Here is a 60,948-nt window from a genome sequence, read left to right as displayed (position 1 = left end):
GAATTATTTAAAAAAAAAACACGAGCTTCTATCAACACCTTGGGCCATGTTTAATGAATGAGCCAACAGACCCGTCTCATACACTCAAAATGAGACATGTGGAAAAGGAACATATCAACACATTAATATTAACATGTTAACTAAAAAGGATTGAGCCTTCTAATAAATAAACATATAATGGACTCATGATGGGTTGATCTCGGCCTCTTGTAGCTTGTTGGTATATCTATTAATGTGATAGGTTGATTAAGAGAAGACTTATTGCGCCACGTCCAGTCACGGCACCTACGTTCCCGGATTCTACATAAGTCAATATACCATTGCGTGTTAGTTTATGATCAACTGGCTATTAGGCCAATGTGCCTGATGGCTGCTTGGTGGGACTCTATTGTTGGATCTAAGGTATTGAGGTGTTTGGTTAGCCTGACTCAAGCACCCAAGGTCCACCTAAACCTCGAACAAATACCTATGGTTTTGATTACCTTGTGACTTTTCCAGTAATCGGGTTTGACAGCTAAGAATCAGCGTGATTCTTAGCTGTTCCTCTGACGGCTCTTCTATAACTCACTCGTTGGCTCGTAACCAAACCTTACGTATCAAAGCCGTTCCTAAGATCCCCAGAGGTGCTCATCTTGCTGAAATCATGCCCAGGTCTCCTGCCTATCTAGTCTTTAAAAGCTTTGTAATGAAGCACTTCTCTGATAAGCCGGGTTATTGAAGCCAACTGGAGAGGCTCATCTTGGCCCTTCATAATGGGCTGAGACGGCAAAAGTTCCCTTCAGGAGCACGGCCCCTCCGTATAACGGAGAGGAAGACTTCAGTGACACAGAACAGGTAGGTAGGACCACAAACGCTCAGATGCAGTCCGTGATCTGCGTTAATTTAATATCACCAGAGCCTTCTCAGAGAAGGTCTTTCAAGTATTTATGGGGATTGGAACAAACAGTTCTGAAGGGAAGCACATGGCCTGTCTTGTATCTTTTCTGCCTACGGGAGATGCACTTTTAGGCCTACAAATCATCTCAAGCATCTCCTGTACCAAACAGTTACGTAACACTTCATTCTCAATTTATTCTCTAAGCCTAGAACTTGAAGGTGACTTGTGGCTAATCTGAAACATTCCAACCCATTGTCTTCATAATTTAGTGACTTTCTTGGAAGTCACCACAGAGATTTAACTCAGATGGCCGAGTAACTTGGTCAAAGTTCCAAAATTCTATAATTGTGTACATGTTATCCACCAAGGATATTTTAATAAAGCTTCTACACTCCTTCTACTATTCCAAACATCTATGCTTTGTTTCAATTTTCGAAGGAACTTTGTTAACATATGGAAGACGTGGGAGTCATTGCCTTGAGCAATCTTGAATAAACATTAAAAAGCAGTCAGATGACATGCAGCAGTTTGGTGGCCGCTGTACCCAGACTAGAAGCCGACTTCCTTTTATTTTAATACATCGCAATTTGCCTTTAACAACCCATCCATCTCACAGCCAGCTGGCCTGTTTCCGATATATTCAGAGATAGCGTCCTCCATGCACCCTCCCGCTATATTATCCCGCAAGAATAGCCATTACATTAAACCTACAAAGGCCAAAAAAGTCAGTGCCAAGATAGAATTCATTTATATATTTTTGGCTCCATTCTTGTCTGGGGTGATTGAAGAGATCCTACCTCCTTAGAACCCAGGTCAACACTTGCCTAGGAAATGGGACAGTGGTGAGGATTACTGGGTGCCAAGCTAAGTCTCTTCTTCTCCCTGCAAGTGTTACTTTTGTTGCAATTTCAGGCAATGTTTTCACTTGCAACCTTTCGACGGAATGACCTCCGTTTCCTCCGGCAGTGATCAGGGTATGGCATTTTTTTCATTCTGCTCTGCCCAAAACCACACATTTACTCCACGGCGGGAGTCAGCACACTTGTGGACAGAATAAGTCAGTGTGTTCCAGAAAACGCAATGGAGGGGGGCGCTATTCTAGCCTGGGGTAGCCTGCAGACTAACAAGGGATGTTTCTATATGCCAGTGTTAACCCCTTACTCGGTTTTATAACGCTTAGAATTTCTAATAAGACACAAATCTGAGGATCGCAGGTTTCTAGTGCCCTAGTCAAACTGGGGCTCCGGCTGCTAGGCTAAGAACCTCTCAGTGATGGCCCACAATATGTTATATGAAGTATTGCGTCTAGGCTCAGCCATTCCAATGATCTTTTGGAGTTCATATCTCGTAGAACTTACAAACTAGAAGCACAACCAGTTTCCCAGATCCATTCGGATTTACTGAGATAGTGGTAGATAAGTGGAAAGGTCTTGCAGCAGACATGGTAGAGGTATAGGATAGGCATATGGCTTCTGAATCTAAGACGAGACCAAAGACTGATTAAGGTTTGAGAGAAAATGGGCAACTAGACGGGCTGAATGGGTCTTATCTGCCATGGGTTACATGCACGTCTAAGTAGAAACATGAAAATGTGTGCGGTAGCAGCTCAGAAACCTTGCTCTTGAGCTCAAGACAGAGGACAATCAGCTGACCCCCCTACCGTTCTCTTATCGACAGACCTTTATAGGAATAAATTGCTTCCATTACACGTCCCGGTTCCCCAGTGACCATCGTCTGCGGAAGAAAGCTGAGAGTGGCAGTAGGAAGCTTCCAACTATAACCCAAACTGCAGCTGTGTCCTCCTCTCCCCATCATTAATCACGTCCAGGGTCCGCTCCACATCCCTGCCTGTGTAAGGGGTTTTCATGGCACCTCCAAGGTCCATCACATTACTAGTCCAATGTCCAGTGGTATCGCAAATCATGACTTAATGACTTCTTCGACAGGACATAAATTGTCCTCACCTTCTTTTAGTCGTTTTTTCCCCTCTCGCTCTGATTACATTTTAAAGCCATTAGTCCAAAAATGATTCGTAGATTTATGCTGATCTGTGTGCGCCAAACCATCTCGATCCCCCTCTGTCTGTCTATGTGAACCCCCAGTTGTCCTGAGCCCAGGGACTGCAGCCTCAGGGACACAGAGGATTACTTCTAACTTGAAAACCTTTAGGGTTTTTTTCCCGACGTAGTCAAAAATGGGAAATTAGCCTCAGAGAGGTGATGCTAAGTGCATTAGTACACGCTGCCGCCTCATCAGAAGACAATTACGTTTAATTTGATAATGCTTTTGCTTCAAAGTGCTTTTTTTGATTCTGGTTTAAAAGTTTTGTTTGCCGAATGTTACTTTTCAGACATTTCTGCCAACTAAGGGCTACCTCCTTAAAGCAACATTATAGTTACAGAAGAATGAATTTGAACTATGAATGAGTTCCAATTTACTTTTGTCAACATTCCATAAGCATGTTGGTGGAGATGCTGAACCTACCCAATAGTGGGTAATGGCCTCTTACTAACCCCGCACAGATGGTTATGAGCTCATGTCCCCCGACAGCTCAAGTTCATTCACTAAGTCCATGTTGTCAGGAGGTAGCTGAGTGGTGCTAAGGGGCCACCGTCAGGAACTCAATGGCCGGCCGTCTAATATTATGGAGTGGTCCTGAGTGCATTGCTTGCATTATTGCATATATTCAGTCATACCATGTGTATGGGTAGAGGCAAACCATTGGGGCTTTAGAACTAGGTATGAGATAATGATATGCACTATAGGTTTAGATGACTGACCAGACTTAATACACAAGCCTGCAGTAGGAAAATCCTAAAGCATCCTCCCCATGATCTCACAAAGTAGAATAGTCTGCAGAGGCTTCTCTGGGCTTTGGAGTTGATACATTAGGCCAGCTCTCAGGGGAGACGGGGGTCTATTATAGTCATTATAATCATAGCCAGAGGCTAGCGTTAGACTCAAAGAGTAATTTAGTGACAAGGAAATATTAGCCAGAGGCCCATTAGTAACCTCTTTATTTGGTACAAAAGGGCATGTACCTTGAACACAAAATGGAATTCAACAATCGAGATGTACCATCTATAGAGATCCAGACATTGCTGAATAGATAATAGCCCAGTTCTTAAACTGAGGTATATCCTCCCCGTTGTTTTCTCATATAGACACTATGCGTTATTGTTTATTAATCTGTCCAGATCCAGGGGTTCCAGTAACCGGCCGGTGTCAGCAATGGCTGGTTACAAGTGAATCGAGGAGACCAGTCCAGTGGGCAGTGGAACAAGCAAACCCACGGTCAATGCAGGCAGAGGTCAACATTCCATATAGTGTCATGGAAATCTACTTAGGAAGGAGCGGGTAAAATCACAAGGGCATAATCCAAAGAATTCATGGTGGGGTAACATAGCCCACGCACAGGCAAGTGCCAGTGTGAAAGTAGTAGAAGCAGGTATGAAGGGTTTTGCCGGTCTAGACCACACAATATCCCTGAATGGATCGGTGGGCATTGGAAACATTTAAACCTGAATCATAAAGACATTTTGGATTATTTGTTCATGATGATTGCCTTTGCTCTACCATAAGAAGGTGGATAATGATTTAACCAAAGCCAGTGCATGTTTTTTTTTTAATTACCGTATGTCATCTTTCATGGGCCTGGCAGAGAAATAGTTAAATCTGCCGTTACCACGTCTTTAAGAGACCTGTAAATGCCGTCATTTCCCAGATACGGCGGGCTACATAGAGAGGTTGCGATTATTACACCATTTTGAGTGTGTCAGGATTATAAATATTGATCAGAAGTACTGGCTTCTACAAAAGGGCAGAAAGAGCGCAGCAAAGTGTGCCAGGACTATCACTCCAATTAACCCAGGGGTACCACGCTGCTCCAACGGGCCCCGGGGGCCCGTAAATCACAGAAGCAGTGTGTAGACATGCTTGGTATCACTGTATGGTGTGGCACGTTCACTGGAAATACAATGAGATGACCAGCAGAAGCCAGAGGCTTTCCGACCCGCTGTGTTAATAGTAACGTTGGTGCTTAAATCACGCTGCGTTATTTAGCGTGTGAAGCAGGTCACGTGTGATCTCCGGCCTGAAACACGGGTATCATGTAGCAAACAACCGTAAGGAGCTGGGTGGGAAGAGATAAGGTGCTGATTAGGTTTCCTGGCCAGCTGTTTGTTTAAGGTGCATTCAATTTGGCCAAATACGAAGGAGACAGGGAAGGAAATGAGAAAAAGATGAAAGTGCTCACTGCTCCACTGCCCTAGCAGTGTTTCTGAAAATGCATCTAAGAGACCGTTCAGCTTTAATTCTTTAACAAGCCTGAAGAGGACTTGTCTCGAAACATCGCACTCTAGTTCTACTCTCATTAGTCAATCACCTCAAAGCACCCGCATCAAAGCACCCACCTCAAAGCATGCGTCTTCCAAATTGATATAAAGTTGTTAAACGGGCCACCTGGCTATTATCTGCCATAAAATCCTTTGGTTACAGACCTACAGGCTTTGAGTATATTGAACAGCCCCCTGGTACTCAGAGGGTTAATCCTTTAAAGGTAATAATATAGCAAATATACATCCAGGAAGATAGTGAACATCCTGTGCAACACTGACATCTAGTGGCCATCACTCAGAATGCCGCTCCAGGGCTGTGCATGCAGTGTGGCACACATGGCTTTACAGGAGGAAGCAAATGGGACTTTAAGGGTTGGCTAGTGTCTTGGCTCTCTTCTTCTGTAAAGCATGGAATGTTATACCGAGGTGGTCTATTCAATACAGATTTGCAGACAGGCTAAATTATTGGGGCCACCTCCATCTAGTTGGCTTTTACACTGGAAACACTGATTACTTATGTTAAATGTTCCATATCGACTTACGTCAAGTAAGTAACAATTGGTTGATTGGTCAAGCTGACCATGAGTTCTCCAACTCAAAGGGGATGGACTCGAGTTGACGGAGAAGGAGGTGACTCAGAAATGGTCAGACCAGAAGTCGTGAGGCTTTTGAGAAACAATGAAATGGATATTATCATATTTGTTCTGGCGAAGATAGTTAGCCCCGCTATGTCATCAAGGGGTAACAGTTGTGAAGGTTCATTGGAAAGTACTATTGGACTTCGCCATTGAATGTCACACGGTGTCACCATTGTAGATGGGCATGTCCCTTTAATTCAGAAAGTGGGAATTTACCGTGAAATGTTTAAACCACGTTTCATCACCTAAGCAAACAACCGATAATTTGTCAACTTCCAAGAGTCTGAAAGTTATAAATAGACCCGGGGAGCAGACGTGTCAGGAAATCCATACGGTACACATTGTCCTGTCCCTGAGCTTTCAGGGAGTTGCCGGGGAATAATGCTTCAGCGCTTTGCTCGGGGTTCGTATCTCAAAGGCAGCCAGGATGGCTTATAATGAATTAACAGTGCTTTGTAAATATTGCCAGGTCCTCGGGTTGACTTTATCTCCCATCATCTTTCTGTAGGAACCACAGAGAAAGTTTTATACGCCTGCATTGTACTACAATTCCGCTATAATCAGAACCGCAGCAATGAAAGGGTGCCCCGGGTCGTATAAATACGAATTCGCCTGAAAGGTAACATTTCCACAGATTTCGTAAATATTTTTGGGTGATTGGAACGTTTCGCTGATGAATTCTTGTCCCTTTAAAGAATTAGACCACTTTGAAATGCTAATGAAACGTGTAATAAAATAGATAATATAAGCGTATTATATGAAGGGTCTCAAAGACGCACGATTTACACATAGCGTTTCCCTTATATAATTAGTTTATAATTAACAGGTTTAGCCGTTAACAAGCAAATCCGCGTTAATATCCTGTGCACACTATCCTAATAAACGTTAATGACAAAAATACGAGTGGCTCATTTGCCCAAAGTCGTGTCCCACAGGCCACCTTTCGCAAAGAAAATGTGTATCAGGTGTTACGGGGGTTATGTGTTTTGTGCAGCTTTTTCTAGTAATTTTTTCATGTCCTCTATTCATGCTTAATTCCTAAGGATATCAATTATATGGGGCAGCTTTGGTGCCCCCCCCTCCATAACCAACACACACTAACACCCTCTCTACCGAACACCATAAACTAACGCACACTCTTTGTCCCTCTCTTCTCCTTTCCCAGGTGCCACTAACCCTGAGATGGCCCCTGACACTCTAACACCACACTCTGACACAGATAGTCACGCTAACACCCACACACCAACACAAAACCAAATGCTAACACACATACTCACATTAACACATACACTCTAATGCCATAATGTAACACGCAATCACACACACTAACAGCATACAATAACATACATTCTAACGCCATATGCTGACATACTTACACACCATACAATAACATGCACTTATGCTAACATTATACGCTCACATACACACACTCACATTAACACCATAAAGTAAGACACACACTAACACTAAACACTCACCCATACATAACGCCATATGCCGACACACATTCACCCGTTTACAAAACCATACACGGAGATACACTCTTATGTGATATGCAGACACACATACTCACGTTAAAACACCCACCCTGACATGAACACTCACACTAACACACCCATACTAATACATACACCAAGACTCTCACACAACCAGACACGCACTATAATGTACCCAGGTACCTCCGCTTGGCTTCAATGCATCTGCGCTATAACAACAGGTTTACACAACACAATGTCACGTGACCCCGCTGAACCCCCCCCCCCAGAAAATTAGGGATAGACAGAGGCCAGAGTAAAAAGCCCTGTTATGCCATATGCTGACACACATATACTTACATTAACACCACACAGTGACAGACATAAGCTAACACCATAGTGTAACATACTCTAACACCATACGCTCACACAAAGACACACATTCATGCCAACACCATACTCTAGCACACACTCTAACGCCATATGCTTACACACTTATGCTAACACATTACAGACACACACATGCTCGCATATAAGCCAACACACGCTCTTACTTCATATGCTGACACACATATACTTACATTAACACACACATTAATGCTAACACTATACTGTAACACACACACACTCATGGCAACACCATATCATAAGGCACAGTAAGAAAGAAACAGGGCAGATCCATTCAACTTTGAAACCTCAGAATTTTAATAAAACTTTTAAAATAAAAACAGCATTGGCTTTGTCGATATCACTCTAAACATGAGTTTGCATATTGTCAAGAGAAAAGACCGGTAAAATGAGATAGGAAAATATGAAATCGCGTAAATATCTCGCTAGTCTAGTTTTAAAGGAAAACCGTCGTTTGTACAATTGAATTGATTGAGTTGAGCCAGTTTCTTGGAAGAAAGCTAAGAGTTGTGAGAGTGGTGCCTTTCAACAACAAAGAGGTCCTTTACATCCAAGTGATAATAACACTCAGCTTTCTTTGAGGTTTATTTAACAGAGAACTATTTCCAAAAAAAAGGAAGGCGCAGTAAAACAACAAAAACTAAAAAAAAAAAGCTTCAAATGCGATATTGCTCGTGATCCACAACTCAACATTCTTGCAAATCACTGAAAACTCTGGCAATAGTCAAACATTTCTCGAACACAGTAGCTGCCGTAAGGTTTTTTCAGCCCAAGATATCAGCAAAGGGCACTTTTTCACCCAGAATAAAAGCATTATTTGGAAAAGATCATTTTCAAACCATAGGTATAACGCGATGGGTTCTTGGAGCCATTATTCCTGGATCTGGACTAACAACGTCATGCGTTCTTCTTCTTTACCTTAAGAACCTTGTTGTCTCGTTTAAGTGCTAAGATTGTTAGCGTTACATTGCGGAACTTAGAACCTGTGACTGCATTTTGCCGTCAGCCATGTGGGTGCGTTTAAAATATACACGTCTTTAAAAAATACAGGACTAGCGTCCCTGAGCTTTGAAATATGCACACAAAAAAACATAATTTAGGGTTGAAAGTTGGCTGGTACAGCCTAGAGATATGCTACAGAAATAAAAGTGTGCCGGTTATCACTGAAAATGTCTCATCATGAAGATTAGTCGGGGACGCGAAGAGAACGGTAGGAAGGCAGAAACGGTCCTTTTCCTCTCCTGGCTCTTGGCATACCAGCTTCGTATCATAGAACAGCCACCAAGTTCTTTCTCACAATGACTTAACCCCACAAACCTGTTCTCCATATCATGCCGGGAGCCACCGGCCCCCAGTCAGGTCTTGATCAGCAGGAAAACATGTCCGCCACGGAAGAATCTCAGAATTATGAGATTATCTGTTTCGACAGGACTGAGAATTTGATGCATGTGCCTGAAATGTTCATTAATGTATAGAGCCGGTATGATTGTGTGGCATTCCATTTTGTTTCATTCAAACTTGTATCGGGTCCCCTGTTAAGTTTGCCGTGGGAAGTCTCCTCAGTGCTTAGCATTCCCGTTCATATGATAACAGTTCTTGTTTTTTACTGAATCTCTTTTGACTGCTATGCCATTCAAAGGTGGGTCTTTCTGCAGTTTGCTCAAGGGAGAAAAGTTGTTGAAAGGAGGAGAAGGAGACTGATCCAGGAGAAGTTTCTGGGACTGGTCAACCTCCGTGTCAGAAGCCTCAGAAGACTCCCTGTATTTGTGGTCCTGGCTGTAGTAAAAGGACACTTTCTTGAAAGTGGAGTTTAGGTCGTCTTTAATACTCTCCAGGATATGGATGAAGGACGGACGATGCTTGGGATTCTTCTGCCAGCACCAGGTCATCAGCTCATGCCTAGCGAAAGACAAGCAAATACTGTATGTAAGTAAAAGATAAACATTATTACCGAATCACTAACGGGACGCAGGTACTTTCACCAATCATACACAAAACCAGAGCCTTCACAGCAATAGGCCTGCTGTCATTTTGGGGTATATATCGCAACTGGCCTTTGGCTGCAATGCTAAATATAACATCTTACAACTAACCATAGCAGAGGAACCATCAGGGGTCGTGTATAAAGACCAGACCTAAAAACAGAGCATTCAGTGTTTTGCCGTTTGGCGCCATTAGTATTTTGTCTTTGGGGAATGGCGCCTGGAATACTTACAGTCTGTCGGGACAGTTCTCCGGTTTTTCCAAGGTCCCGTTGTCTATCACGAAGTGAAGGACTTGCTCGTTGGCCATGCCTTGGTAAGGCTGCTCTGCCAAAGTGGCGATTTCCCACAAAACGACGCCAAACGACCTACACAGGTAGAGGAGAGTAAGCCGATACTTAAACTAACCTCAACCAAGACATTTGCTTGTTACGGAAAATGAAACTGAATTGTTTTTTCCTAATCATTACATTTTTATGTTTATAGATTAAATACGGTATGGGAGCAGCCACCTTTACTTCCTGTTCTGAGGATCTGTATAATTTTTCCTCTCTTTTTGTCAGAAGATGATTGGTTCTTAGGGACAGAAAAAGGGGATCGTTTAATAACTTTTTATAAACTATAAGGAAAACTATTTTTTTTTGTACACAGGTTTTGTCTCAAAGTACATATTTGGATTTCCCAAAAAGTAACAAATACAGAAAAGCTCAAGAGGAAAGTGGCGGCCATTAGTAACTTATTATTATTATTATTGAGATACAATCCGGAATATTTCAAGCAGTTTTAATTCAAGGTAAAAATCTAAATGTATAATTATATTATTTCATACATTATGTAAGTGTGGAAAAACAAAAAAGGGAAAATTGGAATTGTTCTTTGTAACTTGGCTGAGCCAATTTAACCAATTTCAAACATCTGAGTTGTCCGTTTGTCTCTCTCTCTAACATGATAATCTGAGAAACATAGAAAGGCTGCCACAGATCCCCAAAAAAGTCCACGTAGAAGCAGAACTACTTGGTTCCGGGTCCCACCAATTTGGTTTTAATATTGCCCCTTGTTCTCTGAAAAGATTACAGGCGCCATATTGCCACTTATAAATGTATAAATGGAAGCACCATTTGATAACAGACAAAGTTATATTGTGTTGGCAGTCAACCAACATTGCTGAGATCAACTCAAATACCAAGCTGACCATTTTTCAGGTCAACTCCCATCCAGTGTTGAGTTGCAGTGGTAAGCACGGCGAGTCTGCGGTTTAGAAACATTGAGTTGACTTGGCTGTCAAGTTGAAAATGAATGCAGAGATCGGACCATATTCTGGTGGAAGTGGGCTGATCCAAACCCTGCCAAATTCTCAGAATATCAAACAGATGAGCAACCAGACCGCTGTAGATCTGAGCTCAATGTCAGACTCGATATTTCAAACTTGACATCACCTTGGCTTTCAGCAAATAAACAAGTTATCGTAAGAGTCTGGTTTTATCGAGTGCTGTTGAGTTACGTCAACTTGGACTCTAGAGCATAGAACGGTCTTACTTTTCCACATTCTTGCCTCTCTAACCTTTCAATATGAAATTGTATCTCTTCTGACTACATGCCGTTGTTTTGTCCACCATCAGGTTCACTAAATGTCCTCAAATATTGCAAGAAGGAGGTACATACCAGACGTCAGAATGCGGAGTAAAGATTCCATCTTTTAAGGACTCTGGAGACATCCATCGCACCGGGAGAAGCGACTTGCCCCCTTTACGGTAATAGTCAGTCTCATAAATATCTCGAGTCATTCCAAAATCTAAAGGGATGGCAACAAAAAAAACCGTATAAAGCATTTATAGTAATTAGCTATTGTAGCTGGTTTAAACTGCGGGGAGAAAGGGAGATGTGAGAGAGAAAGCCACATATAGCACGTATGTATGTATGTATGTATGTATATGGCAGAACAGGAGAATTAAAGTTCTCCTGAGGCAAAAATAATGATTTTATTACTGTGGTATTAAGAGTAAAGAATGTATTCTGGTGGCATCATAAGACTGAGTTAAAGGTGGTAGCAATTTGTGTTTTCCAAACATACATAAAGAAGCACACGTGCCCAGGACATGACACGGTTCATTCATACTTGTTGGAATTACAGGTCACCAAGACCGGGAAGAGCCTTTGCACGTCTGGACCTTTCAGCAAGACCATTCATAATCCTCTTTCAAAGGCATGCGCAAACAGTAAAAAAAGGATCTCTACATAGAGAACCTACCTACGAAATCAGAAGCCTTCACTAGGTAAGGCCATAATTAATTGTGATTATTTTGTGTAAAGCAATGTGTTTTAATGTCATATATAATGTCAATAGAAAGTGACTGACTCTGAGCAACATTGTCTTAATTTAGAATGTAAATCCAGATTAATTGTAGCTCACGACCCTGGAATATATAAAAGTTTACAGCTCATCAAATAACTAATTTGGCCCCGTGGCAGAAACTTACCTCCTATTTTTACGGTGAGGTCCTCGGACACCATGCAGTTACGGGCAGCCAAATCCCTATGCACAAATTTTTTGGCATTGAGATAGGCCATGCCGTCCGCTATCTCTCCTGCCATCTGGATCATCTGCTTCAGGGATGGCTGAGATCCTCTGTGCCTATTCTGTGGAACAGGAGAGAGAAAGTTTTAATACAAATCTTTGGGGTGGAATCTGGACCTATCCCCAAACCGAGTTTTTATATTACACCATTAAAGAAAATGTAGTCTGATGAATTATTTGTACCTTGACATTTACCAAGTACTTTTCATACACACATATTTTCCTGTATGGCTTTTGGGAGGCACTGGAAATCTTTTGGCCAGACTCAAACATAAACGTTTTAGATAACGCACAAGATAGACAGTACCTCGTCTTCTGATCTCAAAGAGCGTAGGTAACTCTTCAGGTCCCCCCTGGTCATCAACTCCATGATCACTATAGCCGGCTGTCCTTGGGACACAACACCCAACAGGCGTACCTGTCAAGGAAACATGTATTGCATTGTCAGCAGCGGAGTATAAACCGGTTTATCCAACAAGCAGCATTCCAGCACCCATGACCCTTGACTTGGCCTATGGACAGAAACCAGGTCTCTCCATTGAATTTAAGGTAAAATACTCATCACGATGTTCTGTCCGGCCAACTTATCTCTTCCGTCTGTCTCTTACCATACACAGTAGATGCCACAGCGGGTTAACGATGACCAGCGATGTAATAAAAATTCAACGAGAGATCCCACACCTACAGCCATTAAGAAAATAATACAGATATTACGCCCATACGACGCCGTTACTTACCACATGATGACACAGAAAGGCTTTCATCACCGAGGCTTCACTGAGGAACTCTATCCGTTCTCTCATGCTAGCCAGCTCATTCACAGTCTTCAGAGCCACTTTGGTCACGGGTTCATTCTTCACAATCTCCTTGGCCACCCCCTCGTAGACCATTCCAAAAGACCCCTGGCCAAGCTCTTTGATAATGCTGATCTTCTCTCTGGGGAATTCCCATTCATCTGCCACGTACACTACAAACCGCAAAGAAAGGCCTTCGTTATATCCTGCCTGGTTATGTCCATTATAAGATGCAACAAAAACACGGTCCTTTATTCAGAAGTCATGGCATGAGAGTAGAGTTTTTAAGCTTCACCAGAATAAGTTCAGAAACCCCGGTCTCTAAGTCTGCTTCCTCCCTTTTTATTTTAGAAAATGCTCCTTAAGTTCAGTTGCTTCTTGTAAAAAGTCATCCATTAAACTGCAATTTTATGTTTCATAAAATGTATGTTTACATTTTTCATTCCGAAAGTATAAACAGCAATGGGTCATTGCATATAAGTTAAACTGTAACTTTAAAAGGAACAATAAATCATTTTATTATTAGATTATTTTATCATTAGATTATTAGATTATGAAAGGCCAACCCCAGTGAGCTTCTCCGGCAAAGGCAGCTTGGTCGGCCCTGTATAATGTATAGGTAAATCAGTGAGTTTAAATCACAACTTCCCCGGGAGGGAGACCGTCGAGCCCACATGAGCTGGAAAGGAACTGGCATATCGGTAACGAAAAACTCAAGAAACCAAAACGTCATACTCACTGTCTGTAGCACTTAAATATTCCGGGTTAACAGAGGCATATAGTGTTCCACTGGGGTATCCATCGCTGCTTCTATAAAGAACGAGAGAATACACATTAACAACCAAGACTGTGTCAGTGGGAAATCATATATATATATATATATATATATATATACACACACACACATATATATATATACACATATACACACACATATGTATCATTGGAAATTGTAACAGTTATTAAGAAAAATATGTAAACTCTGCCCCATAGCGTTTCTCCTAGGATGTCGTACAAAAAGGTTCACGATCTGTTTATCCAAAAGGGGTCGGAGCTCCGACTCGGGCCACGGCCAGGCCGTACCAGTCTGCTCCGGGCAAACGGATTGCTTTTCGCTACACGTTCACTTGTATTTTCAGAAAACGAAAAATCCGATCCAAAAATAAACACGACTTTGTTTATTTTCATTTCTAAATAATGGTCGGTTTAGCAGTCTAAGTGAAGACGGATCCTGTACTGTCACGTAGGCACTTTTGTCACACGGTTTGCAAGAAGTTACACAAAGTCACCGCAGAAGCATTACTCAGCCACGTGTATGAGAAGGTCGCCTGGGAATACTTGCCTAGTTTATCAAGGTTAATATTTACACGGAAAATATGTTACAGAGGAGAGTATCTGTACGGGAAAATATTGGGGTATTTCAAGATATAATATACACATCAGCACTGTTGGTGGAGAAGGGGGTAAAAACCAGAAAAAATAAGGAAGATGGAAAGTGTCTGGATCAGCCTGAAAAAAGTCCCATAAGTGCTACAAAAATACAAAGGCTCATCTTAAAATTTCAGAAGAATATAAAGTTATTCAAACATTTCAGCTGGGAAATGCATCTTCATTAGGGTAAGGTCGTTAAAACAAATGGACTAACAAGAATACGTCAGCATGCAGCACCGGAGACCCTTGTCATTGTTTTGCCCCGACTGCCCCTCTGCCCCATCGCCCAACTGATGTAAAAAAAGTTAACTTACCCTTTCTTGTTGTAGAAGAAGATGAAGACGGCTAGTAAGGCAATAATCAGAAGCAAGATTATGGGCATCACTTTGAGAAGCAGATAGAGGTCCTCTGATTGCTCCTCTGCTTCGGAAAACAAAAGGACAGGATGGTCAACACGTTTTTAAAATATTTTTTACTTGTTTCAATAGATTGTTCACTAAGTAACTCAATATAGTAAAACTTATAGGCACTGGAGGCAAAGAACGCAGAGCAGCTCTGCGACTTTTTGACGCGAGTCCTATTTTTGTTTCCGTCGGTAATTTGAGTAAACAAGCTCTCAATGCAAGCTGAACTTAACTCGTCGGAATCCCAGGTGAGAAAGGACCCAGAAGTTCCAAGTTGGTTCATGCAAAGGAGTTTGAATCGAACTAAAGATACAAATTACTGAAAGCTTTCATCTTGGTTCTTGGAGAGCAGTAATGTGAAGCGCAACGCACACATACAGATCGCACCCACCTGGCCCAGGGACGAAAAAAACAGTCGGAGTCCAAGATCCATTTCCAGATAAGGATGTGGCTCTGATTCGAGCCGAATAATTTCCAGGTTGCAGCAAAGTGAGATGGGCGCCCTTGTATTTTTGGAATCGTTGGCGGGAGACACAGACCACAGTTGAAGGTTCATCCTGGCAAAAGAAGATCTGGTTAGTTTGATCCGTGGGTCATCATTCCTAGAAACAGAATGCCATGGCCGAGGGTTTAGGTAGCTCTTGTTACCTCATTGTCCCTCTTATACTTTATCTCGTATTTAAGTATCAGGCCGTTGGGTTTTGGAGGCTCTTCCCAATTCATCAAGATGGCGTTTTTCCCGATAGGTTTCCAGGTGATGTTACCAGCGATGTTATCTGCTTGTGCTGTTAGATGGATTAGATTAGATAAATAAGATGGAAAAAGACAAATCATGGATATTTTAGTTGTCTTTCATATTAACATTAAAATGGGCTCCTTTTACTTATGACATCATTTCTTTCCTTGTGTTATATATATATTTGGGGGTTGCTTGTCTAGATGTCCAATTGAGGGAGAAGAATATTAAGGTCTTACCAATTTTTTCCCTTCCTTATCATACATTTAAACTAAAAATCTAGTAAGAGATTGACAATGACTATTAGGAACAAAATGGAAAAGTATGGAATCCACGTACGATCTGGCATTGTTCTGGCATAGACGAAGGTGGCTGCGCTGCACCCAACGACGTCGGCAGCGTGGTTACAGGCATGAATGTCGATGCGGTATTCGGTGAAGTGCTTCAGGCTGGATATTACCATCCGGTCCCGGAAGATTTTGTCCTTGTACGGCTTCATGTCTCCCAGCGTATTGTTGATGGTGTGGCTAACAGTCCCTTCTGGTATGGTGATATTTCCAAGAACATCACTAGCCAACCCGGATACATCTCTTCTCCTCTTGGGAGATCTGTGATTGTAACAACAGCGGTTAGTGGGCAATGCTGTGAACCTTATGGGAGAACATGGCGATCCAATTAAAGGGTCGCTGGAAGACCACACAGAGCTCCTCTGACATCCTATAACTCACATTAACAAAGGGGCAGAACCCCAAACAATGGTAAAAATCATACAAGTGACTCCACTAGCATGCAGAGATAGCCCCCCTCAAGTCCACAAACCAAAAACTTCAGTGTTCCACCTATCTATTATATATTTTCTTGCTATTATCAAGACATATAGATGTTTCAACTTGATCGGGTCTTTATAAAGAATATTCGTGAAAAATGAGGACGACAAACAAATCTCGATGGAGTTGTGTTTACTAACCATGCCTGGGAATTCTAAGAGGTCAGAATAGCTCTGTATGTTGAGTATTAATCATAGGCCATGCAGGGAGGCAGCATTTATGAGAAACTCAGTCTGCGAGGAATACGGCCGCGCACAATGTTCATAAAGCATTCCGCGTGATCAGAATTAAGCTTGTGCAAAGCGATGCAGGGTACGTTCTGATGGTGGTTGAATACATGGTGGCGGCAACAAAATACAGGAGTTATACAGAAAATTACAAATTTTCCAAATAATGTCATTTTAAATGAGTTTGGCTTTGGAAGCGAACCTTCAAATGTAGAACAGTTCAAGCATTTTCTCTAATAAAAATATGCATTTTTTTTTTTTTTGCTTAGAACCTAATGTCCTCGCTCCCAGCTTCTTGATTGGCTGTTCAGCTTTTAGTTTCTGTTTTTGTTTTTTTTTTAAACCACAGCGACTGCCCTAGAATCTTTAGAGAAGTCAGGAAACAGAGGAGGTTCTATGTGTGCCCCTAACGCAAGGCTGCAAGGGATGTCTGAACATCCACGTGTGAGGTCCAGGGGTGTATTCACTAAACAAGGAGTGTGAATTATGAAGGATCATCCATCGTGAACATCTCCTGCAAAAATGGCTGAGCTGGCCTTGAATAGTGTTAAGTACTCCAATGTCTGAGAGGACACAACCCTTCCTGTAGGAGACGCTCACTGGGGTTGGCTTTTCAGGGCAATAAGATGTTTCTGCAAACATTTTGTTGCACAAAGGATAGTAGTTACAGTTGGGAAGATTAGGAAATCATAAACACCAGAAGGTTTATTATTTTGGCGCTAGACGACAATCCTCAATATCCATGTTTCACAGGAGTTTGTGAACTTTATAGTTTAAGAGGTGAGAAATGTGTTTATAAAACATTTATAGAACGCTATTCCACTCAATAAACCACCAGCAGAGCAATAAAGCCAACAGACTAGCAAAGCGGCATACTGACATCCCCAGCAGGGGGTGCACAAAGCCAAGTTAACCGTTTCAGTAGTGGGGGGTAAGCAGAGCATGGATTGGCTCACCCACCACTGAAGGGGTTAACTTTTCTACACACTATCTCACCTCTTGTTGATTAGTGTCACTTTCCAAGGAGGCCTATAAACAAACAAATGCAAAACATTACAGTGACCACACAGCTAAGGAACATTGCCACTTTGCGCCAACTTAAAATTTCCTGGAGGACATCACACAGAATATAAGGCGAGTCATGGCGACATCATGTGTAAGTGTACCAAGTCTCCTCTCGGATGTTACAGTGCTCATCCTTATCATCATGGCTGATTTCTTGGTCGGGATCGGGAATAAGGAGGAAGAAGTTGCAAGCCCCTTGTTGACCACTAAAGTCATCAGGCTGGCTCAGTTTTTGAGTTTCCAGCCTTTACAGCTGTGTCTGAGTCACCTGGAGTCCAACTTTTCACCCACCCGAGGGCAGGCGGACGCTAACTGGTAGTCAACCAGTCTTGGGGTAAAGATCTTTGAGGATGGGTCACAAAGCATCACTTACCTTGGGATGAAGATTGTGTTCCGCAAAAAGTTTTCAAACTTCTTTTGGAAGGACCCCTCTTCCCCTTCCAGAAGCTGACCCCCATTTTTTTGGCATGGGCAGCATTTATCTTCAAAGTCCTGGTTTGCATCTTGATTGCTGTTGTCATCATTGTCGAACCTGGTGTCGGCAGTACTGGTGGGTAGCTTCAGACCTGAGAAGGAGAGATGGGCAAGAGTAAAAACTTCAGAAAATGCTTTCACGGTGCAGGAGGATGGTTACTCTGTCCCTTTTAGATATATTTGATGCCAATCAGGCGGTTTTTGTAGTCAGTCACACGAGACATGAATCAGAAGCTCCTGAATAGGATCCAGATGTTGTCCCCAGTCACAAAAACCTGTTTTGTTAACGTGGGACAGATAAAGCAGTCCACTTTAGGGTATACCGTGGGAGCAGCAATTTTAACTTCCTGTTCTCAGGTTCTGTAGGATTATTTCCCCCCCCCCATTAAGTTATCTCTCTCCTGTTAAGTTTCCCAGTTGTTATTAATTGGTTGTGGCAGCTCATATCTTCTCCGGGATAAACTAAGTATCCCCAAAACACTTACACTTATTAACAAATGAAAACCACAGGCTAGTCTGATTCAGTTATGGATAAAGTTGTGACGGTCGCAGGTCATCTTTAAATCACTACAGCCAAAGGTGGTTCTCTGTAATGTGGGTATATACAGTAAATATTCTGTTGAATTATGTTGAACTACTTTAATCGTTCCACTAAGATCGCTATGTAACCAAGTGCGAGCCGTGCAGCTCGGAGGTTAATTTTGCCACATACTGTATGTAAGTAACACACCATTAATCATCAGGATTCTCAGATACATAAACTTCCTACGGCATCTGTTTCCATTTTAGCCCCGGCTTCTATTTTGTCAACACAAAGGGTTTGCCGTTACAGAGGTCACTGGGTTTCTTTGGCCTGATGCACACGTTCTCAGCTTCGTTTAAAGCACATGTATCAGCCACGCGCAGGTTCAGGTGCGGAGAACGAATATATGTGCGAGCTTAAGGCTACAAGATGCTACAGCAGACCATGAGATGCTACACTAGAACCAGAGCGTGCCCCCTGCCGGGCTCCTAGTCCCCACACAAACCTAGCTCTAAGACCCACACATTAACACTGTGCACACACACACACACACATCACACACTCAAACAGCATACACTCACACACACACACTAACACAACTTACACAGACACACACTCACTCTAAAATCATACACTAAGACAAGCTATACACTTATATACATACTCATTCTAACACCACACGCTAGCATTTACCCACTCCCTGTAGCACCATAAGCTAACACCCACTCACACTCACGAACAATTTTTCCATATACACAAAACCAAAGCTTTTTTTTTTCTTTCTTTCTAACTGTTCTGTGCATTAGACGGAGCCGGGGTTCGTGGCCGACCTTTGGTGCAGTAATCATTAATGTACAGCTCCTGATCTTCCATCATCTGTTGCCACAAAACTAGGTAATAGGTGATGTTTCCATTGCGTTGAGTTGGTGGCTTCCAGCGGACAATTAGCTGGGATGAGGAATTTGACATTACAATGACATCCTGGGGGACAGTAGGTGCTACGACAAAGAGAATAGGAGACCCAGTGAGTTCATTTAAACATCTGTCGCACCAAGACTTCCTATCTAGTACCATCTTACAAATACGACAAGAATTCTAAGATACAAAGTAGCTCAAATAAGCCTCAACGTTCCATTTTTATTCCAAGTTAGCAATTTTTTTTCAGTTTAATTAACTGACTTTTTTTAATTAACTTTTAATTAATTGACCCAAGAAAAGACCTACCACCCGTATCCATCTGGATCTACATGGATATACAAAATAAAACTAAATGGCAATGAGAAAAACTCAGATTAGCACATGAAGCAGTCCTCTATTAGAAAACGGGGGGGATTAAGGTTGCCCACATTTTATCTGGAGACTGTTTCTAGAACCCCAACGTTTGTATTCTGCCCCTAACTTTCATGATCATTACACGTTTGTTTGGAAATATCAAACACAACCAAAATTAAGTTGTGAGCGTTGGATTGGTTAATCTACATCTATTTACTGTCTGGCTGACTAGGTACGGTGTCCACAAAGATTAAGCCAGTGTGTTGTGTATTACAATCTGTGAGTAATGTTCCAGAATACATGCATCTGAAGGTTCCCTGGAGTTCTAAACACTAACTCACTACTACTCATTTGAGGCGCAACAAAGATTGTGCGTCTTACCTGCTGGCTTAGTTCGAACGTAAACCACATCGCTCTGGGCTCCATAATTCTGTCCATCTTCGGCCGTAGACAATGTTATGGCGCGGACGTATATTGCATATTGTGTCCAGGGTTTCAGGTTTGTCAGGGAAACGCTCGGCTCTTGATCTTTGTTCAGAGGCAGCTCCACATCTAGCACATTCCAGCTGTTGGCCCCGCAGGCATCTTGCCCCAGGTACTCGGTGATGTTCTGAAACGGCCTATCAAAAACGCAAAGCCCACAAGGAACTTAGAACGAGAATTTTGTTCCAAAACACAGATTCTTCATGAAAGTAAGGTTGTATAAGTTTTATCTGCTGATTCCAAAATGTGCCTACCTATTTTGTGGCATAGGAGTATAGGGCTAGGGCTAGCGGATATACTAAATCAATATTACAAAGTGCTATGAAGAACTTTTGTCTTCTTGAATCACGGGATCATGGTGGAGAGTAGTGTGGTAGATAAGGGGTAACTTGTTGCTGGCTCTCTTTAGCTAGCTATAATACTGATGTTACTGGAACATCTGGCTGGGCTTGCCCCCTAGACAAGGATTTGCCAGTCTGTCCAACACAAACCCCCACGCCCCAGTACCCTATGACAATATAAGGATCAGTTTGTCCTGTGTCCTCTCCTGAAACATCTCAGAAGGACTTACGATTCTTTGTAGTAAACAATGAAGCTCAGCAGGTCCCTGTAATCTGGAGGCTGATATCGCTCCCATCTCAGAACAATGCGATCAGATTCCGTGCTGTTGCTAATAAAATGGAGGGTATGGGTTTTACCTACAACCGAAAACCGAAAGGGTCATTAATTTCATGCAAACAGGGACTGATTCACACAAACCTAATCGAAACTCCCTTATATATTGTTCTTAAACTGCAAATCTTTTTTTAATGGGCAAATTCTGTTGTGTTTGGCTTCAACATCCGCATTTCACAGGAAGTCCTCAACTTGATTCCTTCTTTTTTTCCTCTCTTTTCCCTTTTTTCCCCTCTCTCTCTTTCATTCAAGTTACACCATTTTGGGGACCCATCTCTAAGAGAAGTTACGGGTTTAACCATACACAAACCAATAATAATAATAAAAAAAACTTTCTAACGATATTATGATATAAAAAAAAGTCCAATGTGTCTACTAAACTTTCTTTATACAGACAAGTAAAGGACATCATCAATCGTAAATGTGGTTTTGCAAGCTTTGCATAATAACCCTTTCCTTAGACACAAACTAATCACAGCTACTATCGCTATGCATTCACTCACATTTACGATAATAAATAGTGTGCCTACTCTGCTATAGAAACCTTTAGTGAACCCTTAGAGGAAATACCAACTATTGAAGGTTGGAGGCCTGCAAGAAATAAAAAGAAAATGCAACAAGTGACTCACAGGAAGCTCGGTCTCCGTTGGTACGAGGGTTGATATCAGCTTTGTTCTGTCGCCCTTTCGTGCCGGTTATTTCTTCTATGTGGCTGATCTCAGAGAGACAGAGCTTGGGGTTGAAAGCGAAGTAGAGTTTTCCGACGGGAATGGAGAGGTTCTCTCGACTTGGCTCCCACAGCTGCTGAAGGTTCTGATTGTCCAACACATACAATGTGTAGTTCCTGAGCAGACACATTAAGAACATTGTAAAGGACATCGAAGGAACCCTTTGGACTTCAAGAATACCTGGCCTTTTTATCTTTATCCAGGGCACAATGAACTGCTCAAGTACCAGTAGGCACAAGAATACTGGAGCCTATCTACACACAAAAAAAGGGAATCATTTCATATTTGGGGGGTATGTAGCTTTGGCTTAAATAGTTAACTATCTGTTCCAACATAATTTTAAAACAAAGATGGCTCCCGCATTACTCTCCATGTTTTGGGCTCCTAATTCGAACAAATTATGCTGACCAGCCAACGGTCTCTCAAATTATTGAACATAGAATGTGAGGAATAGTGGAACATGCGGCCATAATTTACCCCCAATGTGGAATCCATCGAAACCCTTCCAAGGTAGAGGATGGGCAGGATACACAGAGGTTACAAAATGTCCGCCCTCCTTCGTATTGTTTGTTGCACCCTGTATACAGCGAGGACTGGACTTACCCATCTACCATGGAATCTCCCCGTATAAGCTTCAGGTTTTTAAAAAACGACAAAGACACGAGAGCGAAGGAGTGCTTGATTTTCAGGAAGCCGGTGATGGTCTCTATTAATCCAAGGCTTTCCTGCAGCTCAGCATCTATGTTTACTAGAAACAAACAGAGTAATTCATCAATTAAAAGGGGGGGGTTGTACATATCCACATTAACCCAAGAGAAAATATAGTCTTTAATTGATGTTCATACCTTTAATTGGGCCACATAGGAAGAGATGTAAAGTTATGGGACCTCAGACATCTCTTCTTCAAATGGAAGAACAGACCTCTGGGTAGTTGGAATCCATACTTACCTCTTTTGAATTACTTGGAAACTAGAACTTTGGTTAATCCACGTCCAATACGATGTCGGTCAAAGAGTGACCGACCCTGGGGGATGTGCTGTCTTGCCAGCTTGACCAAACTAGCCCACCCAATGCTAAAATATGAAGTCTCCCAATCTGACTACATCAGACGTAATTCATGTGAATACTCACTGCCTTTGCGAATGTTGAGGATTAAACTGCCTTCGATGTAAGTACATCCGGTGAGCTCCTTCGCTGTCTGTATGGAGTCAATGGGCTTGATCCCAACCTTGCACACCTTGGGACACAATCCCTCACACTTATGGCAAACGATGCTGGAAGACAAAAGTGAATTTACTAAAGAAAAAATGGAGCCCGTCCCAAAGTTTATTCCTTAAAACACGTTAAAAGGCAAAACTTTACGCTGAGCTTTGAACGCAAAGAGATTCTAATTAGAATTTCACTACAATCTTATACAAAAGCCAGATGTATGGCGGATCTCCCCGTGTACTTTGATAAACCTATTGAGAGCCACGTTAACAAGACTATTAACCACCACCTACCTGCTTTCATTCCTGGTGTATCCCGACGGACACTCCGATTGACAGCGGTTCTTGTAGATCACAAACTTGGAAGACTCCCGAGCGTTCTCGGACACCTTGCGCAGGCTGGCGCAGTACTCGGTGGTAACGCAGCGCCACCCCGCGTACTCGTAGGTTTCGGGCGGACAGGAGGGCAAGCACTGACCGTTGAAGTAAAAGTTTAGGCAGGCCACGCAGGCACGGTTGTCTCCCTGTCTGCTGCAACCTCCTAGGCACTCACGATGACAACATCCACCGTTGCTGGTGCAGGCGATATTCGTTGGGCAGTCACAAACTACAAACATAATTAAATAAAAACCATTAAAGAATGAGGAAACAACTTTGGAAGTTGGAAACAACTTTACCCAATTTTATTTTTGCTGGAATATGTGGAGAAAGCATGAAGTTTTTAGCCAAGAGACAGTAGCCTGCAAATATTAGGCTCAACAACGAGAAGCAGAACGTAACTATCAGAAACACTGGATTGAAACTAGTAATAACCACAGAAGAATGAAAGCCAGAAAGATTTCAGCAAGTATGGAGTAGGAGAAGCCGGCGTGGTCTTACAGGGTCTTACAGGGTAGAGCCGGGTTGACGACCCAGTCAATTTTAGGAACTGTAGGATTTTTCTGTATCCCCTGAACTCCGTTCTCAATGTCTAATAGACACATTGTCAGCCATGTCTTGTTGCAGAAGACGGTAGACAGAGTCCACAAATCATTGAAGAAGAACCACTGAGCCGGGACATTTTATTATAATAATTATCGGTGTCCGAGAGCAGGGCAAGCAGTTTAAATTTCCAAAGAAAAGAGGTTTTTGTTGAATGTAATTCTAGGTAATGAAATAAGGTACACGAGGCTCAGGGCGACCTTAGCAGAAGAGGTAGCGGAAAACAAACTATTTGAACTGGAGTTGGAGACCAAAAATGTTATAGGAGCTGAAGCTCCTGGCGCTCAAGCTACGGCACAGAAGAGAATACCACGTGGCCATCGACTGGTATAAAAACTCTGATCTCAGGGCCCTGCTGGCTTTATGGGGACTCGAGTTTTTCATTCAAAATTAGCGGCTAATCTCCAACATTCTTTATCTGCCTTGGCTTAATACAAGCTAAATTATCCACACGCTGTTAGTATGAATCGTGGCGCCGTCCACTAATACGCAGAGATATTTAACCATAGAATTTATACATTCTGATAAATCCCACAGATCATATAAAACGCCTCATACAGGCTCTTCGAAGCGCCTACAACGGCTAAACCCCGACCAAAGCGAATATTCCGCCGCCGCCGGCTGTGGAATAAATGCCGCTTTGCTTTGAACTAAAGGGGCGAGCGGATTTTAATTAGCCGAGAGCTCGCATAACGATGTTTAAACATTGACACAAGGTGAGCAAACGAAAACACAGGAGCAAGCGCCGAAACCGCTCAGATACATCGAGGTTGTGGAAATTAGATTCCTCGGTGTCCAGGAAAACATCACAAGCTGCAAGGGGGGGAAAAAAAGGCATTGAGCGAGGAGTCATGGCACCCGGGATGCCAGGAACTCGAGTCATCCGCCGTGCAGCCGTGGCATAGACATGGCGCTGAGCCTTAAGGGAACAGACGTTCCTCCTCGTGTTTACAAGCCAAACAATCCAAGTAAAAGGGCGTCCCGGTGCGGAAGACGCCCAGCCGTCAAGACCCCACGTTTGGCAATTGTGATGCAGGGCATCGCTGCTGGTTTTGTTGTGATTTCAAACATACTTTCTTGTAAAGCCCGTTTTAAGAGCTGTGCAGATTAGGACGCTAATCCGGGTGACCTCTGCCCTACATGTTTTGGACAAGAGTATCAGATAAAGCATATTTCAGGTGTGCAGGAACTTTATACATTATATCAGTACTGCTACAAAAAGTTCACCTAACGGCACCAAGTCTCAAATCTTTTAAAACGGTTAAAACACAGGAATAAAACCTAAATAACTGTGAATTACAGTTATTACTGGGAAATAACGGACGCAATCAACGCTGAGCATCGATGCTAAAATATTTTAATTCGGTAATTAATTAACACTGATAAAAAGTGTGATTTTTAAATAGGCAAGTGGGGTAAGATTGCCTTTGCACATTCTGAACAGGAAGTGCCTCGTGCAGTAGCAAATTGCTTCCCCCTGCCAGTAAATGCTTTCCTAGCACAGAGGTAAAGGGGGTAAATACACATACAGATTAGATTAGTTACTGCTAGAGAAGGGGAGGATGGGGGGTATGTTTTTTCCTGTAAAAATTAAGACAAAATGGCATGTGGAATATCTTCTTTATGACACAGCATTCAAACTATATCACACCTTTATGAAAGATGAACAAATGACGCCAGTTACTTCACTTTTTAATTTGCAATCGGTGCTAAGGTGCAGCTCTGATTGGGCGATTGTGATCACTCTCCCCGTCCAATCCATGGAGGAGGATTAGAGGAGATCTTTTGTTTTTTTTCTGTTGATGGTTTCTTCGTTTATTTTGTTACATTTGAGGTTAAGGGGGGGGTGTCCTGGTTCTAATGGAGAGTTGAAATATTCTTAACATATACAGACCTTGTTCCATTTTTTTTCTGAAAATGTCCATTTTCTTGCTATGGAGAAATATATCATAGCTGACAAGAAATGCTCCTGGTGCGATCTATACACAAACCCACCCAGCAGCACGTGAGCTTATTCTAGCATTGTTTATTATTGTGACACCACCATATTCTGCAGCGCTGTACAAAACTAGTTTTATTTGACCTCTGGGGTTTTTCCACTGAGATATTTCGTCCCACCTCTTCAGACATGGTTTATGATGGCAAAGGGGGTTTTCCCTGACTGGCCCTGCAAAATGCATAGATCCAAGGTGATTACACTATGCATTTTGCAGGGCGGAAAATAACTAACGGGGGTTGGCAATAAAAATGCAGATCAGGCCTTGGAATGTTTCTCACGGTTTAGTAAATAAATCGCACAAAGAGGGGATTTTTGTATTAAAAACAAAATAAAATTTTAAAAAAATAACTTTAATTGTTAATGTTCAAACTAAGAGCATGGGGGCCGCTGGCGGACATGGTTTAAGGATTTGACAGCTGTCTTCGGCCATACGGTGCAGACAGAATACCGACCCTCCGAATTCCGCTCTCCCTGATCTTCTTCAAACCCGGGATTAAATTTTAATTTACCTCGTTGGAAGGCTGAAGGTCATTCTTCTAACTAATGCTCGCAACCACCATGATTACGTGCCTAATACCATGGAAAGGAGGCAGGAGAAGGGCCTGGAGACCTTTCTTGGAGACATTAAAATAAAATAATCGTCACATGGGCAAGGGGGGGTATTTACTTGTGACCGGACCGAATTGGCTGTGGGTAAAAGGGTTAAAGGGCAAATCACACATGCTGAGAACATAACATACACTGTATGTAACATACAATGACACTTTACTATAAGTACAGAGAACACACAATTAAATACTGCCGTTTTGTACTAAACAATGCATAAAGAATATATATTATCATTTAATTGCCCTGGAAACACACGGCCCAAAATCTGCCTTAACTATCAAGGGTTAAATAAAAATAATCACACTAAAAAGAAAAAATAAATAATTTGTACAACTTCCCAATAAAAATATTTTCCTATTATTTATTAAAACGTTGTTGTGTATCGTGGTAGATCTGTTACACTGTAGCAAGTTTTACAAACCGGCAGGAGCCCAGAGGCCGGAAAGGCCCTGATTTATGAGCTCCTCTTGTCTAAACCAACCATATAAGCCAAGTTTTATTTGCACCTTCAAAAACAAAAGTAAAGGAAGCAGATAAAAGAAGAGCGACTTCACACCTTAAAGACACACACACCGCTTAAAAACGGGCATATTAAAAAAAAAAAGGGAATTTGTGAGAATGGCCATGCAAGTGTTTAGCCTTTCGACTGGGGATATCCAAAAATGATCTTATTATTAGTTATTATTTATTAGAAATAAACTGTTTGCTAATAAAATACTATAGAAATAAAATGCTAAATATATTTGGTCAGTTTCATTTTTTTTTTTTTTTTTTATAAACCCAAAGGTGAAAAAATAAACACCAGTACGAATATAAAATTGAAACATAGTATGAGGAAAATACTTCCCACAATACTGCAGCAGCCCAATAACACTCCTCTCAGTGTTCAGCAACAGATACAACAGACGTAGGCGCGCATGTACACGTGGAAAAAAATATATAATATAGTGTGATAACGTAATTATAATGAAATGCGTGATAAGAGCGCACTCACAAACACAGATGGTATCAGAGGCTCTTTAGAATAAAAATATTTTGTTTAGTTCTTCCATTAGTCTAAAAATGAGTAAAATAGAAAAAACCCAATAGTGCAGTATCTTCTTAAGATGAAACCTACCACGGAATGAAAATTGAAAATACTTTTCTCCTGAGGAAGCCATAGAAGGTGAAACGCGTTGAGAGAAGTAGAGAGGAGGAGTAGTTTTTCCCTCTACCACCGGACTTTCTATTTTGAAGAGTTTGAGCGATTCTGCAATCCTGTAAGTGCATTCTGACTTTTATCAAACATCTTAGGAAGAAATAAAGAAAATATATTTATTCTGAAGAGCCTCTGATACTATCTGTGTTTGTGAGTGCACTCTTATCACGCAATTCATTATAATTTCCCTACGTTATCACACTATGTTATATATTTTTTTCCACATGTACATGCGGACCTACGTCTGTTGTAATTTTTTTGGGGGCATAATTTAATAATATAAATAAATAAAGACACCTAAATCTGTAAAAGCCTCTAAGATGGTCCTTTTAGCGTCACTCCACGTAAGCTTGGCGGGCACCTACGTTACACGTGCTGGGTACTTAGGTTTAGGGAAGGTGCATTTGGCAGACGGACAGAAGATGTCGCAAGTTTTAATGTAGTGTTTTTATTGTAAACTCAGATGAGACGTGCGAGGGACACCAGCCAGGCCCTCCATGAAAACAACGCGTACATGCGATGAATTACACGGAAACCTGCAGTTTATGTGGTCGGCCAGTCCATCTGTAATGAGTGCCTGGAGTCTTTCGGAAAGGGTAGTGACCCTCTGAACGGGGTTTTCCGAGGGGGGGCGTCTCGTCAAAAGCAACAGAAAAGGAAAAATAGTAACAATATGTATACTATATATGCCAAAAGAATAATATCTTAAAGGCACAGTATCACATAAAACACTAGTTGTAGCAGGGATTGAGTAGGGGCCGTGTGAAGACCCAAAGTGGGATGGGGACAATGGACTTTAGACCTCTTGGCTACAGGTCGCGCGCCTACTCTTCTTACCGTTTCTTAAACCGAGCAACTCAGTGCGGTCCCTTTAAATGCTGACCATTGAAATTCTGTGTATCGAGTCTGGATACGGCTATAAATTACACGAGGTATGTGCTTTCCTGCTATAAGCACAGTCTGGGAATTCGGCCAAGTCCGTAACCCGTCTAGTTACCATATTGAGACAAAAACGAGGTTTCTCTTTCCATTTCCGTCATGTCAATGAAACGGCTTTCGCAAACCGCGATCAAGCCAGCCTTAAAGAGTGCGGCAGGCTGACACGACATCGCTATTTACCATTGGACTTTCAGCGAGATATGGCGTGTTTACTGTAAACAGAGGCCTGCATATGGCTCCTGTCTTGTAAACACGCGCCTGGAACATGGGCCGGCTGCCTCGATACATTGACGGCTAAAGAATTCCTTGCATAATTTCCTTTTCTCTCCAACAGCTGTAAGGGGCCCTGAGGGACAGATATTTAGCAATCTGAATGGCCTAGAATAGAGGTTACCAGCAGATCAGACCCGCGCGGCCCTTTTCTCCTGCTGTAAAGACTCAAACCTTAATCTCGTCTTAGATTCAGGAGCCGTATGCCTATCCCATGTATGTTTACATTCCCTCACTGTATTACCCTCTCCTGCTGGGAAGCAGTTCCACTTTTAAACTTCTGACCCAAGTTTTAGGTTGTAGCGTCTTCTTCTAACAGTTCTCCACCAAAAAACTTTCCCCCTTTGTTAAAACCCTTTAAGTACTTAAACGCTTCTATCCCTTCTGTCTCTCTTCTCTCCTCCAACCTGTATAAATCATATCATAAACCCCACGTGAAAACAGCACAACACAAATTACCAGCAGAGCCATAGCACAGGTTCTCTAACCTTTCTGGCAGTTACTGGAAGTCCAGCAACGAGGCTCGGTGACGCCATTTATATGAGTCTTTACGCAGGACTCTTCCATATCCAGAATCCCAGGACAGACGTCGGCACATTCTTCTACCGGCTTGTTCCCCACGATGTAATGGCTTTCTACGGAATCCGAGAGCAGCGCCCAGTCAATGGTGTGGATGTGACAAAGCTCTTGATTGCGTTCAATGCGAACCACCCCGCGGAGGATGTTGGTGAGGCTGTGAAGACCCACGTCTCGCAAGTTTGGCATCTCGTAGATCACCAGAGAGTAATGGAAGAAGAGGTCCGTGCCCCGGATGACAGACAGGTTGGGGAAGAGCTCTCGTAGACTTTCCAAGCCGTAGACGCGGAACAAGAGGAGGTACTCTGTGATCATGGTCAGGCGGGGGAAGCTGAGGCCTCGGAAATCCTCCGGCTTGGTGCTGAACATGAGCAGAATCTGCAAGTTGCCTTGGATTACGGTGCAATTTTCCAGCTTCTGGAACTGTGAAACATCGTTGCGGATGTCCATGCTGCCGCAAACTAAGGGGGGGGGAAGAAAAATCGTTATGAAGCCCCAAAACTTTCATTACCAAATCTCCATTTGTATCTTTATCCTCAGACGATGTATAAAAGAAACAAAATCACCTGCGCTGTACCACACCTTGTTGTGAAACCCAGAAAGACACTGTTGCAATCAATTTTTGTAGTCATAATAAAAAGAGACAAAATGAAACATTGAACGAATGGTGTGTAACTGTTCTGATTCCATATATATATATATATATATATATATATATATATATATATATATATATATATCCATCCACACACACACATATAAATATATAATAAATATAAAACTTGAATTTATTGCAAAAGAATAAAAATTGTTAAATAAAAAGTAGTGCAATCTCTATATTTACATAGAGGGGGGCCGTCACACACACATTGTACGGATCTGCCCCTCATTTACAACATGGCCGTGCAGTGCAGTTGTTCATTTGCATACGAGGCCATGTAGTGATGTCATATATGAGAGAGAGTGGCCAAATTAAAAACCGATTTGCTCTTCACCTATACGTTGGCACGCGATCCAATAGCACAGCATGTAGGTTACCTTACGTGACCTACACTCTCTCTGTTTTAAGTTTGTCCTTTACACCCTGTGCATCTCGAAAGGAGAAACGAATAAGGAGAACGAGGCCTTGCTTGTTTATTCTTAACCATAATAGTGGAGAGAAGAGGTCAATAAGCAAGATTAGGTGGATACATCCTGCTTCCATTCACCCAAACTTGGGAGAAGAGAGGTTCTACTCGAGCCTGGGGACTAAAAGCATGGCGCTGGGTGCCACCTGTGCATCAGTATAGGGCACCGGCGGGATAGACGGCACCATCCAGGACATTCTAGACCATCCAGGAGATCTGAAGGAAGGTCTCCGCTGATAAGTTCAACCTCCGGCATGGCCGGGCTACCATAGCAAGGAATGCGTGAATCTGAAGATAAGGAGGAGTATCAAAGCAGTCGCGGGCATTAAAACACCTGATGCTTATTTGTTTAGCAAAGGATATAACATGTTCTGTGATAAAAACACGACTCGGGACACCGAGATACGGATCGGAGCAGAGACGAGGGCGGATGGAGCTTGTGTTCTATAAACACAGCGTGTCTGGGATCCATAAGCGATGATCAGATGTTTCCAGTTTGAAATTAAAACTTTCTGCCACGTGCCTATCCCGCTTACTGTATTAACCTCTACCATTTCTGCTCGGAACCAATTCTCTACCACCCTCTCTTACATTACCCTTCACAACATCATTCTTTCCTATACTTTGTTTAACCCTTTTATGAATTGAAATGTTTATTCAGAATATTTACATTCTGAGATGATTGAGATAATTGCGTTAGCCGCCACATCCGCGTTGTAATGGCTTCTAGATAACGACACGTAAGCGTAAATCGACAGGTTAATGTAACTTTCTATACATTCATTGGCACACCGCACAGATCAGATTACCTGGATTTTTACAATCTGTACGGGTCATGTTTACATACTTTATGTACAAAAACAATATATTTATCCCCAAAACAGTTAGAGTACAAAGTATCAGAAACCACAAAAGCAAGTTTACAGTAAACAGTGAGGCTATACCTGCCGTGTACCCCGCCAATAAACCGATTGGAATTCAGAGGAGGAGGAAGCAAGAAAGCTTGAAAATTACGCATTCGTTCATTTATACATAGAACATAAATTTGCCGGCAGATCGGCCCCATTCGCCCCGTCTAGCCACCCATACTTCCTGCTGGAAAGACTCGAACCTTAATCAGTCGTTGGTCTCGTCTTAGATTCAGGAGCCGTATACCTATCCCACGCATGTTTATTACCCTCGCTGGATTACCCCCCTACCACCTTTCTTTACATTATATCTAAGCCTTTCTCTAGTTTTACATTATGGCCTCTTGTTCTAACATTTCTGCTCCTTTGAAATAAACCGTTTGTCTATAATAGTAATGGAATCGTAATGGAGCTTTTTGGGGCCATTTTTTTCCCTGTTTAAAGTGCTGCCCCCTGCAGTATGTGGGATGAATAAACTCCCATATTTAGTTATACATCCCTTTTACTGCAGGGGGCAGCACTTTTACCTGTGCCACTGAGCATAATGTGAAAAGTGTAATGACCAATGGGTTTTTTTCCCCCTTTAGTAAGCTGTAAGCTCCTTTGGTCAGGGCCCCTATTATAGTATAAAACTATAGGCTCCATGGAGATCGGCCCCCTGTAAGCTCCTGGATTTTATCCATGACTCAATTCTGACAGCAGGGTGTAAACTCTTTGGGTCCTTACCTAGAACACTAGATTATAAACTCATTCTGAAACTAGACTGTAAGCTCCTTTGGATAGCTTTCCAACCATAGCATGAGTATTAGCTCCTTTTGGCAGGATGTTCAATAATATCCCATTATTATGCGATCATAAGGAAATCCCTCAAAAACTGATTCTTCTACATCCTACCCGCACCTTACACCCCCCTGTGAGCGTAACGATAACCAATTGCTTTGGGTAAACAGAGTCCTGAAACAAATGTTCAGAATGCTCATTACTACCAGTCACATTGTTACTTAGTATGTACAGTAAACAGGCTCCCTGCATTAGAAGGTCACGTCACCACACTTCTAAACATGTGCATTCATACACATGGCTGGGAAAAAATGTATCCGAGGGGGTAAAGTGAATAATCTCGCAGGACACATCATAGGAAGTACGTTTTTTCTGCAGAAAACATTATTATTCAATATATGGATGTGTGTATCCGAGGCTGGCATGGACCAGATGGCTCCATAAAGTTAAAAAACCCAAAGAACTTGGCGGCCCACTGGCAGGAGACATCTGGGCTGCCATGGGGCAACTAAGCCGCATCCGCAAGGGAATTAAAGTGTGTTTTTGCTATCTACCACCCAAGTTCACCTCAATTATTTCCTAGCTCTTGGTTGTGGTGACCAAACCATTGACCAGCATCCCACCACATGGTAGATATCAGATCTTGGTTTAGATTAGAGTACATCTAGTTGCAAACTCTTACTTGGGCAAACACCTACTACCCAATCCCAGTAGCATAATCCTGTCTCATTGTATCCCTTCAGAACCACCAGCTGGGTTAATTTCTGGTGGTTTGAATCCCTTGGCCCCCTGAACGACTCCTTATTTTCCTCCTCCAAAGAAGTCAAGTGCCTAAGGATGCTCTACAAACCAGGAAGGCCTTCATACATACCAACAGTCCTGAAAAAACATGGCTAATCAATTTATACTTCTATAATATTGTACCCTGAATTCCATGAATGTGATAAAAAGTCTGATACGGAATGGAGTCCCGACGCACTTTTAACAGATGGCAACTAACATCAAAGCTCTGGCTACTAAACAACGAGGCTGCTCTGTACAGGCTGTCAGCCGACCAAACATATGTGGCTCTAAAGCCAACGGACCTTGAATGCCTTACTGTAAAGCTGGAGGCCTTTTAAACTACCGGAACCAGCCAACCTTGGCAATTTTCTCGGAAAACCCTTAAGGAAAATAAAGTAATTAAAAAAAAGAAAAAACTTTTACAAATATGGGAAAAATCCAAACAATCCCATAACAAAAGATGCGCGATCAAGTGTTGGATCAAGTCATGCAAACAGGCGCAAGGAATTCCCTGTCCATCGGGACCGAAAACTAAAGAGATTCCCTGCAGAAGAGACGAAACGACATGACAGGCAACCCATGCGTCAGGCAGCCCATACGACACGCAACCCATACGACACGCAGCCCATGCGACACGCAACCCATGCGACACGCAACCCATACGACACGCAACCCATACGACACGCAACCCATCACAGCGACCTTAAAGGCATACTCTGTTTTAACGGCAGGCGTCCAATCCATACCATGAGATATCCCCAGAAATGATTCTTTAGTCGCATAAAAGTTTGCCTCTTTCAGAAATTTTCCGTTTCTATGCCAACAGCCTATCAGAGACTGCTTTTGTGTCACATGGCAATCAAGTGTTCCCAGCAAAAAAAAAAAAGTAAATGAAGAAAGGAGTTATATTTTGAAATGGTTAAAGAATTATTTCCTGGAACAGTTTGGATATTCAACAGTACTGGGAATGATGTATGGAATGAAGTATTTAGTTATAAAAACATATGTACAGAGCAGAGGTAGCCTTAAGTCGTAACGTCATGACGTAAGCCATCACCCGCTTCTTCCCAGCGGGCTCTATTTTAATTCTACACGTTTTGGCAGGTTGGTGCCCCTGGATGGAGGGGTTCGACAGGCCCAGGCGAAGGTGTAGGGGAAGACTATCTCACATCAGACTGGTTTCCTGGCATAATTTGGACCCTTTGGGTGCCAGGCTTGAGTGCAAAGCTTTCCGGCTCATCTCTGGCAATCAGGGGGTTAAACAGACATACTCAGCCATGCAGCCGGCTGTCAGATTAGTCAGGCGCGATCGCCATCCATCACCACGCCAAGTGGCTGGTACACGCTGTCTGCCCGTCACTAAGCGTGTTTGATGATATTTAAAGCTGCTGTTCCACTTCCTCGTCTGAATCTTACACTTGTAACTAAATTCTGCATTAGAAACATAATTCTTAGTCCTGCTGAATGACCAAAGCCTTCCCAGAAATAATTCTTTAATCATGTCAAATTTTGTCTCATTCATCATTTTTATTGAGATCACTTGTCATGTGACACAGAAGCAAGCATGGAAAAGCTTCTTTGAATTGTGCGGTTTTTTTTTTTAAATCTCCATGGAAAGAATAAAATGACAGATCTGATTAGGTTTGTTGAACCCACTAGAATGCAATTAATGTCTAAGTGGAACAGCAGCTTTAACAAGAAGTTCAAAGCTCGTCCACAGATCAGACCCACAGATCAGACCCACACACACCACCGGTTCCTTCCATCCTTCTTCAAGAAGTTCGCGGTGGATTTCAAAACGTCCTTCGCTTTCTAGCATAGTATGAGTACGTCTCTGCTTAATTAGCCTGTGACACCTCTGCTGGAAGTCAGTTCCCTGCAATGCCAATATATGCAGCAAGAATAGAAACATTTATAAATATCCATCACTACAAATTGAATCGCCTTATTTCCGTACCTCACTTTGTCCAAGACTAAAGTAATGAATGATAATGAGCTTCTTCCAACATACCAAGCCATTAAATGACAACATATCCATTCCAGCTCCAGACTTCAAGTCTCATGATCCTCAGCCACTTCAACGCATCCAAATCATCTATTCTGTACATAACTGCTAACCGTATGAGCTTCCAATTAATGGCATAACATTGTATCTGTATAATCTCTGCATCGTTTGACATACAAAGAAAAAATAACCCTCCAACCCCTTCCCAGGTAGATATAATGAAATGAGTGGCACTTACAGTCCGCTGCCTCCCCGCTTGCTGCGAACATGGCAATGACCATCAGTGCCTGCATTAAGCCCATGATGCAAAAGGGGGCCGCTGTCCTCGTGTCTCAAATGACCCCCAACTTGCAAAAAAGATGATGATACTTCAATCAGAAATAGCTAAACAGAGACTCAGCTTCACCAGGGGGCCAATAACACAGGTCTGGGGGCCACTGGATACATTGTCATCAGGAAAGACTGCATGCACCAGATTCAGGCAGGTAAGCAAATGCTGTCTGGCAGGTCATAGACTGCTGCAGTGTGAGCGGAGGTGATCAGTAACTGCCTACACACCTGTGTGCAAGGGGCAAGGCTTTCTCTGGATCTGCCCCATTCACACAGCAGGTAGGGTGCATGCATTCCCCGCACAGCACTGATAGGCTAACGCCGTCTCCGTGGGACATCCTCCACGTCCTGCAAAAGCACACATTAATACATACATTATTTAGGGCACTTCTAAAGATTGGCCCCGTCACGGCCACTGCGGCCATGATTACAAATAAAATAAAAAGTATAAATATATATATATATATAATAGAAATGTATATGTACATATATATGTGTGTGTGTTTGTATATATATATATATATATATAATTCTAAATGGCTACTTAATGGGTTATTGTATAATTAATCATATTTATAGATAATCTTTCACCATAAATACATTCCCCAAGTGTTTGAAGGGTTAATAAAATAAATAGTGGTTTTCTGTATGTTCTGGAGTTTCATCATTAGACAGGCACGGGGGTTACGGATAAAAAGTGTTTTAAAAAGTGGTCTTATCACCATAGAAACCAGCTGGAACATTCGAATGGTTGCTGTGGTGAGAAGACTTTGCACCGGAATCATTTTCTTGGGTGGGTTAAGTTTAAAAGCCACTCCAATAATCATATGCACTTTAACGCGTGTGATAGCTGACATGTTGGTGGTGTTCCCCTTGCAGGGGGGGTTTCTGCCGAATGCCCCCAGCTATGTTCCATTTGGACGAACACATCTCCCTGTCCGTGATTTACTTTCTGCGAGTCAGCTCCAGGGCTGGCTCCGAGAACTCTGCCAATGGGGTCTAATCAGACCCCTGTGCACGTGAGTGGCAGCCGTCCGTTCGTGGAATCGTTGGACCATATAGGGGAGGTCAACTGCAGGTACAAGACACTTAGGATCATTTGGACTTGGTATCCTGTATGTCCCAGAAGTGCATCAAGATCCTAGTGAAAGAGAGATGAAATGCTAGGAAAAGATGTCATAATCTAAAACTACAGGGTCAGAGGATTAGATGCAAGTAAAGAAAGTTTTACTTTACTGAGTGGGTGGTAGATAAGTGAAACAGCTTCCCAGCAGAAGTGGTAGAGGGTAATATAGTGAGGGAATATAAACATGCGTGGGATAGACATACGGCTCCTGAATCTAGGGCGAGACCTACAACTGAAGGGGCCGATCTGCAGGCGGGTTTCTATGTTTCTATGAACTCACAAAATGAAACTGTATTGGGACTATAAGGCCAATGGCTGGCTGAGGATTGTGGAGTTGGAGTTCCCCAGCAGCTGGAATGCCCCAGGCTGGCCGGCCCTGATTCCCTTCTGCACAGGAGATAATGCAGAACGTGTCTGGCAACCCGCCATCCCCGCGCGGCACGCGTGTGGCCGCCGATCCTCGTGTAAGCGGAGCAGCCTGCTGAGCTGGTTAAATTCTTCTGCCCCTGCTTTGTTTTGGGTATTTCGTTACTAAATATTTATCCTCAAAACTTTGACTGTAACAAATCTTGCAAATCACATCAACATACCAACCTGTTTGTCAAATAACATGGAATGGAAACACCTTCGGAAAAAGGGGAAAAAAAATGCTGCTATTAACCCCTTCCAAGCCACACACATTTAAACTACACTTGTAGGAACATTTGTGTAAATTCCCTATGTGGTCAACTGCACTTAGGAGGTAAATGGGCAGATTCTCAAGGTCACACCGTCCGAAGCTGCTTCCTTTATATTCCGCCCACACATTCTATATCACAGCTGGAATCCTTGCTTGAATACAGGTGACTTTGTCTCAAATATTGTCACCTCCTGACAAGTCATGGTTTTCAGAAGGACTGTTATTAGAGACATTTGGTCGCTACCATTAGCGAGTCACCGTGATACAATCTTTGCGATGGGCTTATCATCCGAGGGTTAAAGTTTGAAGCATGTCATTTTGAAAGCTCAGAGCACCCGTTCCCCGTTACCTCGCTGTCTGCTTAGCAGAAGGGCCACCTTTGTTTTAGGGGGTGTAGTTAGAGGTTATGGGGTGTAGCTTTATTTTATTATTTATGTGACTTTGTGTCCCATTGCTGGGTATTTGAATGACTGAGTGGCATTTAGTAGTTGAATACATTTTATTGACACAGTGTAATTTATAATGCCACCTCCTTCTGTCTCTATACACATTATTGGGGCTTTCAGGGCTGGAGAACCCTGTGATACCCTCATATCTAGAAAACATTCTGAGCTCCTAGAAAAGGGGGCATTGGGGAGGAAAAAGAGGGACAGCTTAGGACACCTGGACAGTCTTGTATGACAAAGGTTTGATCAATCCAAACATTATCTGCATCACAGGAACTCAAAACGGTTTAACGGTCTTCGAGCACCTGAAATATCTAAGGGGTTAAACAAAAATTTCCAGATACCCATAACGTTTTTTCCTTTTTTACTCTAAATAAAAGCAAAATAGACTAAATGTACTGCAAAGATTGTAATATTCCACTTGTGTTCTGGTTTGATTCAGACTGCCTGCTAGGAAATAAGTGTGTTTTGTGTGCATCTCTTGCCAGAGCTGTAAAGGATAACTATGCTTTGGGTACAAACAACTTCTAGAACTTACTGTTAAGAAAATCATTACAAAGTTGCAAAAGCAGCTGGAATCCTGCCAGGTCTGCTACTGTATAATAAGGCAGAAAAAACATATAAAGAAGAACATATAGTAATACAGAACATATGAAGAATATTGAGTTCCATCTAGTGGTAGACTGGGGGTACTGCACACAGACTGAGCTTTCATTAAAAGCTATTCTTTTAATTGAAAAAACATGTCTACGCAAATTTGTCATTACTTAGGGCAATTATGATACAACATACTGAATTTGGAGCAAACGCACACAAACAAAAATACCTCGCACAGCAAACTCCTGCACTGACCGTCAGACCTCAAGGACCCCCACCATGGCCACTTAGATTAACCTGAAAAAAGGAGGGGAATCCATGTGGTAAATTATCCAAAGAGGGCTGGCACCCTTCTAGTGCTTCCATTTATATCGCATGACCTCCCTCTCATGTGCCAGGGCTGTCATTGAATATGCAACTACCCCTCATAATGAGAATTCTTATCTAGGCTTAAATAACCTAACCCTGTGCTCTGTATGCCATTACTGTTTCATACCCCATAAGTGTTATGACTGCTTAGAACCAGGGCTTTTCTAGAATAAGGAATATGTAACTAATTCAGGACTCTTGCCTGATCTTCGAAATAAAACTCCTGCACTATGTATAGTTTAATGCCTTTCAGTGCTCAGTCATGTATCCCTTTCATCAATGCTTCATTCCAGGGTTTTATCTCCAACACTATACACGTATACATACATACATACAATACATACATGTACACACACACACCCTCTCTATTACATACAGTACATACACACACACACACTCTATTAAACACTTACATACAGTACATACATACACACACACTCTATTATACACTTACATACATTTATTTTGATTAAAATTGTAGATCTTGTGAAGATGTTTTAAAAACATTCTATAGACATTTCTGTTAAGCTCGATGGTTCTCATTTGATCTATACACACAATGCATGATTTGCGCAGTTGATCTCATGTTTCCAAGTTGTTCTCTTTTGATCTGTACCTGCAGGCTTTGGGGGTGATATTCAGTTGATCTTTGTTTCCTTGTGGTTCTCATTTGGTCAGAAGCAGCCCGCAAGCCACTGCCACCATCCACTAAGTGACGCCTGGGTCCAATGGACCCTTCTGGACCCATGATAAGGCCGGCCCTACTTCTTGGCCATTTGCTTGTCCACTGGACTTAAAACCCTCCCCTGCTGTCCCTTATATGAACTCACATACATGCATATTTCTGTTTCTGTGGAAACTTTAAACTTCACACCATGGGTGGTGCAGGCTTTTAAGGGGTCATCCAAGTCATCCAGTGGAAGCGACATCTGTGAAACACTTTGGGTGCTACATATGGAGCAGCCCAGCAGGTGCTATAATAGCTTACTGCTCATAGACAGTAATGCTCACACACTCACCCAGTTTCATGTATGCAGAGGTTATTGGGCACTCATTTACTGCCATCATCCTACAGTATCCACACCAGTGTTGTATTCACCTTTGAGTCAGACCAAGAACAGCACCCCGGGTCCCCTCCATCTCCATTGTCGGCGTCTCCTATACAATAAAAGGCGCTACATTCCTTTAAGAAACAGAACGTCGGCTTCCTAAAGGAGCGCAATGTCTTTTAGCAAAGTCTATGGAGGTTGTGCTGAGCTGGCACAGCGTCCAAAGCATAATGGTTGGGAAGGGGGTTTGATCGACCAAGAGAAAGATTTGGACCATAAGTAGTGCCACCCTCTGGACCTGCCGCCCTAGGCCTGATCCATACTCAACATTGGACTCAAGTTGGTAAGACCTGGGAACTGGGCAGGCTACCAAAAGCTCTATTTTATCTGTGTGGCTAAGGATGGGCTAGCCCCAGACGGTGAGGGAAAGTGTGCATGGCTAAACACCCCCCCCCCCCTTACCCAGAGAATGACCTGGAGACCCAGGGAAGCAGCACTCAGAGACTCCAAGCCAAATTGAACTTTGTTTTCCCATCTGAAAGTAAATCTGTTGATATGCCCCCTCATCAGACTCGAAGAAAGCGTGTTATGGACCCCATCACATACTTTTCTTTTTGTATATGGAGGTCAAACCTTTGTAGTGAACAGGTGGTGGGGGAGTGTGTAGCAAAACCATAACCTACAGATTACGGTGAAATGTTACTCTGGGAAAGAGCATTCTTCAAACATGTATTGGGGTTTTATCTTTTACTTAGAAATAACAACTTGACACAAATTGGGTTAAAATCTTTAAAAGAAATGAACCGTCCGTCCGCAAATTAGTGCCATGTGACCGATTCCTGTCGTTTCCAGGCTGTGAAAGATCTAGACGATGATGCAAATGTTGTAAGATGGTTACGTAGGTGGCTCGACGACAAATACATTCAGTGGAAGGTCTGGTAACGTAGAGTTTCACATAAGAAGAAGTCACGGTCGTGATAAAGTAAAGCACTCATAAAACATAAAATCGCTTGTAAAAGGCATGTTTGGTGAACAAGGTTTTCAGGATCCCTTTCGGTGACTGAAGGGTTAAAGCCATGCGGCATGCTTGCTCTGTTGTTCGGTCATTAATTATTGACATGCAGGTGGAGCAGGCTTGAAGGGGTTAAAATATCAGCTTCTGGAAGCCCCCCATTTGCCTCCTCTTTGGTTCTTTCTAGCAGCATATCCGCACTCCCGCGAGTCCTCTTGAAACCTGTCTGTAACACCGCGGCGCACCGGCTGCGCAACCAGCCAAGGAGGGAGCCACACGCTCAGGGACGGATAGCCTTCGGAAGAGTCGGCCCCGCTCAGGAGCAGCTGCTCAGACGCCTGCGCAAGAGGGTGACGGGTTTGGTCTTCTCATCCTCCTGGTCGCTTTCGCACTGCCGCTAAAATTGTTTAAATTAGAAAGAAAAATAATGTTAAAAATTGTTTACTTAAGCGAAAAAATTCCGGCTGGGGTGAGAGCGGCTAGCAGTGAAAGGGTTAAATATATCTGAAGTGCTTGCACTATGAGATGGACAGGTCTAAGTGGGTGAGTCAAATAAATGGGAGGGACATGTGAGAGTGGGGGCAGGGCCATCATATAGCCACACCCCTCTGCCAGCCAAGCACGCTCTGGGGGGCCAAGCAAGTAGCAGCCTAGGGAAATCCAGACCCAAGTGTTTGATCATTGAGTGTAACGCCCAACCCCTGTATTATTACTGACCAACTCCTCCTGGTCATTCCGGGGGCTGCACAGCAGTTTCATGCGACACAGTCTGTTACATGCAGACACCATGTTGTACGATAGCTGAAACAGGAGGTAAAGGACACATTAAGCACATTAGTAGAGTCACCGATTATAAAGTTAGTCTCTCAATGGGTCGGCATTAACGTTTTATCATGTATTGTGTTGAAAGAAACCAACACATTTTACAGTCTGGTTTTTGATGATGTAGCGGGTTCTGACCGCTGCATGTAAAAGCTTTGAGCTGCCCCTTTGTCTTTTTATGTCCGACTTCCATCCCCTTTGTGTGTCTTTTTGTCATTGTGGGGGTTCTATAGAGAGTTTTTTCAGGTCCCTCACCTTCCACTTCCTCCGCGCGTTGAACTTTTTGAAGTTCTTCATGTTAATAGAAGAACGACTCCTGTTCATTGCTTGCTTCCTTGTCAATGGCTGTTGAGGGAAAGAAAACACAAAATTAATATGAGTTTTATCGCTCCATTTCGGAAATAATTTCGAATCCAAAAAACCCACCAAACCCAACGCTGCTGGCCAAACCCACGGTGCATACAGCGAGTATCAGCTCACCTTTATCCAGGGGTGTATGAGGCACTCCACCGCCGTTAGCCTGTCGCTGGAGAAGTGAACACAAATGGAATGTTTCATTAATAAAGGGGACTAAAAGGACAATAAAAAATAGTTCCCAGCAACCAACAGCTAAAAACAAACTTTTACTGGAATATATATATATATATATATATATATATATATATATAAAAAATGGTTATGACGAAGACCACATAGTTGTGTTCACATTTTATAAAAGGTGCTTCTTTTAATAAATAAGTCATGGTATTTGCTCTCTTGCAGATGTTGTAATAATATGCTCCAACATACACATGGCGGCTATCATATCATACACATGGCGGCTATCATTTCATACACATGGCCGCTATGATGCATATTAACTGCCCTTTTTGAAATATTTACAACTTAGATGGCAGTTACAACGAAATCTACTAGGGGTTTGTCTGTAAGCGTTTAAAAGCAACATACGGATTGGTGTCTTCCAACTTGACGATTGGAAGAGGGTCTGTTGGAACGTGCTGCCCTCCCCTCCCCTCTAGAGACAGACAACCAGCCTTGGTAGAAAAGCCCTCGATTTATTAATACGTTGAGACGATTTACAGGTGCTAACCTTGGGTCTTTGACCAGTAGCTGCCGTATGAAATCCTTGGCCATTTCACTTGTGTCCTTAAAGTATCGGTCATCGAACTCGAAATTCCCGGAAACGACATTGGTTAGGGTCTCTGGGTCGGTCTCTCCTTGGAAAGGTGACAAACCGCTGAGTCTGCGACAAGGAAGCAGGAAAGATAAGCATGACATGCTGTACAAAACAATGATCGTAGTATTGGTCTTGGGGGAAATTGTCGGCCAAAGCTGGCGGTGACTCCATGGGCCCACAATCCATACTGTTGGCCCTACATGATGGCATAAACGGACATAAAGCTGAAACCTTTAAGGTCCATAGGATTCGTGTCCCGCTCTTGGTTGGGCAAATAGTCATACCTATCCATTCATTAACCCACCTTCTAAGAAAAAACACCAATGCCTGTTAGCTTACAGCTAAAGATGACCCCTTGCTGTTCTTTTCATTTTCACTACTGTTTTTAATGCTTCTGTTCAATAATCCAGGGAAAAAAAGGAGACTGCATGGACAGTGCTTTCTGTTTAAACCCTTAAGGAAAATGGGCAGTCCCTAAACCCATTGAAAACAATGCATTTTGAGCCCGTACATGTACGGGCTTTGTCATTAAGGGGTTAAATAAAACTAAATATTTTACTCACAGGATGTAGGTGATGACTCCGATACTCCTGCAGAAATAAAATAAAACAATTTAAAAAATGCTGAACTGAAAAGCACCAATGGTCCTCAAGACTATTATGGTGCTACAGACGATTTTTGTTTGTGTTTTTTTTTTTAATATATTAAACCATGCTTAAGGTCCTGCGCGTTTAGGAAGCGGCTGCTTGTACTTAAAGTAATCGGACAACTAACGCTAAACGAGGCTGGTAAGGTTTATAAACTGGGGTAAATTGCTGGAACCTTGTTGCTAAATGTACTTACCACATGTCGGTGGGGGGACCCAAAGGTTCATAGTTTATAACCTCGGGAGCTGAATAGTAAAAAAAACATAGAAAGGAAAGTGAAAAATGATCAATTTCACATTTTATAGATTACGAGTCACTGCCATATACGGTGTTTGTACGCCATGTAAAATAACTCAGCTACACAGTATAATCTTTAATTAAATCAACAATTTCCTTGTCTATTTAAAAAAGTATATTTAGGATTTTGTTTATTTTTGGAGGCCAGAACCCTTATTGAAGAGATGATTTTGCCTCTGCATACAACGAATGAACAAAGGGCACAGCAATGATTTATCCTGCCGACCGTACCGATGTACTGGGGGGTCCCACACAGACTTTTGAATACTGCCCCATCCTCGATCTTCTGGGCCAAGCCAAAATCAATGATCTTTATCTTGGGGTGGGGAACGTCTTTTTCTAGCAGCATAATGTTTTCAGGCTACAAGAAAATAGAAAGGAAATGCGCTGTATCTTTACCTCTTCGTTTATTCATCTGAAGAACAATAGAATTAAGTGTCATTTCCATCCAAAATCCATCCTACCTTCTTTGGGATAGTCACAGGCTGCTCCTTTTATAAAAGGTACCTCGAATGTGCAATAATTACAATGTTGACAAAAGGAAAGATGGCAAATGGAAGTGGTTTGATGTAGCGATCTTGCCATCAGAATGCATACATAGCGGGTAAGATTTTATTTTTGGAAGACAGTGTGTGGTTGACTAACAAGTGTCGAAATATGTTGCGTAAAGATACGGTGGTGTGCTACTCTCCCCAGACACAAGGTGGCAGCATAGGCTTGTATCAAAAATATAACGTAAGCTTATGGTGTGGTGTTCGTTGAGCTGCACCAAACCCTTACAAGTTTATTGTGGTTTAGTAAAGGGATCCTTCTGGACATCCAGGTATTGGATCAAATATATCCTTTATATTATGACATCATGATGATGAGGATCCTCCTAAAACCAAATGAGGCACTCTTATCGAGAGAAATTTATAGGTGCATCTAAATATCTATCCCACCGATAACCCCCCCCACACACACACACACAAACAGAAAAGACTTCCATAATACCATTGAGAGACATCCTACCTTGAGGTCAAAGTGAGCAATGCGTCGGCTGTGCATGTAGGCAACTCCTTTCAGTATCTGCTCCAAGAACTCTATGGCGTCCTCTTCAGAAAGGGCTTCCTTCTCCGCTATAAAGTCAAAGAGTTCGCCACCACGGATACTGCAGAAACAGCAAAGGACATCCATGACACAGAGAATAGCGAGATAACGTTTAAGGTGCTCACGTAGGCATGTGAGGTCGGTCGTGGGATGCTACGGATCAACAACTCCGTGACATGTGATGGGGTCAACTTCATTATCAGAGCAGGCATGCTCCTATAAACAGCGTATGGCAAAGACTGGAAGCAATTGGTCCTTCACAGGCATCATCAAGATCAATGACCAGCCCTTTTAAGTATTTTAATGGTGGATCAAGACCCAAACTGAGCATTTGAGGCCAACTATAACTCTAATATGCAGGGGAGAGGCTTTTTTTTGGGGGGGGGATAGGATTTTCGACACTAAGTATACTTGAAAACATCATTGTATAAACAAAAGGATGATTTCTAACTTTTTAGAAATTGCCTAAGAATTGTTTTCCTCAACAATAGATACAAGTCTCCCCAATTAATAATAAATAATAGGCCACCCAAATCGCACCCAGCTGTGTATACACAGCCCCTCGCATTTCATCTATTTATTTTGTAGCAGGATAAATTCTGAATGGACGGATTCAGGCGTAGCCTCTAAATGGAATGCACAGCTGGTGTTTAATATCAGCTGTTTAATAACAGCTCATATCGGCCCCCTCTTCACAGTGTTATAATAACGTGTACAGCACGGAGGATTCTACGCTTCTCTCTGTTAGACCTTTAAGGCGATGAAAGCTGCGGAGCCTAGAACAGGTTTGAGGAAGTTCCTCAGAGACAATGGAGCCAAATGTATTTAGAGACCTAATATTCTGGATTTATGGCATTTGCGTTTTGAATACAGAAACTCTAAAGAAGCGTTGTTTTTAAGCTCCTGTGGAGCAGCCAATCAGTGTCCACTTTTGTGTGACAAATTTTTGGAGGTTCAACAGCGTTAAGTTTGTTAGAGTAGGTGGAACAGCACCTTTACAAAACACAGTGACTTCTTTTACTGCTCAGAACTCACAGTTCCAGGATCAGAACCATCTCCGCTTTACTGGCGAAGACGTCGTGCAGTCTCATGATGTTCGGATGTTCTAGCTGCTGCAAGATGAAGACCTCCCTCTCCACCTGCTCGCGGTCCAGTCCGAGTCGGCTGCCTTTACACTTGCGCGTCTTGATGAACTTGCCGGCGTACAGGGTGCCCGAGCTTCTCTCCTTGCATTTCTTCACCTCACCAAAGTGCCCGCTGCAGAGACAAGAGTGACGAAGACACTTAACACCCCAATGAAGATATAACACTTATAGGACGGCTCAGTTGGGTCGCATTGGTCGGGAAGAGTTCTAGAATCCACGTCATCTAAAAAGGGAGAACGCTACCATGATTCTCTCAAAAATGAGCCTCTCTAACGAAAATTAATTACTTCTACAACTATAACAAGAAACCTTATCTTTTAAGGTCTCCTTGTTACCGTCGTATATCTTTTTCTGCAGAGCTCAAGATACTCGATTTAACCGTTTGTCAATATTCTGCATCTTCCATGGAACATAATATACATATTTTAGTTTCTTTTCAGTAATGCCTCTCCCACGAGTGGGAATGAATACCAGGCACCTTGGGGGTTGCCACATTAATCACATGTCTGAGTTAGTTAGAAATACGCTGCTTTATATGGATTGCAGGCTTCATTTCTGATCATTTAATAATTCAGAACTTGAGTGACAGGCCGGGCAATAGCTGCATAATACTATGGATTCATGCCATACATCAGACAAATTTATTGAGACTATAAGACCCATCACCCAGCCTCTCGGACTCTGGAATTCTTGAAGGCCACATGAAAGCAGAGGTGGGAGTCAGAAGGACAGCTGGTGAGGCATTGAGGACCTAAAGTCCTTTTAAACAGAGCAACAAAGCTTATGTGTGATTACAGCAATGGTTGTACAAAGTGACCAATCAGATAAACCGTGACAGGGAGATCATGCACGGATTGGGTAATCAGTTTTACCCTAACCACACACCATAATGGGGTTGTATGGAGGATTATGGGAATGGCGGTCCAGCCTGCATTGGAGAAGTGCAGGTAAGTTATACCTCAACAAAGTCCTATGAAGCCTGTACCAAGGACCCTTAAAGCAGCTGCCCATGGGCATTGACTAGGGCTTACACACTGCCCCCACTGTATTGATGCTGCATGTATAGAGATGGTGCTCTATATAATAATAATAATAATAATAATAATAATAATAATAATAATATGTACTTAATTGAAAGCTGGGGGCAGGCATCTTGTTTTTGAAGCCAACCTCTCACCAGGCTCGAATTTACACCATTTCCTATACTGCACTATAGAGTTTGAAAATAAGACAAACAACATATCTTTAGTTCTAAAATTATTATATATTTTTTTTTTTGTCCTTACCTGCCCAGCTTTTCCAGCAGTTCGTAGAGCTCCTCCACGTTATCATGCTTAAAAGAAGTCATGTTCGGGTTAAAAACTTCGTCCTCCAAGTTCAATATATCTTCATCACCCTCTGAAAATCTGTTCTCCTCCTGGGAAGACTTAAACGGAAATCAGATAGAAGCCAGTCAGAAACTAATCAACTCTGGATAGGACGGCTCTGAATGCCCCAGACATTAAACATTAATTTGCCTGCCTCGTTAGAGCACTTCCCTGTAATGGAATTAAATTCGAATCCTCCTTAATTAATCTCAATGACAGAAATCCATTTGGAATTAAACATCTGGAAGTTCTTATTGTATTCCACGCACATTCCTGATGCAGTTTCTCTTTTTCATACTTGATCTGATTAATTGGACAGTTTAAAAGCCCCCAAAACAAACATCTAAAGGGATCTACGGGTCGTCTTTGGTGAATTCATCAGAGTAAAACCATAATACCTAGGGTCTTGACCTCCAGAAAACATTTTTTTTCCATCCCATGAAAAACGTTGGACAGCCGTGAGCAGGATCATTGATGTCCATGATCCAGTACCAAAACTAGATGGACTCCACTGTAGTATATCATTGATTCAATCACGTCCAGCCCCTGCCATATACCTTTAAATGTGTGTATTCATGTTAAAACGATGGACAACGCTGATTTAGACCTTTATGCATATACTTTTGGTCCATCTGATGCTCTTCTCCCCACCACTAAATCCCATGGATGGACAGTCAACACCACTCTTGAGAAGCTTTTAATTTTAATAAGCCTATCCCTTGGTATACTAAAGAAAAACATATTAAATCCTAAAGCATTAGCAGGACTATGACCCAGATGGAACCAGCTAAAAAAGACTTGAATTACGAGTTTGAGATGATTATTTCCCGCTGGGGAGAAACAAACTTAAAAACATGAGTCATTAAAGTTGCATGATTAGAACGTAAACAAAACCCCGTGCCAGGCCATGATGTGATCCTTCATTGTGTCCAGTCTTCTGTATATGCCGAGCTATATCTGTTTATTTGTTGGTACAACCGCAAAGAAAAACATCTCGAGCATGCAGGAAAGCATCATCATCATCATCATCATTGATCAAAAGGATAGTTGGTGAAAGCATTGAGAAGCCAGACTCTGTTTAAAAAGAGCAGCAAAGCTTACAAGAGCAACAAAGCTTACAAGTGACTACAACCATGATTGTAGCAACCAATCAACCGCGAGCGGGGTGTCATGCACGGATTGGACAAACAGTTTTAGCCTGGCACATGGTGGATCCAAAACTTGATTGATCAACATGATTTGATATTATCTGGGATTCCATGATGGAACACGAGGTCTACAGGAAAAGGAACCACCCATTAGACTGTGTAATAAAATAAATAAACTAGTTGTTTCTGCTGTTGATGGACATTCTAGGGCAGTTGATGCTGTCACAGTTGGACGTGTTTAATTTCACAACTTTAGTAATAAAAGTGATGAGGTATTTTATCTAAAGGATAAGCAATTTCTTCTAAAGAAAAGGAACTCTCTAGCAAACTTTGAAAAAAGAAAAGAATTTGTACTTGGTGGGTGTTGTCGGCAAATTCTTGACAGTTGGGGTCATGCAAGGGTTTTCTAACAGGAGTGTCCTGATTTAAGGAATGCTCAACCCCTTCAGCACCAAACCAACCTCAAGCTCGGCGTTCTGCTAAAGAAGTTCCCCTACTAGACTCTACAGGGCCACGAAGACCAAAGTTGTAGCTATTTAACCTGTGCCTTTTCTAAAACATTAATATTTCATCCTCGTTGATTATATACAGACAGCGGATTTTAGTAGAATCAGCAATAAAAAAGCATGTTATGCAAGCCTGTGATTAGAGCGCAAATTAAACCACTGCGTAGATAGACAACATAGAATTTATGCTCCCTCTTTGCCAGTAAGAAGTAAAAAGCGATGCTTGATTGGATCTAGTGCCAGCCACCCAACACGCTGCACACCTCTGGTCCCTGTGGGACTCTCTCACCTTCGGGCCCCCAGTGGGGCTCCTTGCCCCCATACTGGCAGCGTCTGGTAACCTGACACTCTCTGCCATTGGCTGGAAACACAAAACACGTATGGTTAGGCTGCCCCCAGAATCCAAGCTATGGCACTCATTTAACACTCTAGAGAACAAGTATCCGCCTCTAAAAAAGGAGGACAAACCGAAGGAAAGACAAAAATAGGGGTTTTAACTAATAAGACATAATTTATGACCATCTGCCGAGATCACATGCTCAAATCCTGATCCCTTAAAGTCATGGACTGTGTGAGTGATTATTGGTAGCGAGGGCTTAAACACATCTCCTAAGTGTCCCGGTTCTCCAGTCCCTGTGTCTGTGGATATGAGGATATCACAGGGTTCTTCAGCCCTAAAAGCCCCCATAATGTGTAAAGTAACAGCAGGACATGCTACCGATAAGGCAAAAACTCCTTATATAAATGACCTCCGCACTAGGACCTCCGCCACCAGTAACATTTTATTCTTTGATTTCTACAGTCCTGATAGGAGAGACATGTGAAAACAAGAACAAAATCATGCGTCTTCCTCCTTTCTATATAAATCATTTAATTGCAAGATCCAAAGAACGTTACTTACTCTTTTAAGGCCGCTGCAATACGCAGATCATGATCAAACAGTCCCCCTGGAGCTCTGGGCGTCCGGCACAGCCTGGAAGAGCTTGCCCGAATTTCGGTACGTCAGTCTCGGATCTGTAAAAGAGTGTCGTGTGTCACTGGACCGGTGTTGTGACGGCACGAAAGCGCACAGTCCTTTGATGCTAGAAATGGGTGTTCCACAGAGAGCTCAATGCAAAGTTCTTAGACTCGGATTGTCCCGGAGGATGGATTTGTTCTGGATTATGAAAGATTCTTTAAATTATACAAACAGGCTTAACTCTTCAAGATAAACGCTGGGAGGGTCAAACTGTCCGGTAGACAGCTGACGAGTTTGATCTATACACTGTGCTAGCAAAAACTATTCATCAAACATTGTACCTGCCTTCTGCTGGCCATGAAGCCATGCATGGCTACAATGTATAATAGAATAATAATAATTTTTTTAATAATCATCACTTTGTTCTACATTTTGTTAAAAACATCCCCGGCGATAACATAAAAGATAAAACGTTACCAAAGCATTTTATGAAAACGTTGTTCAAAGCGTAACAATGGCAGGAGCGCTCCGACAGGCAGCGTATCCACCGGCACTCCCCAGACAAATACAGAAGAATAATGAGACAGGAGATAAAAAGGTTACCTGTCTCCGGGTGTGTTAGCCGACCATTAGTGTAGCTGCGGGAGGACGCGGAGCCAAAATATTCCTGCAAAGAGGAAAAAAATTATTTATTCGCATTCACACAATAACACACGTGCTAAACGCGACTACGAGCCAAGTCCCATGCAAGTGCCTGTCATGGAGGCTTGTTGCTGCGTGTGATGGGAGTTGTAGTGAAGCCGTAGGCTTCTACAACAAATCAGGACAATGACATTTAGCTCAGATGTGGCGTCTCCACTTTAGTAGGTTGCAAGGGATGCAAAGATTGTAGAGCCTTTAAAGAGTCAGTATGGCCGTTTTAACCCTTAGAGAGACACAGCTGAGCAAAATGCATTGGTGGCTAGTATGTATCCCCCCCCACTGGCCTGGATAAGTGGCCTGTATCAGAAACCAGATGCCATAGAGTTTTGTTAAATGTCAGCCTTGTATAGGTTAACAAATACCTGCCACTTATAACGCCCTTTATTTTATGTTGGGATTTGTTTTTGGCTTTTGGGTGTGTTTCTGTGCTCCACAAGTGGACGCTTTTTATAAAAGGCCTCTTTGTTTTTCTCCTGTAAACGGAAGGCTGTCCAACCTCCGCTGACCCGTCTATCAGTATCGAGCTCTCCAGATCTGGACGAGGCCCCCCGGGTGCAGAGAATACAGGCTCTTGTGTATCAAAGTAGTCACTTGACTGTCACTTAGTATCTCCCAGAGCTGGACCCATTCCAAAGCTGTCGCCTCGCGGAGATCTGAGTATTAATCCACTGCAAGCTGCAGACACCAGGACATCTAATGCCTCGATGCCCCTGTAATATACAGCCCCCTCTTTAATGAAAACCACCTTCACACTTCTAACCAAATAACTGTATATTAGAATATTCAGACAACCAAGTCCCAGACAGCTCCTCCACTTGGCTCCGGGAACGCTGTATCTTCCCCCAGAGGCTCTCTGTGACCCAAATGCATTATTTTACACCTCGCATTGGGTTACTGTGGCTTCTCTCAGTCTCAGCACTCCAGCCATTATCAGTCATTAGAAAACGGACTTTTTCTCAGATACCCTCCACCCTGGGGCAGGCACTTAGGGGGCCAATTACCCACAGGGGCCCTCTACCATTCCTTATGCCCAAAGACGGTATGCTAGAGGTTGTGGCAGAGTATAACGGTCAGTGCAAAAGTATGGAAAACTCTTGTAAATGTATCCATCCCATTTGCATGAGAGCTAGGACAGCATAGAGATCAAATTATCTGGTCCTGTTTTGAGTACAATAATTACATCAAAGTGTGAGTGTATGGAGCAGACGGCTTATAATCTCCCACTGCAATTTGCCCATAAATGAATGAAAACCATAAAGTCTTTCATTACTTAATGACATCCTCTGGCCTCTTTGGGAGAGAAGTCTGAGGATGTACAAGTTTAAATATCCTGTTTTTTTCCCCTAAACTAAAGTTTTATCAGTGGTCTTCCTCTAAAGGTTTGGTGCGTTTCCGGACCCAGTTTTGTTATTCAGAAACAAGATCATTTCACTTCCTTCCAAGTGAGAGTTTCCGACAAGCCAATAACTGAGATGAGAGGGCTTTCAGTGGGAAAGTGGCCCATTCAGAGCCAGACCTTTGAGGGCACAGCACCTGTTCTGTCCTCTTTTAATAAAGAGGGTCTACCAAACCAAGTTTGTGATAGGACCCCACGTAACTATGCTTACCCACTTATTTGTCTTTCCCTTTACTCCAGGGGATATCCCCATTGACCTACCTGGCATGGCCTACCGAAGAACTCATGTCCTTAAGTCAATGAGACTCTATTCACGTCACCAACATGGCGAACAAGTGATTTTATAACTACATTCCTCACCAGTGCAACAATGTTACTTTGTGTCTCAATTCAGTAACAGAGTCAAGCTTTAGTGAAACAGCCCTTCGGCTTACAGGCCAAAAGACTCCAGGTGACACAACAAGACCAGAAGGAAGGGGGGACAGAACTAGCTTAGAGGAACAAGAGATCCCCCCGAGGGAATCATTAGAAGAACGTGTGAAAACTTGCAAGGAGGATGAGAAACAAAATCAATATAGTCTATTAGACCAAGAGGACATGGAGTCCTTACTTGAAGTTTAGAACTTCTATGTTGGCCCAAAGATATCAAGTTACATAAGCCTTCTGAATCTTGGAGGTCCAAACGCCAAAGCTTGCAGAAAGTAGGATCAAAAACTCGATGTTCAAAAGATTCCCCTGAATACACAGAAAAAATGGCTCATATGAGATGGGTCCATCAACCTTTTTATCTCCTACCCCAGTGTGGGGTCACACAACCCCCATTCCAGAACCTTGTGCCAAACCATAATGGTTAGAATAGTCCATCTTAACTCCTTGTCACTGGTTTTACCCGATTCCTCCTATTAAATTCATGCCCCTTTTTTGTTCTGCTTTGTTCTAGCAGGGAAACAAGAGAACGATGAAGAAGAAAAAAAGTATAAAAAGTCTACTTTTGGTTTTATTCACATTTGCCAATTCCAACTGCGCACACAACGAATACTGCGGTATACAGAATGTTGAAAGAGCAAATGTGTCTTACGAAAGAAGGTTAAAACGAAGTTGGGTGTGAGAAATACACACATCAAGGCGTGAATAATAGGGATCTATTAGAACATAACAATCTCTTGCCCACATGTACGAGGCGGTAAATTATGCCGAAATGTCTCATTTCATAATCTGCCAATGTCTGACAATGCAAACGTGCTGTCCATACAGCTGCATTCTGTAGGGTCTGGACCGGTCACACCTTTGCTACTAAAAAGGATTAGAATCTAACTGGTTTTATTTCACCGGCTGCTCATCCTTCACGTTGGCCAATGAACGTTTGATGGAAGCCGCAGACACGGGAACAGCTAAACAGTACGGACTGTATGGATCAAGCAACCCTGTCACAACTTGAAACCTAGTTGCAGGATACGTGGCCTTCGGAAATCTAGCACCCCGTGATCCAAGCCTTAGAGCGTTTGTTGGCTACGTTCGGCGGGGCTCTTTAACATTTCTTTTAGTTTTTAAATATAAAACCTCAGGAAATGAAAGGCAGTGTCAACAGCTAGGTTACGAGCAACGGAAAAAGGCTCCCGCCGAGCGTGGTCAGCGCTGCTATGAGCCAACACACAGAACTGAACATTTCTACCCAGAAATAACATTTAACCTCAACGTGACTGATCCGAGACGGACTTAAAGTGAACACGTCACCTTTATACAATAAAAACTCCCAAAATTAGATTTGATTTCTTTATCACAATTAACAGGGCTAAAGTATTTAAAGGGACGGTCTCATTAAATTAGTGTATTTATTTAATTACGGCCATGACGTACAGTGAGATAATTGGTAGATGAGTACAGATTATATGCTCCTTGCTGTTTGAGACTCGTGGAATATGAATCACAGAACAGCAACATGTGGAATTCTATGGAAACGCTCTGCTAAAGCCATTTAAGGAGATCAAACCTTAAAATGTACTTTATTACAAAAAATATACAAATTTAAAGTTAGATTTTTACATTGCTGCAAGTTATAACGTTTCAGGAGCCATACGCCTATTCCACAAATGTTTACATTCCCTCATTTGTATTTCCATTTTGCTGGGAGGCTGTTCCACTTATCTACCACCCTAAGTAAAGTAAAGAAGCCCTGCACAGCAGTGAGCTCAAGATCGATGACAAACTGCTTGCTAAATGCGTTGGACAATTATCGCACAGAACTAGAACTCAGAGGGCTTCGGATTTGTTTACAGGTTGAACAATGACTTGAAGGATGAAGGGTCACTTTGTAGCTCTGTAACCGTTCCTTGAAACAATGAGAATCGAACAAAGGAGGAGAAGCACCTTTATAACGTGACACAAAGGGAATTTGTGCTCACAGTTCTGCAATTTTACATGGCTATGTGTGGTGGATATATGGATCAGCAGACAGGCAGAAGGTTTTATGAAACCTCCCAACATGCCACACGACCAAGGAGAGACACCTATAGGGGTATGCTTATCGAAACATAGAATCTGCCGGCAGATCAGACCCATCCGGCCCGTCTAGTAATATTTCCTGCTGTAAAGACTCAAACCTTAGATTCAGGAGCCGTATGCCTATACCATGCATGGGATGCTTCTCCTGGGAGGCTGTTCCACTTATCTATCACCACTCGGTAAAACTTCCTTACATTCATCTAAGCCTCTGACCCTCTAGCGTTAGATTATGACCTCTTTCTGTAACATTTTGAAATAATCTTCCCTCCTGTACTTTATTAAATCCCTTTAATGTATTTAGAAAGAAAAAAAAAGAGGGGCATCAGGGGAGGAAGGAGGGACACAGGGATTTGGGGTCCAAAGAGGGACACATAGAAGACAAGACAGTGGTGTAAGACGGCAGTATAATAATATATTGATTTATTTCCGTAGAACTGTTTGAAAAGCAAATTAAAAATGCTACAAATTATAAATATTTATAAATATACATATATATATATACACATATATATATATATATATATATATATATATATAACACTGTGTTTACAAACACATGTAAAACTTACATAAAACTCTTTTAGGTTGGAGGAAACCTAACACTTCCTGCCACAGAGTAGCCTCTAGTTAGAAAGTGGCAAGGAAGTGCTCCAAAGAGCAGGTGTAACGAAAAATGTCTTCCCCCACACCAAACAAAAATAAATTAGTATAATTTAAAATATAAGTCAGCGCAGAAATACCGCCGCGTATTTAACATTTCAGCGGGTTTAAAAGACTCTTTCCTAGGACGGTTTCTTTCTGACAGGCTCCGTACCGAGTACTATACAAGGAGAGAGATTTTTAGTGACAGGCGCCAGAATCGGTGCTCGTCGCACTACAATCCAGGTTACAAATTTCATCCTAGTTTGGTATTTTCCAGACACGTTCTCAACGGAGACACATGAGGCTGAGAAGAATGACTTTTTTTTTTAAGGCTACTATATTAGGAAACGTCTTGGAATGGCCTTAGCAAGTAATATTTAAGCCTTAAAAATACATTAAAAAGGCAGTGGCGACGCATGCATATCACACGCCCTGCAACGTGGACCCGCAGAATCCGATCCAATCGTCTCCCCGGCAGCAGTACTTTATCCTCTGGGATTCCAAGACTTTTAACCCTCAGTTCACGGGTCAAGAGCAAATTGCGCGATATCGATGGCTTCACATTGCGTTCCGCTAAGTTTAGCTCCTCCAAGGGCTGTGTATGTATTGAAATATATTCGTATTTTAGCTTTAGCCCTATCTGGCCGCTAAACAGAAAAATGGGATAAAATCTATGTTTTATGTTCGGGTTTTATTATTATTATTATGTATTTTAGCGTTATCTCTCCCCTAATGTTACGTTGCTGATTGTTGTTGATTGGTTCAGACATCCCTGGTAAGGGTCGATCGATAAGAAGGGAGAACAGAAAAACGGCTCTGGTAATGCTGGCTGTGCCAGTTTCTGCCACGTATCTCAGCTTCCACGTGTTCTGGTGTCATTTCCACATTAAACGTCCTCAGAACAATTAGCTTTTATTTAAAAGTACTTGGTTTTAACACATTTTCGTTATTCGGTTCCCCTTTAGGCGGTGGGGGGGGTGGACATTATCGTGATGAATCAGTTGGGAAAGGGATGTGGTGTCAGTCGCCGGGGACAGAAAAAAATAATAAATAACCAGACACAACAATTTGCAGATCAAAAACTACGCCTGCACGGGGAGATAAGACCGACCTTGGCTAAACACAGAGAAACACAGCACAATTTTGTTTGTTTGGTTTTTTTTGTGTAATCCGGGTTTCTATGTCCCAGACTGACACATTATATTTTAACACCTTCAGGGGTCAGAGATATGGTTAAGGGGACAATTTAATGTCCCCAACGCCCCCGCTAAATAAGAGTGCATGCAAGAGTACTCCGAGTTACCCTCTGCGAGGACTTTAACACGCGTATGGACTTACCTGGGATAGAAGCTGCAGCCCTGCAGCTGCCCTCCTACTTGGTCTAACCATTCCCGACTCTGAAATCAATAGGAGAGCTGCAGCGCTCCCGAGCCAGCACCGGAGCTGACCGGAGGCGAACACACCATCCTGGGGCACGGCAAATAGCTGGAGGGTGGGGAAAGGGGCAAAATACCCTCATGCCTTTACAGGGGGGGCAATCACAGAAATTTAAATCTGTTATATTCATTAAAGTGGGTCCCTCTAATGAACGCTATCATGGATATTTCCGGTAGCCTGACATAGTTTGGAGCTTTTTTTTTTTTTTATCAACATCATGTTGTTTTCCTTCCAAATTGCAGAGGATCACATCTTTTCACCAATTATCTTATCTTGCATTAAAAAAATGCCGTTATGATCTTACTCGGCATCAGGAATACACGACGGACGATAATACATCGCCTGCACCTATAAACGCAGCAGTTCTGCTTCCGAAACGCACCGTAATCTATAAATAATTTTGCAGGCATCCAGAAAAACGCACAAGCTCGGCAAAAAACACGCAGAGCTGCCGAGAACATCAATCAGGATTCCGCAGCTTTTTTGACGAGGTGGGGGCAATTTGCTAAAAATTGATTATTGCGAACAGGATTTAGGAAAGGCAGCAGGAGCAGACACAGCCTGGATTTTGTACACTCCGGGGCTCGTTCGTCACACCGATAAATCAAACGCAGGATGAATGAGGATTCATTACGATGGCCGCGTTCCCTGAGAAGGTTCGCAGATTGGAGAGAGAGAATGGAAGCTTCCCAAACATGGTATAGGAATACACGTCAAATATACATTGCAAATGGGCAACTATAAAGACAGGTCTGTCGACCCCCCCTCCGAAAAACAAGGGCAGACCCCTAGCAGCAGGGTCAGATTAATTACCTAGCCATCATTATTCTGATGCCCCTACATGCAAAACAGCATAAGCGTCCTCTAGAGCTCCTAAAACAAAACCTGATGTCGTGCGCACCTACCTAATGTGCCTTATTGTTGATTAGGGTATCCCAGGCAGGGCCACCATCAGAGGGGGTACAACCAGTACTGGAGTTACGGGGCTTAATCAAGCAGGAGGTACCCAACCTGATCTGTCAAGGGCCCCCTCACTGACCCTGCGTGGGGCATATGTCCGCAGGTCATTACCCGTGTCTGGGTTCTAATGGACTTTGCGAGGACTGGGCAGGGATGGGGCATGGGTTTCATTAGGCTAGGTGGTCCCTATCTTTAGGTTTGGACAGGACCCAAGATTCCTGATGGCTGCCCTGATGGCAGGGTTATCAGACTTCCCTAGAGTGTTGCAGACAATAATAATAATAATAATAATACTTATTATTCTACCATTCTATTAACATAAATATGTACGTGGAATGTTAAACAATAGAGGATGGGGGCAGACTGGTCACTAATAACTCCTGTCCCCCTTTTGCCCCCACCAGCCTTTCGGGGGTCTCTGTGGTTGATCACAGCACTGTGGAGTACTACAGCTTAACACCCACGCGGCTGTCTCGAAAACATTAGTATTCTAACCAAGCCTCCGGGCCCACAGGGAGACGTAGCTTAGCCGGGAATTTTCTTTTTTCATTTTATTAAAGCAATCGAAGGTGAATACTTTCCTCCGAGCTAGAATCTATCTCAGCTTAGCCTGTAAAAGGTTAACCAACGTGCATCTCCAGGGCTTGCTGATCCTCATCTCCAAAAGATGAGAGTTGCAAACGAGGAGGCAAACCTTGCTTCAAAGCACAAGAGTGGTAGTTTCATGGAATGGCCACCTAGCAGATCAGGAGATGAAGGAAACAAGGAAAAAAACTAAAGAAAATGGTACGACTGGGAATGAGTTGTGGTTTTTGAACAGGCAGACATCCAAACATGTATTAAGTCCCTAAATAATATATCCCAACATAAAATTCCACTGAAGGCTATGAGGTTTTATAAATTGATCATTTCTCTTAATTACCCTTAAAAGGCTCCGTTCTTCTTAGGTGCGGACAAAAACAAACACAGATATGTATATTCTGGGTGAAATCTTAATTACCGATGACTCTTAAGTACTATGGTATGCGATCGCCACTTAGCACAAACCCACATCATTAATTATGTACTATAGTAACTATCTATAACGCCAGCAGTATCGTTCCCTGCCAGGGCACCACCGCAATGGGTATTTCTGTCCTGCGATGCCAATAGAAGTTCAAACGTTAACGTGGAACATAATAATAATAATAAAATAATCTGACAATCAACAATTTTATAGGAGAAGAGGTTAGTTCACTAACCACCCCTCTTTTTTAAACTTATCATACAGTCCTGTATGAAGATTAGAATTCCATGCGGTGGTTTATTTGCGTACGGGGTCGTGGAATGATGTTCTAGATGTACATGGGAACGTGAAGGTCTGTAGGGGAACCGGGGAGGGGTAATGGTAAATTATGAGATCTGAGTTTATCCCACCAGGGATAACAGCTAGCCCCAGATCACTAGAAACACAACGATGAGAGGGCAGGAGTGATGATTGGGCAGGAGTGATGAGAGGGCAGGAGTGATGAGAGGGCAAGAGTGATGAGAGGGCAAGAGTGATGAGAGGGCAGGAGTGATGAGAGGGCAGGAGTGATGAGTGGGCAGGAGTGATGAGTGGGCAGGAGTGATGAGAAGGCAGGAGTGATGAGAGGGCAGGAGTGATGGGACGGTGGGCTGGCTAAATGCCCCAACCAGAGGGCAGGTAAACAGGAGTATTCACTGGAAAACTCTAAATCTAGGGAAGTTCTACTGGGGAAAAGTCAACCAATTCTTTTCTTTTGAGCTACACATCTGCTTCACATTCTACTATTGTTACACACATATATATATACTGTATATAGCATATGTTTTACACATTGACGCTGTTCTCTCTGTCGCTCTCTGTAATGGAAAATGAAGCAAGGGCATGGAGCAGAACAGCTGGCTTTAATTTCCACTGGAATATAAATGAAGTAAAGCATTTGTGAGCTTTGGGCTGGTTGTCATTAAAAACTGTGATGCAAGTTTAGAAAATGAATGTCCTCTGCTCAAGGACAGGGAATACAACTTAAAGAAAAAAACCAAAGTTCCTAAAAGGCACAAAACCTTACTCATCAAGATGAATTTACTCATTTTTATTTAAAAAAAAATTAAAAAGATTATTATGTCTACCGTCTAAAGTAATGTTAAAAGCTGCCGATGCCTGACAGTTCTGGGAGCTGCCGCGTTCGAATGCCATAGTGAAGTGGAGTTAGATTTTTTGAGCTACACCAAGGAGTCAGCAGGAAGCAGTATAACCGGAACTGCCCCCCATTGACCAGATAACGCAAACATGCTAGGATTATTCCAATACCAAAATACAGAATCGAAGTTGCTTGGAAGATATGTGTCTAAAAAAATAAAAAATAAAAACTTTCTAGGCATGATTGATTTTTTTTTGGTTTACAGAGAAAAAAATAAAACATTGAAAATATATATTTTTAAAGTGTTTTGATTGAAAGCTGGATACTGTTCTACATTAAAGAAACAATATCCAGTATATCCTTAAACGGAAATAGCAGCACTGCAAATATATATATATATATATTATAATATATATTATAATATAATATTTGTGTGTTTTATTTTTGCATTAAGCATATTTTTGGTTTATACCTACAAGACAAGCGCATTCTAAGTTAGGCGCTATTCTTTCCGGTATTGGTGGGATTTACTAAAATAAAACAAGCCGAAAAAAAGGGAATTATTTCATATAAATTAATAATTGATCTCCATAGCGCCCAAAAGTGAAAAGCAGAGCGTGCCATTTTTAATGGGCCAGATTAAACGCAGAATGGTTTCGTCATGCGCTACTCATTATATCCCGTTTGCCCGTTGTACAGCCCTGCGGAATATGATGGCGCTATATAAACCAATAATAATGATTTTCTCTGTTTTCACTGTCGATTTATTTTTGTGCACCCAGGAAGGGTTTGGATAAATAATATCCTGCCTTTTTAAGGGCAATTAGGGTTTCTTTTGATGTCATCTTTCCTGTGACATATATCAGTCATTAAAGAGTTAAGATAGGGGTTGGTTGCGCTCGCACATGCCACAGCCGACTCGGCTACTCCGGACAGGTGGGATTCCAGAACGACTTGTCTAAACTCGCCCAGATCTTTGCAAACGGCCTCATTTAAAACTCAGTTGGGTCCTTGGACAGGACGTGAGGAGTCTGATGTCAAAATATGTTTTAAAGAAATAATTAAAAATATACAAAAAATTATATTT

At 42.4% G+C, this 60,948-nt stretch overlaps 2 protein-coding genes across 4 annotated transcripts; both read right to left on the bottom strand.

The window, feature by feature from the left end:
- Window positions 1–9,266: 9,266 nt before the first annotated feature.
- INSRR (insulin receptor related receptor) lies at window positions 9,267–35,801 on the bottom strand. The gene is made up of 22 exons (XM_053475011.1): window positions 35,553–35,801; window positions 29,624–30,172; window positions 23,434–23,746; window positions 23,063–23,205; window positions 22,535–22,679; window positions 21,833–22,047; window positions 21,100–21,226; window positions 20,427–20,665; window positions 19,604–19,771; window positions 18,150–18,342; window positions 17,708–17,740; window positions 15,997–16,265; window positions 15,570–15,706; window positions 15,313–15,478; window positions 14,832–14,937; window positions 13,826–13,896; window positions 13,030–13,259; window positions 12,600–12,710; window positions 12,195–12,354; window positions 11,380–11,509; window positions 9,951–10,085; window positions 9,267–9,634 (listed from the first exon to the last, which is right to left on the bottom strand). Exons 1-22 carry the CDS (start codon window positions 35,614–35,616, stop codon window positions 9,295–9,297), a joined length of 4,044 nt encoding a protein of 1,347 aa, XP_053330986.1. The 5' UTR covers window positions 35,617–35,801; the 3' UTR covers window positions 9,267–9,294.
- A 5,371-nt stretch (window positions 35,802–41,172) lies between these two features.
- Window positions 41,173–50,150, bottom strand: LOC128504923 (death-associated protein kinase 2-like). 3 transcript variants are annotated; one of them, XM_053475192.1, is made up of 13 exons: window positions 50,022–50,150; window positions 49,410–49,481; window positions 47,386–47,525; window positions 45,990–46,211; window positions 44,877–45,015; window positions 44,097–44,226; window positions 43,765–43,813; window positions 43,485–43,511; window positions 42,835–42,987; window positions 42,225–42,270; window positions 42,000–42,089; window positions 41,640–41,723; window positions 41,173–41,319 (listed from the first exon to the last, which is right to left on the bottom strand). In XM_053475192.1, the coding sequence occupies exons 2-13, from the start codon at window positions 49,476–49,478 to the stop codon at window positions 41,239–41,241; spliced, it is 1,230 nt and encodes a 409-aa protein (XP_053331167.1). In that variant the 5' UTR covers window positions 49,479–49,481; window positions 50,022–50,150; the 3' UTR covers window positions 41,173–41,238. The 3 variants fall into 3 exon arrangements, with proteins under 3 accessions (XP_053331167.1, XP_053331168.1, XP_053331169.1); XM_053475193.1 differs by lacking the exon at window positions 49,410–49,481 and having other exon boundaries at window positions 50,022–50,134; XM_053475194.1 differs by lacking the exon at window positions 50,022–50,150 and having other exon boundaries at window positions 49,384–49,432.
- Between the last annotated feature and the right edge of the window lie 10,798 nt (window positions 50,151–60,948).

The sequence above is a fragment of the Spea bombifrons genome, chromosome 9, assembly GCF_027358695.1.
Source record: "Spea bombifrons isolate aSpeBom1 chromosome 9, aSpeBom1.2.pri, whole genome shotgun sequence".
Classification (NCBI taxonomy): Eukaryota; Metazoa; Chordata; class Amphibia; order Anura; family Pelobatidae; genus Spea; species Spea bombifrons.
The sequence above is the reverse complement of the archived record's forward strand: the minus strand, read 5'-3'. Positions and strand labels throughout refer to the sequence as shown.

Bases quoted from the DNA above. Each gene is read 5' to 3' on its own strand.
- INSRR (XM_053475011.1), bottom strand. From the start codon at position 35,616: ATGGGCTTAATGCAGGCACTGATGGTCATTGCCATGTTCGCAGCAAGC. The intron at 23,206-23,433 runs GTAGGTGGTGGT...TTTGTCTTCCAG, and splicing joins TACACCAGGAATGAAAGCAG to CATCGTTTGCCATAAGTGTG. The intron at 20,666-21,099 runs GTAAGTCCTTCT...CGTTTTTGATAG, and splicing joins ATTGTTTACTACAAAGAATC to GCCGTTTCAGAACATCACCG.
- LOC128504923 (XM_053475192.1), bottom strand. From the start codon at position 49,478: ATGGCAGAGAGTGTCAGGTTACCAGACGCTGCCAGTATGGGGGCAAGG. The intron at 43,814-44,096 runs GTACGGTCGGCA...TTTACTATTCAG, and splicing joins TGGGACCCCCCAGTACATCG to CTCCCGAGGTTATAAACTAT. The intron at 41,724-41,999 runs GTGAGGGACCTG...CTCCTGTTTCAG, and splicing joins ACGCGCGGAGGAAGTGGAAG to CTATCGTACAACATGGTGTC.